Here is a 51,962-nt window from a genome sequence, read left to right as displayed (position 1 = left end):
AACAAGAACAACCACACAGATATGTGGAAAGCTGTGTATGGTGGCCTATGCCTGTAATGCCAATAATCAGGAGGGTTGCCAAGAGTTTGACGCTATCACTAAATAGTAAGAATTAGGCCAACCATAACTACATAGTGCGACCTTTCCAAAACAGAAAGAGAAACAAACAAACAAACAAACAAAGAGAGAAAGATTTTTAAAGCCCTAACTACTAATACCTGAACATGACCTTATTTGGAGATAAGAACTTTAAAGGTATAATTAAATCAAGATTATATCATACTGGATTAGGAAAGCTTCCACAGTAATATGACTGGTACCCACCTAAGAAGAGAGAAATGTGGATTTGGAGATCTAGAGGGAGAAAGCCATGTGATGGACAGATGGAAATTGGAATGATTTAACTTAAACCAAAGAATGGCAAAGATTGAGGAAGTGATATGCCCCTTGAGGCTTCCCACAGAGCATGGACCAGCTGGCATATTGATTTCTGACTTCTAATGTCTATAACCATGACTAAATGGTTGTAAGCCACCTGGGCTCTATCTTATAGCCACATGCTATTATTAGGGTGTAGTTTGAGCTCCACATACTGAAAGTTTTATTCCCAAAGTAGCCATGCTGAGATGGTACCAAAGTACCATTAAAAAGTATATTCCAGGGGAAGAGTTAGGATGGTCTTCTCAGAAGAGATGTCTATTCTTCTCCTAGAGTCGGTTGGATCTTACAAGAGTGAGTGGATTTTCACGAGAGAGAGAGAGAGAGAGAGAGAGAGAGAGAGAGAGAGAGAGAGAGAGAGAGAGAGAGAGCCTGATCTATTTGCAGTGGTAGGCTCCCTGTCTTCTGTGTAATCTCTTATGTTTCTCCCACTGTGACTTCATCCATCTTCTAGAGGCCTTCCAGAGTTTAGTACAGGACATTTGCCAGGATGTGGACCCTTAGAAGTGTCAGCCAAACCTGGAACACTTGTTATAAGAATGTGAAACATACTAAAATGGAGTTCTAGGACATGAGTATTTCCACTTGTCCCTATGTTACTGAAATGTGTGCTGAATTTTGTACAAGTGGAGTCACTTAGCAAAAGGGAACTGAGAAACTTCCTCCATCGGATTGGGGTGTGGATGTGTCTATTGGGACATTTCCTTGATCGATGATTGATTCAGAAGAGCCTTGCCCATTGTGGGCAGTGCCACTCCTGGGAAGGTAGGTGTGGGCTGCACAAGAGTAAGCAAGCCATAGGAAGCAAGCCAGTCAGTTTCTGCTTCAGTTCCTCCTTCAGGTTCCTGCCTCGGCTTCCGTTGATGAGGAATCCATTGGACAAACACTTCTTTCCCAAGTTGCTTTGGCTCGGTATTTATCACAGCAACAGAGAAGCAAAGCAGGGCAGACGAGGAATCCAACTGGTCTTTAGGACAGGATGATCATGACTCTATTTCAATGAAAACCTGAAACCAGTGCTTCAAGGCTCCTTGTCATCTAGAAGACAAAATGGAAGTGACACTGGAGCCTTCTGAGAGCTGGCTTCTGTCTACCTGCTCAGCTTCTTAGGGCCACACCATGTTATGTTAGGTCCTCGGAACTACTCACATCCCTCTTATGCTTTGCACCATCTTTAGGATGCACAGTAACACTGTTCACACTTTTGGAATGCTTGCCTCATCCTGGGTCCGTCTGGAGAGTGCTGTGTACTCTTTGTGACCCAGCTCAAGTGTCGCAACTTTTGCATAGACAAATTTCCCTGGTTCCCCACAAATTCACAGAGTGTACACTGCCATGCCACTGTGTAATAATGCCTACCTGCCTCTCCACTCAAATGGAGGAAAATGCTCAGATCCCTCCTGGCAACAGGCTTGAACTGCAGTCCTGTCCTACCTGCTTGATGACTGGAGAGACATCAGTGAACTAAATTCCATGATATTATCTACTTCTTGAGAAGCCACAGGCTTTGTCTTCATAGATAAACCCCAAAGAACTCCCCATATCCTCTGGATAGGAGAGTTCTTTCTTGTGGGGACAATTTTTAGGATCATCTTCAACTTAAAAGCAACTGATGTTTTGGACAGAAGAGTTCTTTCTAGTGGAGAATATTATCCAGACATTAAGATGGCTAGTCGAACCTTGACCTTGATCAACTACAGGTCAGTTGTAGAGTCCTGGTTGTGACCATGAAAAATGACCTCAGACATTTCTCAGTGTGCTCTCCGAGAAGGGGGTGTGCAAAACACCATAGTTATGAGTAGCTGTCGTAAGAGTGTAGAAACAACAGTCCTAAAAACAGACAAGAGACCACAGTGGGACCAAGGGGATGAGATATTGGATCTCTCATATCAAAATGCATAAGCCTTCTTCAGTAAGACAATGTGGGGTCATAAAAATTGAAGGCTTTGAGCTCATCCAACATTTCGTACGTATTCTGACTCAGTTCTTCAGTAGCCACGTGATTCTGGAATTTGGTTTTAATATGAATGAGTCTCCATTTCTCATGTGTGCTATGAGTACGGATAGCCCCAAGCACCTGACTAAACCCTGGCCCAAAGTGAGTATTCAAAGAACACCAGCTCATTTTTCCTTTTCCTTCATGTCTTTTGGGGGCAGGGGCACAATCTAAAGTATAGGAAGTTTGAAACCTGGAGACATTCTCCCCAGCAACATTCTCCCAGTATGAATAAGCCATTGAGCAGGGGAGTTCTGTATTTCCGGGGCAGAGTCAGTGGGGAGAGTTATGATGGAGGCTGATGGGGTGGGGAGGGATGCCAGGCATTAGAAACAGAAGCAGAGGACCTCTTGGGAGTGTTGGGAAATGACAACATGAGTCAGAGCTGGAACAAGTAACACTGGGATGTGTTTCAATTTAATTTAAAAAAAAAATAAAGCAAGGTACGGCAAACACTGTTCTCCCAGCACACACTCATAGTCCCTGACAGACGCAGTCGGAGGCTGTGCGTGTCTTGCCGTCCCCCATATTCTTTTATTTCGTTGCATATGTGTTCAGTGGGAATCTGCCATATGGCACAAGCTAGTAATGGAGTTTGGAGGACAAGTGCTAATCAAAGACACTTCCCCTGTGGGACCCACATAATACACACACACACACACACACACACACACACACACACACACACAGTCTGCCTTATTAGCAGGCCTCTGAGCACTGGGCACAATGAAATGGTAATCACTGGAAAATGACTGCATGAAACACCGACTCTCTGCTCTACTTACCTAATTACTCTGCCCTTGAGATATTTTTGTTTGAAGCCACTAAGAGAAGAGTAGTGTTGCCATAACAACCTGCTGTTGGATGCTGTTTGGTATCTCAAAGCAGATTAAATCATCCGCAGTCCCCATCAATGATGCTCCAGTGGCATAATTTCTAAAAGGCTGGTCCATTTTTCTGCTTGATTTTTCTATCAAGTAGAAATGATGCTGGCCATTCATTGAATGGCCACTGCTGCTAGCACAGTCCCTGAGGTCTCCGTATGTCTCTAGTCAGGTTACACAGGTCATAATTCAGAGAGGGGCTGTGATATCATGGGACTCCAGTATCAATAACTGACAGGTTTTTCCAATAGGCCCTTTCTCGATCTCCTTTTCTTGTTCTCAGTTTTCTTATCTGGAAAATGGGCTCAAGATTCTTTCCTTTCTCTCCCCTAGTTTGGCATGATGTAGGGACTGCAAGAGACTGTGTATTGAGAGCTCCTGGGGACTGGGGTGCGGCAGTGCAGAGGAGGTGGATTTTGTGAACCACTAAGACATGGTCCTTACATGCTTCCTGATTCTTGGGGTTTATAAAGCTCCTCCGCACCAACTCGATTGCAATCTTCAATACAAGCCAGCCTCTGGTTACGATATAGACAGAATTCTGATCTATAGAGGAAAACTTCACACGGAATAAGAATTGCCAGGTTGGTATCTTGGAAAATCCGTTGGAAACAGTGTGCTTCCTTTTAAAGGATTCTCCAATAGCAAATTCATCTTCGTTTCTTTCCCAAAGGGGAACAGAGTGAGACTCTCTTGATAAAAGTATGAAATCCTCTCAGAGCCTGAGAGGACTATACGGGGCCGTTGCTGAAGACTGCATTGTAGACGCTGTCTCTGTGTTCCCAAGTCTCGGGAGGCTGGAGAGAAGCGGGCGCTCAGCACATGCCTGCTCTGTTGGTGGACAGTCACGGTGAGGAAGAGGAAGGCTGGCAGGTGTCAAGGCTCACCAAGGCTTGGCCAGGCGCTGCTGAACTTGAATGGAGACTCTGGCATACACATAGGGTGGGAAACTCATTTCTGTCCTTGCCAACGTTCTACCCTCCCATCCCACATCTTAGCCAGCACAGCAGGCTAGAAGAAGAAGACAAAAATGATTAAATAGTCCTGAGGTGAATAATGTCCAGCTCTGGGTTTGTAAAATGAATGACTCTCCTGGAATCAGTATAGAGCCTGAGCTTGAAACCACGGGTAACTCTGATGTCCCAAAGAAGACATTGAGGGCTTCTGCCTCATCCTGAGCCACCCCTCTCCCTTTTCCACAGCATTACTTACACAATAGATCTATATTTTGGACCATGTCTTTACGATAGCTGTGATTTTTTTTTTTTACCCCTGTCCTTAGAATGGGAAGCTGAGCAAATATAGTTAATAATTATTATGGCCTCATTTTCCAAATTACTTGAAATTGAAAATGGAAAAAAAGATATGTGCTATCCAAAAATCTTTCTAAAGTGCATTAGTCTACTTTCTGCCTTGAGGCGGGTTGGGGTGGGGGTGCAGAAAGCACAATTTAATCTTATGACTCAGCGGCAAAAGGCAGCAGTAAAGGAACACAGTTCCTTTTGTTGATGCAGAAGTAGGGTTTCTGGAGGATGGAGGAGGGCTCTGATGCAGCTTGGGACAATTTATTACTGGCTTTAGGTACTGCTCTAGAAGTTTGAAAAAAAAAACAACTAGATTTCTACTGTGTTTCTCCTATGACCTTGCTCCCTCTCAAAATTTAACAATAAAACAAAATGTAAAAGTTGATCAACAAAAGTTGATCAGGTCTAGCAATGGAGGCTGTAGCCACTCCCTGTCCCTCTTCAGGACAACCAGCACAATCAATACTACTTACTTATTGTATCCAAAGAAAGCAACCCCATACTGGAGTACCTCAAAGTGGCCCTGTTAAGACAAGCTTACAGGGTATCCTGAGGTATGCTTTCAATCACTCTGTTTATTCTAGACCTACCTGCTTCCTCCTGCTCCTGCTCCTGCTCCTGCTCCTGCTCCTGCTCCTGCTCCTGCTCCTGCTCCTGCTCCTGCTCCTGCTCCTGCTCCTCCTCCTCCTCCTCCTCCTCCTCCTCCTCCTCCTCCTCCTCCTCCTCCTCCTCTCCAGAGTCCTTTGGAAAGGTCATAATTCCAGGAATAAAGATTCAACTCTCATGACAAAATTACCTACCAAAGATGTCACCTCTAAAACCATCACACTGGGGAAATGGTTTAGTATGTAAATTGGCTTGAGACATTTCATGCATTGCAAAGTGCAATGATTTCCACTCTTGGAGTATAATGTGCCAAGAGCTATGGTTCTCCAATTCTGCTTTAGTCTGCGTCAGCCTAACCTTTCACCCAGACCACTGTATTTCCTTTGATCCAGTATATCTGTCTACTCTCTGCCATGTTTTCAAGGTGTATCACAATTATTAAGAAAATCTCTTGGGTTTGGCAAATCCAGTCATGCAGAACTTGCTCTCTCCTCTTACCTTTTTCTCAGACTCTAAAGTTACTAGAGTTTCCAGACAAAGCATCCTACCCTAGTCAGATTAAATGACTAATTTGACATAGCCCCGAGTCAGTTGAGAAGGAAATCTATTATTTTAAAATTTTATTAGATTTATGTGTAAGGAGATTCTGCCTGGATGTGTCTGTGCACCATATCATATGCATACCTTGTTCCTATGGAGGCCAGAAGAGAGCATTGGCTCTCCTGGGAATTGCAGATGGTTGTGAATCACCATCTGGGTGCTCAGAATTGAACTCATATTTTCCAGAAGAGCACCAGTGCTTTTAACCACTGAGCCATCTGCCTAGCCCTGAGAAGGCAATCTTAAATAAAGGATTGCCCAGATCACATCGGTCTGTCTGCAAACTCAGGAAGAGCATATCTACATCAGTAGTTGATGTTGCATCCCAATGTGGCTACTACCAGACCCTAGGCAGGGTGGCCCTGAGCTGTATAAGAGAACAAGACAGGCATGGGTCTTTGAGAGAGATATCAAGTGACATTTCTCCATGGTTAGTGTCTGCTATACTTCCTGGGAGTAAATTCCCCAGTCAAGGATGATGCAGCGAAGGAGACGCAGGAATCCACTGTCTGCACTGGATTTTCCTCAGCCTGGTCAGCAACCTAGAATGTTCTCACTCTGTTGCCTGCCTTTTTCCTTCACTGAGTGTCAGATCTTCACCAGAGCCTGTTCTCATGACCTTTGCCACTTTCGTTCCCTTTTTGTGACCTAGAAAGAGGCCTTACACATTTACAGGTTGCCATGTGATATTTTGATACATGCACACATTGTGTAACATTCAAGTCAGTTTTCAAGCAAACATTGAGAGTGGATTCCCCAGGGCTCCCTACAACAGCTTGCTGCAGAATCCCACCATCTTCAGCTGAGGGTAGGAGTAGTCCAGACGAGGCATAACCTTAGCAAAAATCCACAGTGGAGTTCAGGGGCAACTGGTCAATTGTGTCCATTATAGTCAGCTACCTGTGATATCATTCTTAATGGCCAGGACATCTAGCAAAGAAAGAATCACCTACAGGCCCAAACTCAACCTTGGCCTGACCAAGTGTTTTGTTTATTTTTCTGTTGCTGTGATAAAAATGCCATGACCAAGCAACTTATACACAAGAAAGCATTTATTTGGGCTCATAGTCTCAAGGGGATAACAGTCCATCATCTGGGGATGCATGGCAGGAGGCAGGCATGATGGCTAGATCAGGAAGCTGAGAGCTCACTCTCTAAAAAGGGAGGCATAATGGCTAGATGAGGAAGCTGAGAGCTCACGCCCCAAAAGGGGAGAGTAAACTAGAAGTGGAATGAGACTTTTAATTTCAAAGTCTACTTTCAGTGACATATTTTCCTCCAGTTAGGCTACACCACCTAACATTCTCCAAACAGTGCTACAAACTGGGAGCTAAATACCAAAACCTATGGGGGGTGGGGGGCATTTCTCATTCAAGCCACCTCCACCAGGAAGGAGCTCTGTAGCATAAATTATGCCCCTTTGTGTTAGGAGAAGGGAAGGAAGCTGAGCATTAAGGCTTTTCTAACCACTACTTGGTAAAGCACTTGATCTCTCAGCCATTTCCCACCTCCATGCTGTCAGGCAATGGGCAAGAGAGACTCAGGTACCAGACATTAGAAGCCAGGCAACCAGACACTGGAAGAGAACCTCATATATACAGCCAAAAGGGACCCAAAGAATCCTTCTACAGCCCAAGTCATGTCTGCCCCAGCTTTTCTTCCTTTCTAGTTTTTAGTACCCTCAAAGAGATGTGTTACTTAATTTAATTGCAGTATTTAATACTGCAATATAGCCACCATGAGCAATCAGGGGCTGTACCTGATTGGACAACCCAAAGCAAAAAAAAAGTCTCTAACTCACATAAACTAAATTTGAGTAAAATTTCCAATAATCGGAAAATTAATGAAAGTTAAAAGAAGAATGTGAGTAAAGTCTTTCTCAGCTTCCTCTATGCCCCATTAATCCCTGTTCTGTCAAACTTCCCAAGGCCTTTTGTCTTGTGATTGCTGGTAATGGAACTTGGAGTCCAGGTAATGCAGTCAGAGCTTTGTGCCATTTACAGCTCTCTCACTGTGTCTAGCATCCTTTAAAGGCAATTGACAGTGACAGAGGCTGCCACTTCCTGTATTTCCTTCTATGGCCACAGTGGCTGATGCTCCTCCGGTTGCGGATGAGATGCTGAGAGAAGTGACATTAAGCAAGCTCTTATTTTCTTTTGTTTCCTTTCCCTTCTGAAGTTCTCAGCAGGTCAGCCCAGTTTGCATCTTTAGAACACAGTTGCTTTTGGGCATCCCAGCTCCAGACCCCTCTGTTAGTAACTTCCTTTCAATGAAATGAAGAGAGAACCAAATTGCTTTTCTAGTCCCTAGTCCCTGTTCTGTCACTTGCTAATGTGATTTTGATACATTTTTTTAAAACTCATCATCGTTGACCTTGCTATTAAAAATATATTTGGTATCCCACTCAGGAGAAATACCATAATTACTTCCAGCTCTTTGACATCAAATTGGTCAATGAAATACAAACAGAACTAATGTGTGTCCCTTCTCTGTGGAAGCCTCCAGAGTACAATTTGTTGTTTTCTCCTTTTCTGTCATGAATACCAGCAATATTCCAGACATGGCACTACAGACAACAAGCAGTCAAGACTAGTAGTGAGCACAGCCATACTTATTAGAAAAAAATATGCAATATTAAGAAGAAATAAGGCTGAGGGGTGTATGTGTGTGTCCCATCTGCAAAATGTAGTTATATAATAATTCACAAATTCAATTATTTATTTCCCTTTAGCTTGAAGCTCTTTGAAAGCAGCATGCATTCTAGACATCTGTAGGTCTCATCTATATCTGACAATTCAATGGAATTAGTTTCTTGTACATATAAGTTCATAGAATAGTAAAACAAGGGATAATAGTAGGATCTGAATTTATATTAGAAATTGTTCTGTGTCCCTTAGTCTGAAGTGAGTTGTATATATCATTGGAAGTAAGAAGCAGTCTCCTTTCTGCTGAGTGCTTGAGAACCTCTCTTTGCAGGGATATTTGGCTTTGCAGATTGGGTGGCCTTGAACTTGGAAAGCTAGAATGAAAGGAACCTCTCTTTGCAGGGATATTTGGCTTTGCAGACTGGGTGGCCTTGAACTTGGAAAGCTAGAATGAAGGAGACATTTCTTGACATTTTATTTCATAGATAAAAATGACTTAGGTGTGGGAGATCATGGGACACTGAGAGATCAAATCAAATACTGAGTGTGGAATGACTGCAAATTAAATATCAATAGTACTTGGATGTCATGTCTTGCTTAGATTTGGATAGGAAATTAGATCTATGGTTTGAAGAAGCACAGCATTATTGTAGATACATAGTAAGGCTGTGGTTTGTTAAATGGGTTTGAAAGAGAAGAAATAACTGTTATGCCCAGATTGTAAGGTCCTCACAGACCACCAGAGACCACCAAGACTCCAACTCATATACAAAAGCAAAGAGTCCTTATTCAAGTTTGAGCTGGGACCCTTCTGGGTCTTCAGCACAGTGGATGGTGTGGAAGTCTGAGCTGGTACAAGCCTTGCCTATTTATCATGGTTGTTGTAACATGGTAAAGGACTTTCCAACTTGGTCGTTACATGATTGCTTGGCATTTGCTTGGAGCACTTCTGTTGGCTGGTAATGATTTCAGCTTGATATGAACAATGGTTGCTAGCTTAATCAATCTACTTCAAGACAGTCAGTAAGACCTTAAGACCTGTTTGCTTGTTGCTGGAGGTGGAGTGGCTATTTACTCAGGTGACATGGCTTCTGTAACAAGTCAGGTTTTTTTTCCCCAATAGCTGAGTTTATTTAGAGGGCAAGTTAGTCATGAAATGGAGTCTGAGAGCAAAATGGAGTTTGTAGTGTTAAGTCGGGCCCTTCACTAACATCGAAGGGCATTGAAAGTACTAAGGATGCTTTTCCAATGATCAAAGATTAAGTGTTTTCACCTTCGGTGTTTTATGATCTATGTTAAGACTACACAACTGTGGGCCTATAATGCAAAAGAAGATGTGGGCACAGTAAACAAGAAGGTGATCCAGTGGATGGAGTTACGTTCCCATAAAACCCTAAGCCCTTCTGGGAAGGTTATGGGGCTGACCACAAGTGTCTCTTTCCTTCCTTCCTTTATTTATTTTTATTTTTATTTTTATTTTTATTTTTATTTTTCAGTGTTCCATGGTACTCTCTACTGAAAGCGATATTCTGGATAATGATGTCACTTACAGCAATGGCATTTGCTACTCAACAGACGAAATAGTGATATCTGTTCAGTAGGACAGGTTAGGGAGGTTTAAACTAGTGAGTGCTAAGGGATGGGGAGTAGGAGCAGAGTGAGGAACATTATCAGAGCTGGAGGTTGCGGGTGGTTACGGTAATAGAGAGCCCTAAGGGTGGAGTATCTTTGAGAGAGGGAAATTATTGCAATTTGGACATGGTGAGTTTGATGTGAAAGGCAAATGAGATAATGTGGGGAAAAGTGCTTCACAACCTGTGAGTGTTTTAGAAATGGATGGGTTATTTTAAGAGGAAATGGCTGAGACCATTTCGTGACTCACCATATGCCCGTCAACACTGACAAAAACAATCAGAACACACGAGAGGTAGATTGTAGGATAGCCCTATCATATTTTTAGGTTAGCCTCCTGCTATTATGCTATTCCCACTGCTATTATTTTCTCTGAAACAAGGGGCAGCTGTTCCTATAGTGTCATATAAGTGAATTAAATTAGACGGCAGCTCGGACTGAGGGAAAGAGGGAAACCTTCTCCACCAGAGCTCTGGCTAACCCCATGCTGGGGAAGATAGAATAGACAATGGCTTTTTCTTCTAGTTAAGTGATTCAAGTGTAAGAAACCATTAGAAAAAAAAAACACCAGAGAACTTGAGAAGGGTTCAGGATTGATATAGAAATGGTCCCAGGGTAGCATATTCGAAGTAGCTTTGGCAGAGGAGCTAGACTTTTATATCTTAGGAATTTAGGCAGCTTTTGAGGAGGAGTGCCACTGTAGGTGCTATGATGGAGGGGGAGTCCAGAAACAAAAGGAAGCATTCTGTAAGCCCTCCTCAGGTGGGTTCTTTGTCTTTCAGGGTTTCTTTATCTGATGCTTTTTACTCGGGGGTGGGGGGGGGTCGGTTATCTACCAGCAGAAAGTGTGGCCTAGAATTGTCTCTGCCTTCTGATCTTAGTTTCACTTTGCCTTTGTTGTTATTTTAGTGTCATTGAGAGCCAGCTAGCTCACCTCATTAGATTCACTGCAACCCGGGGTAAGTAAATGTACTAGCTTGGGTGAGACAGATCCCACCATCTTGCTTGTCTGAAGGGAAGAATGGGTTCGGTAGATGCCTGGTGGCTATCGTTAGAGCTGCACAGGAAACAAGGATGAGTTTTGACATCTGTGAGGGTTACCAGCCTGACCTCGAGAGACAAGCAGCCCAGCTATAGTGTTGAGCTGTGTTTTTCTTAGCTGTATAACTGCTACAGTAGGTTGTTGGTTTCCCTGTGTCACAGGCCTTTGTTTTTAACTGGGAAAAACAACTGTTAACGCTTTTAGTATGATGCATCCTCCACCCCAAAAACTCCTGTATGGAAGGCTTGGCCACCAGCTGTGTCATTACTGAGCTGAGATTAGATCACTGAGTTATGAACTTTGTCAGTGGTGAGTTCATTCCTAATTGGAAATCTACTTAAGAAAGTCAGTCAGCAGAGTATATGATGTCTTCAAACCCTTCCTCTTTGTTTTCTTGCTCCTGGTGACCCTGGGGTGAGCAGCCGCCTCCTCACCATGATGATTCTGTCTTCCCTTAGGACTGGGAACAATGGAACCAAAGAGCCATGGCTCGGTCTAGGGGAGTAACAAACACATCTTGATGCCCACCAGAAAGCTAGTTTAACAGTTACACCTTGCTCCATTTGAAGCATGAGCTGCTAAGAGCAACAGAGAAACATGAAGGGAGGGTTTGAAATGTAAGAATTTCGTGCATTTGGCAGGAGTAGAATGAAGAGAGTGTCCAAAGTCAGTATTGAATAAAATGAGAAAAATACAAATATGAACAAAGAAAATCCAGAACCCAGAAATGAGAGAGAAAATAGGGAGACAACATCACAGAGCTGTTGAGAGGCCCGGACAGGGCTTGTCTGCTTATACAATTAGGGAAATAGATCCGATTATAACAGTAGAGTAGTCAGGCCCCATTCCCAATAGAATGTGTCCCAAGATGCCCAGCAGATACCGGAAATGATAGAAAACACCCAAACCAGGTCATGCAGTATATGTGCCTATAGGTCCTGCAGCTGCCACATAGAACCAGAATTCATCTCTTCTTCCATGTTTTAGGTTCTGGTGCACCCTTTTCAACACCACCATTGAACTTGGCAACCACTATTAAGTAAAATAAAGGTGCCTTTAACATAAGCAAAGAGATTTTATGCCAGTCTATCTTCAAAACTGAGATTGTCATGGACTAGTGGGTGGGTAGTGAATATATACTAGGCCTGCTGTACACAGGGAGGAATGATGTCCCAGTCAAAATAGGGATAACAAGAGACTGCATCATGCTACTCAGAACCGTATGCAACTTAAAAGGTATGAGCTGTTTACTTCTGCAAATTTTTCCATCTAATATTGCCAAGCCACTGCTGGCATGAGGTGATTGGAACCACGGAAAGTAAGGTATCCAAGGAGGACCGCCATGATGCTGCACATGGTTGCCAGGGGAGGGGCTTGGATTGGAACCATGACTCAATGCATGCTCAGCACATGCAATGTCACTCTGCTGCACCCCCCCCCCACACACACACACACACTCCCTTTACTTCTCTCTAAGTGTCAGCTATTCTCTTTGGGACTTTCTTCTTGCAGAATTATTCCATAGATCTTTAAGGTCGGCCTCTGAACTTACCCTGGTTCTCTCATTTAAACAACACTGGGCATTTTAGTGTCCCATCTACTTGTGCATCACAAAATTTGGGAGCTTTGACTTTCAAAAAAAAAATGTTACACTGCTCCTTCTCTTTGAACAGATTCCAGAGATGGACATCTTTGAAAGTATGACAACCCCCAACCCAGCTATCCAGGGAGAGGGCGGCACACTGCCTCAAGAAAAAGCACTGATGCTAAAAATGCTCTGAGCTGGTTAGTGTTGAGAAATTATTGAACGTCAGCATTGTCCAAAAAGAAATCCTTGAAAACCTCAGTGTTGTACAGAGATGTCAGGACCTGGATCTAAAAGCCAAAACAGTATCTTTCATAAGTTCATAAAGGTCACAATAGTGTGAGTTACAAGCTGACTTTTAACTAGAATGTGAAGGGTAGAGATATAGGACAATCTACAGTGTCACCTTAAAGTCTAACCCTGCTTTGGAAAGGGCTGAGAAGTCAAGGATGTGCACTTAGCTCAAGCTTCCATTCTGTTTCCTTCTCTTTTCATGGTCTGTCCTGGTAACCTGAAAAGACTCTGGTTAGCCCATCTGGCAAGCATGGCTCTGGCAGGCCTTGCCCTTTTCCCCCATTCACTCTGCCTTGCTTAGAAAATGTTAGGTTATATCCCTAAAGCCACCAAGGTCTAGTCCTTTATTTGGCCACTTCCTCCTCCTGAGGCTGACTACCAAGGTCTAGCTATCAAAATGTTGAAGTCCAGAAATCAAAAAACCCCCTTTGGCTCACCAAATTAACGTGCCCAGTTAAAATTAAGTACCTCATACTAACAAGAGGTTTCCCCTTTTACCTTTATAAACCACCATTTTCCTATATGCCATATCTGTCTCCTCTCTATCCAAAGGCAGTCCTCCATCCCACTGAGACAAATATCCTCTTCCCTTCTCTTTTATTCCCTTCCCCTTCTCCATTATCCCCCATTTCCTGTCTTAGTCTCTTTTCCCATGTCCTTTGTTCCTCTTTTTGGCAGGGAACTAGGTTTTGTGGGTCCTGAGCCGATACAGATCCCTTCATAACCCACCATGGGTTTCCCTGGATCCAGACCCAGTTTCCTGGTTGCTCTTAGGTGTTTCTCCAGCCCACTGTCCAGTCATCTCTGAATTGTTCCTCAGTCAGCATTTTTCTGGCGTTTGGATTCCAATCACACTTTTCTTTTACCATGTATTATTCCAAGCTATCCTTGAACTCCCTATGTAATCAAGAAGGACTTTGGGAACGAGAATTCCTGGAAAGAGGCTGTTTCTAGTGTATTTTTAAAATACCTTGATTTAACTTTATTTGTTCTATTGTGGCAAAAACTCCATGAAACAAACTGTTTCCACACTGAAAAATTTTATTTGTTATAACCTAAATCTATGTTCTCAGGGCCATGGTCATTGATCCATTGCTCCTGTGTTAAACCTTTATTACTTTGAGATGAAAGCTATTATTTTTGATGACAGACTTGAACTTCTAATCCTCTTTTCACCACCTCCCAAGTGTCACCAAACCCAGAGCTTCCTGCATGCTAGGTAAGCACTCTACCAACTGAGGTACAATCTCCAGCCCCAGCAACACTTTAAAATATAAACTCCAAGAGTCAAAACAAGGACAGCCACTAGGACTGTAGAAGAGGGTGTGGGGATTCTTGTACCACATTGTACCAAACCCAGTGCCTGCACTAGACTCAGTTAACACAAGAGTGAAAGGATGGATAGCAGGTGGGACTGGGGTCAAAATATAAAAATGGCAATCTAAGATGTTAAAATATTTATTCATGGAAAAGCAGAAATACAGGGCACAGAGAAGTGGAGATCATAGAGGTTACCCTGCACTGCCACCATCTCCCAAACCTATCCAAGGAGGAGCTAGAATTAGAATCTAAGTCTGCCCCCCAGTGAGGTTCAGGCACATGACAATACCGTCTCTTCCCACCTGTACAATGCAAATGAACTGTTATGAAACTGCTGTTCTATCTTGGGCTAAGCCCTTCCCAGGAAAGATAAAAATCTTTGGAATAAGATTGTTTTGGTTCATCCTCCACTTCTTGGAAAAGAAGGTTCTGTGTCTCCCCCCCCCCCTCCCCCCCCCCCGCTAGATAAGTGTGTGACAGTTCTTCCAGAATGATGCATCACCTCCTCTTGTCAAGTGTCAGGGTCAGAGTCCTTGTTTATTGCATGTGGGTGCAGAGTCAAACGTGTTTCCCAAAAGCCATGAATACTGGGAAAGTCCCTGCACATCTTCCTGGCATGTAGCACACTCTGACCTGGTCTGTTTGCTTTTTATCCTTAAAAACTAACAATCGTGAACTCTCACCGATGTCAGGGACACTGTAGGAGACAATAAAGAGAGAAGAGGTTTTCTCACAGCTTAGAGGAAATTGTAATTGGAGATAGAGCAAATAGAGTCTAAGGCTCACATCCTGGCTAGGAGAGGCTGCAGTCTTCCTTTTAGCATCCGATGGAAACAAGAACATTCAAAAAAGACCTGCCCCAGTGGTTTATTCCCTTGTGTTAGATCATACAAATACTTAAGAAAGAATCTTTTGTTCACCAGGAGAGAAATCTGGGGGATTTTAAATTTTACCAGTGTACCTCAGCTCACACCCTGTTGTGTGACTTCGTGCTACAAAATAGGAAGCGACCCTCTGTACTCCTTGGCCACACAGTTCCTCCCAGATGAACATCAGCCCAAGACTTAGGGAGCTCTTTTCTGTGCTTGGTTTTGTTTGTCCCCGCAGCCTGGCTGGAGACTAATGCCACCATCTCTATCAGAGCAGCCTCTCTCAATGTTGCTTCTCTCCCATGAAATCTCACCATGGCTCCCATATTCTGAAATTCTCTCTCAAACAGTAATGTGATCACCTTAAGTACTTTGGCCAGCTCAGACCCTTATCAAATAAATTATGGACCTCAGAATGACCAAATAAATAATCAACCAAACCCTTTGATTCCCAGAGTGTACAGGGAGATCTTTCTTGGCTTCCCTTTGGTCCTCTGATCCATCCTCAATGGTCTTTAAGACTAGCTATCTAAAAAGAGGTACCTAATAGCCTCATTTCCCCATGTTTCCCTCCCAAAGAATCAATCGTCATAATAATGCTACTGTCCTTCCTGGAAGAAATGATGACATTTAAAGAGACACCTGTGCCCATCCCTTTGGCGATCAGATTATTGAGACAATGGGCCCCAAGAATTTGGAATTCCCCTGGGAGCCTCATGATAGAAGCCTGGTGTCAGCCAGAGGTGGAATTTATCTCCCAGGAAGAGATTTCACATAGTTCTAACATTTTGTCACACTGTCTTGAAGGAGAGCTGGAGTAAAGATAAAGGCTTGGCAGGGCCACACCCTGACTGAGGTTGTCTTTTATTTAAACCTCACAACAGGACTCAACGTGGATTTGAAGGGATCTCTTCATTTCTTTACTTGGTCTTCTTCCCAATGTGGTCACAGTGAATGCCTTTCACTCTTCTCATCTGAGTGAACCCTACGAAGTGGGCAGGCCTAGCTTGTCAGAGCTACCAAGGCCCAGATTCTGACCCTAAGATATCCAATAGCTCTCTCTGATCTCCAAGTAGTCCACTTTCCTTCATCTTACATGGTTATGAGATCACAGAGACTAATGCCCAGAACTTAGAATCAGATTGCCTGAGCTACATGCCATCGCTAACACTCAGATATTTAATCTTAGTACAGTCACTCAAATTATCCATAAGGACCTCAGTCATTCTTTCAGGAAGAGTTGTGGGGAAGGAGTGAGACAACAGCTACAAAATGCTTAAAATACCACCTTGTACAATCAATGACAGAAACAATATTCATTACTATTGTGCCCTGTATTATGATGCCCTTGGCTCCTTTGTATAATGATTGTGCCTCTATCTATCCCTTACCCATCTCTGTAAAAACCATTCCCAATACCAAAGGATGAGACTATTCCGTATCTTCCAGAGCTTTCCTATAATCCAGTAGATACTGAACAAGTTTGTAATAACTGCACTTAGTCTGAAATTTTCCAGTGATTCACGCTTCTTCCCCATTTTCAGGTGAGCTGCTGAGAGGTGCGAACCATTTCTGATTCCTCTTTAGATCACCAGGGCCTAACAGAATCCTTGCTCCAGGGTCTAATAAATACTAATTTCAGAAATAAGCTTCCATTTTGCAGTGTAGAAGCTAATGGCTTGACATTCAAACTGCTAACTAATCTTCCTGCCTACACACACCTCAACTCTTCCTCCCACGCAGCCAGGAGGAGCAGCTCCAACCCCAGTCTCTTCTTGATGATTAAGCCCAGCTTCCTGGTCACAGCTCCAAAGTCCTGGCAGCATGCAGATTCCACCTGTGCCTCAGTTCCAAGCCATTGCCTCCCTGTTCTCCGTTCCCTAGCAAACTACCTCCCATCTCACTTTTGCTCATTGTAAGCTTAAGTAAAATCTGTGCTATTGATTCACTGTGTGAGAGATGCTCAGGTGTGTCTGAAGTGAGCTTGCACAGAAGAGACCTTTGGAGAGCAAATCCCATTCACATAAGAAGCAAGCAGGAATGACAAACCATCAGATAATGGGCATTGGTAATTTGTGCCTATCAGGGAGGGGAGGTGAGCCATTGTCAGGGTATCCTGATGTACCAGTCTCGCCTCTTCAACACAAACAGCCAGTTTCATGTAAAAAATAAAAATAAAAAGCTAATTTATGAGAAGCTTTTCAAATATTCGGTGGAAGTATTAGAACTGTTGGGAATGCAAGGGACAGTCAGTAAAGTGAGTGATAGACTTGGGCAGATGAAGAGTTGAAGAACTGGTTTTCTTGGGGAAGCAATCAGGCAATCTGCTATAGCTCCTGTTTGCCTGGAACAAGAGGAATCCATGCAGAGAGAGAGAGAGAGAGCCAGAGAGACAGAGAGACAGAGATACTCACAGAGATTCTTGGCTGAAATGTATGAAATTAATTAATATTGAGCTTTATTATCTGCTATCTATGTTCTGACAATAAAAAATATTTGCCAAGCACTTCGCAGTTTAGAAATATCTCTATGTACACAGCATATCTCCTTTGATAAGAACATTGAATGATAGAACAGCTCTGTGGACAGTCTACACAACCCAGTGTCAAGAAACCTGGGTCTGCATCCTGTCGGGTTAACAGAAAATTCTGTATCCTTGGGAGGCTGGCTTTCAGTCTCTGGGATTCTATTTATCTTCGGGTGAAATGAGGGTACAGATTGAGTGGTTTTAAAAGTCCATTTAGCTCAGTTATAGCTAATGCTATACCTCTTTCCTTCTAGATCCGAGATAAAATGTTCTTCCTCTGGGATTTCCTTTTTCAAGCAGCGGTACATTTCTTTGAGTCTTCTACTGATGTTCCTAAAACCAGATTGTCTGAGTGCTCCCTGTCGTGGGTGCTCAGGTAAGCAAAGAACACTCTAGGTCACTGTGGAGAAACAGGCTCTCCCTTTTAGTTGATCTTCTTTAATGCAAATTCTGCCTGCACATCCAGTCCAGGGTCTCTCTCACTTCATCCTGCACTGTCATCCCTCCCACTCCACCACCAAGGACAGCTCTCATCTTTCTCATCTAGGTTTCATGTTAGAAAGCAAAGAGAGGTTTTCATAGCTGAATTAATAAGTTTTTTGTTGTTTTTTTGTTTTTGTTTTTGTTTTTATTTTTGTCTTTACAGGAGAGAGCTGGGGACTTTCCCTATACTGACATACCTATTGCCCTCTTTTACGTTTGTCTGCTATCTCCATACTCAGCTAGCCAAGGAAGATGTGTACGATAAAGAGGGCAGGTGTTTGGTCCAGAGCATAGAAGAACATTACATGCTTCTATTTCCCATTCTATATTTTTGATACCTCTGAGAGAAACCCTTCTCTAAAGAAAGCTATTGGTACCTCTCTTTCTTTGTGCAAATCATCCGATGTCTTGTTTTTATTTACTTTCAGCCCCAAAGACTGAAAAGCAGTGATGTCTTTGTGTGTAAAATCTAGGTCACTGGATTAAGACCAGGCACCTGTGTGACTTTAAGACGAAAGCTGTTTTGGTCAGACACTGAAGCAAACCTCTCTCTTCCAGTCACAACTCCCCAGTGTGTACACAGCCAATTTGCGTTGCCTATCTGGGTATTTCAACCATGATTGCAAGATGTGAAGTACTTGCAGGAGTCTGAAGATTTCAGTCCGTGGCAGTGAATGTGAAAGATTCTTGGAAACTCAGAAGCCACAGCACGGATGGCTGCTCTCCCACCGTTTTCACAGCCTGTTAATATGCAAGGCAAACTACACATCTTTCTGCCTGCTGGATCTTCTCTCTCTCTCTCTCTCTCTCTCTCTCTCTCTCTCTCTCTCTCTCTCCCCCCTCCCTCCCTCCCTCCCTCCCTCTCTCTTTTTTGAATAATAAAGATTTAGCATTACATATCATACAAACTCAGGTGCAATTGGAATTGGTGTCTTAATGTGTCCATCCACCCCTGCTTTGGTCCTTTTAGTCTTTTGCAGGAGTCAAGGGTCTTCAGGAGAGAACGCCAAAGCTGGACTAGATTTTGTGCTCAGTAACATATTTAGGAATGTCTCAAGGTCATATTGATTACAGACATACTGGATTTAACTTCCATTGGCTTTGCTATGCTGCCGGACATATAGCTGTTTGCTATCCACATCCCTCCGTGTCTACCAATCAGGCAGGATATTTCATTAAATCACTGCCCAGAGACCACGATCTTAGTACCAGCTCTGCCTCACACTACCCAGAATATATTTCTAACCCAAGGAGAAACATGTATTGAGACCCAGACGTAGAGTAGGATGAAGACTCCTTGCTGGTTTCTTTCTTTCTGGGAGAACAGTTCCTTAGACATTGATCTTACAAGCCAATGAATATTTTTCAGCACGGTGGATTCTATATTTCCTTTCCTACAAATGCAAAACTTGACGCGTAGGTAGAAACGTTAAGCAAAACCTCATTTTCTATATGCCTACTTTGCGAATGGCTTCTCTCCGCTGGGTCCATTTGCATCCCTGATGCGTCAGTTGTTTCTTCCTCACCCTTTCTGAGGGCTGGAGAGGCAGCGCGCCGCAGCAGAGCGGAGCCTGCAGACCTGTCATCTGATTGGCTGCCGGGTGCGTGGCTGAGCTATAAAAGAGACCCCACCGGGCTTGAAAGCCAGAGGCTCAGAGGATTCTGACAGCTTCTTTGCAGAGCAGAAGCAACTGTGCTCAAAATAGAAACCACCGCGGCTCCCGCTGCCTTTCTCTCCTCGCTAAGAATCCCTCAGTTAAACAAGATGTGCAAAGGACTTGCAGGTCTGCCGGCTTCCTGCCTGAGGAGGTAAGATTGGTTTCTGTTACTGGTCAGGCTAAAGTTTTGCATAGACTTTTTCAGTGAGTTGCATGCTTTTGCTTAGGAAGTTCTCTGGGATCAGAAGCTATATGCTCCAGGAAGCCCTGGTAGCGTCTCCCTAGGACCAGCCAGATTGCTGTATTTTACATGACTTCAGTTTTGAGACTGGCTTTGACTTGTAAGCTGGGTCCTTTAGTTAAGCTGTTTGAATTACGAAGTGATAGGAGGTGTGGGGGATGCATCTGTACTCTTTCCATAACCATGTCCTGTTGGAGCATTTCTGAAATCATGATTAACTAGTTCTTGTGTGAGGGAAGAAACCTCAGAAGGAAGTTTGGAGACATTGTCAGAATGCTTTCTGTGGCATTCTTCAGTGTCCTCTGCCTTGGTTGTCAACAAGCGTAAGCATAAAAGATTTTTTTTTCCAAACTACATCTCTGTGGTTGAGAAATATATACAGTTTGTAACATAGCAGCTTAAAGTTTTAGAGGCACCTGTGTGCCTTTGCGTTCATTTTTTTTAAGGGTATGAATGAATGATTTCATGGAGTACTTATATATATAGTAGTTGGTTTAAAATAAAACACAAGGTTAGTGTGTATTACATGATTTCCTCTTGAACTTAGAGGTCAGAAGTGATCTGTGGCTCTACCAAACCTCCCTAACCATCCTTGGAGATATAAATCTCAACTTGGAAATAATTCCCCAAAGCACAATGTTTGTCTGCCCTCAAAGGGTTAATCAGCTCTCATCTTCAGTGCTAGGGTCTCCAGAGGGTCTTATCTGCTCAAGGTCACATGGTTGGTGGTGGTAGAGGAAGGACCATGTCCAGGTTACCTGTCTCCAGGGACTTCTAACGTAACTTTGGTTTTTATTTTTCGGCTTCTGTTGTGTTACAAGATATTTGCCAAACACGCTTCCAGCTCCTTGGAAATGCCCCTTCACTTAGTCAGTAGCTGCCGGGGCTCAGGCAGAGGCAGCACACGGAGACAGGAAGTCATATCTCTTTGGGCTGGATTACAATGCATCCATAGCATCACCTTAGGACTGTCCCAACTCTGGTGATTTTTATCTTGCTGTTACTGGGAAGGATTTTGTCACCAGTCACCAGCTTGGGAAAAAGAGAAAGGAAGATGGCCTTATGAGAGATGGAAAAATACTACCTTAAAGGGCAGCCCAAGAATAGCCTGAGATTCGGACGTTCTAAGAAAATCCACTGATAAGCAACCAGCTTGTCAACCTCCATCCTAAGGGGCTGCTGAGCACTGCCGTTCTTTGCCAACCCTTTCAGGCAAGAACGGCTCATCCTCTGTTGCTCTGGAAACACATTTAAACCATTCTTGGCTTTTATAATAAAAGAGATAATAGTAATATAGTTTTAGAAATCTATTAAGAAAGAATGACAGAGTTGAGCTGGAAGTTCAAGTAGTCAGAAACTCTGTGGTACCCTGGCTGTTGAGTGGTGGTTGGAAAGTGGAAACTGCTCTAATTAATTACTTGCCTCAGCCTTGACTCTGTCTTGCTTCTCCTATCCCAAAGTCTCAGATGCCCTTTTAAATGTGCATCTCCCTGTAATGTAGATTTGGGGTTGTTTGTTTGTTGTTTGCAGCTCTAGGTGGAGGTTGCCTAGAAACCAGCCTGGCAGGGCTGCACTTTCAGCCTGAGCACACTCCCTTGTACCATTCACTTTTCCTGCTCCTCTCTGCAGCACTACACACTTAAGCTGATGCTCTGCACACACACACACACACACACACACACACACACACACACACACACACACACACACACACACTGAGAACTCCTTGGCTACCATTTTCAGGGCTAACTGGACTCACTTTACAGAAGTGCTTCCCCTGCTCACCTTGGGAAGTAGCACCAGGCTGCCAGAAGATGTCCTACAGGCAGCATGGGTCCTGTTTTGCAGTTACTGCACACATTTCAAAGTAGCAGCCACTTCTTAACATGTTTTCACCAACGATATCAAAAGCCATATGCAGAAACAAAGGAATCGCTTCTGGGAGTTCAAGCCACTGCAAGTCCCCTAAGGACACTGCTTCTGACCCACACAGCAGTCTTAAGAGCCTTCATGTCTCTCTTTGAAGGAAATGTGTTTTTCATGTTAAGTGTTGTCTTCTTCCTTGCAGTGCAAAGGACATGAAACATCGGCTGGGGTTCCTGCTGCAGAAGTCAGATTCCTGCGAACACAGTTCTTCACACAGCAAGAAGGACAAAGTAGTAACTTGCCAGAGGTAAGAGAGGTGGCTTCAGCGAAGAGCCCTTGAGGGTTAACTATCTGATAATAGAGAAGTTGTGTGTTGTACGTAAAGAGTGAGTGTGAAGACAGGCCCTTAGCTGAGCCAGATTTGGGTCAAGATGGCCTCTACTTTCAAGGTGAGGGTACACAATTGTAGTCTCATCACTTGGAAGGTTAGGAGGGCCATGAGTTCAAGACTAGCCTGAGATTTATAAGAAGATATTATAACACACACACACACACACACACACACACACACACACACACACACACACACACACACACACAGGAGGATGGAGAGAGATAGACAGGCAGATAGACAAGAGAGTCTAGTTTATGTCAATCATAATTAGAATTTGAATCTACATATTTCTTGAAAAAGTATCCTAGTAAACAATATAGCACATATTGCCTTAGTTTTTTTTTAATACTATGCTATGTATTTAAATCCTTCTCTCTTCTATAATATCTCCAGGGTAAGCCAAGAAGAAGTCAAGAAATGGGCTGAATCGTTGGAAAACCTGATTCACCATGAATGTAAGTAACCACACTTTCTCTCTTTCTCTCTCTGTCATCACACACACACACACACACACACACACACACACACACACACACACACACTGAAAATAGCATTACTCAGCACTAGACAAGTCATGTCTGGGTAACTGTGTCTCTTTGTCCTCTGTCACAGGTGGACTGGCAGCTTTCAAAGCTTTCCTGAAGTCGGAATACAGCGAGGAGAACATTGACTTCTGGATCAGCTGTGAGGAGTACAAGAAGATCAAGTCACCTTCTAAACTAAGTCCCAAAGCCAAGAAGATCTACAACGAGTTCATCTCAGTGCAAGCAACAAAAGAGGTACGTTTCCATGGCAGAGAACTTTCTAGATCTTAGTGGGAATTCCTAGGACAGGCATTCAGGGTCAGGGATCTTTAGAACTACTAGTTAAAGGAGCCACTGAGCTGGCTGTTATAATCTCGACAATATTCCAAGGAAGTCTACTAGGGAAAAAGGCTGCTTTTGTCTATATGATCAATGAGTCTTCTTAATAAATATAACCATAAATCTCCCCAATGAGAGAGTAAAGGAAAAGAAAGTTCTCCTTCCACTTAGAGGCAGAGGGAACCTTTTATACACATATGTCAGGGCAGACCCAAATGTCCCGGGTTTCATTCCGGGGAGAAATGTAAAGAAAGGGTCCCAGCCACTCCTTGTTCATTCCAAGCCTGCAGCCTCCTCTCTTCAACAGGGCACTAGATCTAATGCAACCTTGGTCTTTGCACTTCAGGTGAACCTGGACTCTTGCACCAGAGAGGAGACAAGCCGGAACATGTTACAGCCCACAATAACCTGTTTTGATGAAGCCCAGAAGAAGATTTTCAACCTGATGGAAAAGGATTCCTACCGCCGCTTCCTCAAGTCTCGATTCTATCTTGACCTGACCAATCCTTCCAGCTGCGGGGCAGAGAAGCAGAAAGGAGCCAAGAGTTCTGCAGACTGCACTTCCCTGGTCTCCCAGTGTGCCTAATTCTCACACAGAGGCAGGGAGCCCAAATGCCAAGACTCTATGCTCTGAAAAACCTGAGGCCAAATATTGATCTTAAGCACCAATGCTTTATCCACATTGTAGCCTAGTGTCCATGCTGCCTGCCGCGTGTGAGTCACTTCCATGTAAAACTAGCCTTAGTTGTGGTGTTGGGGTTTTCACTAGGGTAAGACCCAATTTGTTTTAAATTTTCCCAAGTCTCCTTAAGGGTGAGCAAGTTTCCAAATAATGGCTCCGTAGGTCTGGATTTTCAAAGATGGCTGGCAGTCTGCCCCTTTCAACAGTTTGACCTCAAGTTAGTTAGTTGGTACACTTCATGTGACATTCCATGCACATGTAATGTTGGCCAGCAGCACTTCCTACGGACTCTCAATGTTTAGGTGATATTTGTGTATGCATATGTATACATTAAAATATACATAACATATGCATATACATTCTGTATATATTATACCTATGTATTCAATGTGTGTGAATGTGCATGAATATGTATCTATCTATCTATATATGTATATACTGACACATGCACACACATTTCTTTAAGAAAAGATGGGAAAGATCCTAGGTGCTCAAACTGGAGTGTGTAGACATGCTTGCATGCATGTTCTGATTTCTGGTCCTTCATACCGTGTCTGAACAGGGCAAACTGAATTAACTGCCATGCAGGCTAAGAAAGGAACAGTAACTTGTGGGGAATGAGTTCTATAGAACCACTGGGTCTTGGCGGAGAATAGCCAGGGCCTTTGTGTTTAGTTGTTGATGGCCTCCACATTGAGCACTAAGCTAAGGGGTGAGCACTCTGAAAACTCTGCTGTCTGACTGACACTGAACTGCCTTGCATCAGTGATCACTACTGGCACTTTTTAAGTCCCTCTGCTGATGGCCTTCCCTCCTTTGCCTGGGTGCTCAGGGTGTGCTGATTAGCAGCTGGGTTGGTCTAGAGCTGAATGTTTGAGCTGAATGAAGGAATGTGGTCCAGGCTTTGCTGCCTAGCCCTACCAAGGACTACTGCTTAGGTGAGGGCAGAGGACCTAAAGATTATCTTAATTCTTTCCTCTTTTGATAAGGTGCTCTTCTTTTCCTTCCCCTCAAGAATGTCACCTGTCAGAGGAGCCTCCTTAGTTCCCTGTGGTTGGTTGTTCACTTTAAAAACCACGGCTACCTGCCGTGGTTCTAAGCTACATGCCTACATCTGTAAAGCATCATCGGGGGGAAAGGTTATGTTTTATCAGGAGGAAGGAAGTTCTCATGAACTGCAAAGCCCTCTTTGGTTTTCTGCTTTGAGGTAAGAGCTTGTTCACCCCATCCCAAACACCAAGGCTAGCAGAGACCAATGAAAGGAGAGAGGAAAGGAAAAAGAAAGAGAAAAGAAAACAGAAGAGGAGAGGCTATCAGTTGGTAGGACTACTGCTTGGAGCTTTTCAAGGCACGTGAAATACTTGAAAATTTCTCATTTGTGTTATTTATGATGTTTTGTACAGTGTTTTTATTATTGTATTGTTTTATAAATGGAGGTACAGGATATTACCCAAATTATTAATGAATGCCCAAGAAGTAATTTCCTTCTCATTCTTCTAAAAGTACTGCCTTTGAGAGCACACACACATTCGTGCAACACTGCAGTCATTGCTCCAGTTTAAATTACATGTGTGAGCACCATTGTGGCTAGTAAGCCAATGTACCGGGCTGCAAAATGAAGACACTGGAATAGTGTGTATCCAAGTCTCGTCGTATTGAAGAAATAATTTTCTAAGGGTACTCGTTTCGTCTCTCTTGACAGTCTTGCTTGTAATGTCCCCAGAGCTCCCCCATCAGTGTTCCTAACTCCTTTTTGTTATACACCCCATCCATGATCATGTCTGTATAACTCTTTGGTCTTGCCCTAATAGTATCATGACTTTGAGATTGTACCTGTACTCACAGACTGCTGTTTCACAAATAGGTCTGGAAAGTCATTCTGAATGAGAAGTAAATTATTTTGTGTAATACATCCTGAGTGTGTTTTCAATTGTATTTCCATCGCTCCTTGGAATGGTGAGCCTGCCTGCCGCTGGTCCATGTAAGGAATGCTCCTCCCATATGCATGTCTGCTTCTGCCATGTGCTTTATAGGCCTCAACACTGATGCTTCCGACGAAACACACAAATCTTAATGATGACAGTAAATAAATGCTTCCTACAAAACAATCTGCTTGGAAACACATTAATGATCCAGCGAGGCATGCTGGAAGAAACAGCGGGGCATAGAGTGCCTTTAGAAAATGACTCACACAGAGACTTGTATCCCTCCCCTGCCAACTCCAGGAAGGAAAGCAGAAGCCGTATCATTTAGACTTTGGCCCCTTTTGCTGATCTTCTTGCTTCTGCTCACAAGCCCTGGGCTGTTCTAGGTTTGAAGAGTAGGCAGATCTAGTGGTCTACAGGTCTTCAATTGGGGTTGGGGGAAGAAAATTCCACAAAACAAAACAAGAAAACAAAAACCAACAGAACAAAATACCACCACCAAAAATCTAAAAAAACATCAAAATAAAACAAAGGAAACAAAACCAACAAATGGGGTTTCACTCAGTCTGTAGTCCACTGGGTTGTAACTTAATTGTGAAGACTAGTTTGAGCTCAAATTCATGGCAATCCTCCTGTCTCATCTTCCCAAGTCTTAGGGTGACAGGCACAGCTTTTCTTTTCCATATGATTTTAAGGGTAGGGCCTCCCTTCTGAGCAGCTGTCTACTTTCAATTACCTGCCAGAGTGCGAAAGGTTGTGGAGAAGCTGAGGAAACTGAAGGTACCTAGAGGTGTCTAGGTGTTGGGAACAAAATAAAATCCAGGGGGGGAGGGGGTGCCGGGGAGAAGTGGGATAGGAAAAAGATGCCCAACGCCCTGTCAGAGTTTCCCTATTCTCTGGTCAGTCAGGCATGGGAAGGCTGCTACCTACCCTATCCACTCATCCCTGGGTGGGCATTCCTCTATCCCACTCTTCAGGGGGTGGCCAAGGGGCAGCCCTGCCTGGGGACCCCCCCAAGCTACTTTGCTAAAGCCACCAGGGTTGTGGGAGAGAGGGAATGGGGGAAGAAGTTCCCAACACTAACCAGAGTGTGCAGCGGAACTTGAAGGAGCAGAGACACTCTATGGTTTAAGAGCTTTATTATAGAAATGCAAGGGAAAGAGAGAAGAGGGAGGGAGGGAAGGCTAGAGAGAAAGAGGGAGGAGAGAGGAGAGGAGAAGACAAAGAGAAAGGGAAGATGAGAGAGAAGTGAGAGAAGAGAGAGGTGAGAGGACAAAGGAATAAGAGAGCGAGGTACAGGCTGAGCACCCCTTTTTATGGTCGTCACTGTTGCTAGGTAACTGAGGAGGAGTTTAGCCTGAAGGTCAGAAGCTTGGGCCATTGCTTAAGTAACTACTGACCATGCTTCTCTTGTGGGGGCTGTGGGAGGTGGTACCTTAGGCAGGGGCCGGAGTTCCAGGAGCATGAGGGAATGCCTACCATGTCATGTAGGTGAATTATGACCATGGGGGTTCAGACCTCGGATCGACTGGAGACCAGCCTGCAATTCCGCACATCTGGGAGAGAGCTTTCTGTCGCAGCTGTTCAGTGTCATCTTAGCACTTTGAGAATTTCTTTCTTTCTTTCTTTCTTTCTTTCTTTCTTTCTTTCTTTCTTTCTTTCTTTCTTTCTTTCTTTCTTTCTTCCTTCCTTCCTTCCTTCCTTCCTTCCTTCCTTCCTTCCTTCCTTCCTTCCTTCCTTCCTTCCTTCCTTTCTTTCTTTCTTTCTTTCTTTCTTTTTTCTTTTTTCTTTTTTTTTTCTTTTTTGGTTTTTTCGAGACAGGGTTTCTCTGTGTAGCCCTGGCTGTCCTAGAACTCACTTTGTAGACCAGGCTGGCCTCAAACTCAGAAATCTGCCTGCCTCTGCCTCCCAAGTGCTGGGATTAAAGGTGTGCGCCAAAAGAAGTAACAGAATGCTCCCATCTGAAATCAGGGCTTTATCATGTCATAAGACCCCCGTTTCCTGTTTGTTTGTTTGTTTGTTTTTGTTTTTCCTGGTTTAAAGGTTGCTCTTGTAGGGCAGTAGGCATAGGTGATTGCAGACTTTTTTTCTTTTTTCAAGTATTGATGCTTTTTAAAATCTGGCAGAAACCTTGGATCCTATATTTAGGAAAATACACGAAGGAACCCAAATTTCTCATATTTATTCATGGCGTTCACACCCCACTTCTCCAAACATAGATGGAGGTCCCTCTTCCCTCTTTCTTATGCAGCAGCCCTGAGGAATCCCCTGCAGTCATATGGGTCAAGAGTGGAGCCAAAGCATATTCTCTACAGCTTCCTTCCCCTTTTTGGCAGTTTCCCAGGCTATACCTTCCAGAAGGCACAGGCGCAAGATCGAAGAGTGTTCGTAGTTAGAGTGCATGGATTCTTGGCTTTCCAGCCCAGCACTACTACTTAGATCAATACTAAGATTAGTCTTTTAAACATGGCCCTGTGCTGTTGCTATTACTCTGTGTGTGGTGGGGCCTGGGGATTAGGAAAAGAGGCTCTGATATGTATATTAAAATGCCTCGTTCATCTCGATGACAGTCTAAAGACAGAAGCTAGACTTTGCTGCGGGATTCTCCCCAGTGCGCCTTGAGCTATATTCTGAATATGTCTGTTGCCAATTTTAGAGATTTGAATTTTAAGTAGATGACAAAAAGATAAAAGAAGAGAAGTGGGGAAGAAGAAAGAAAAGATACAAGGGAACAACAAAGAACAACCATCAAGGGAAAACCAGTTAGTTATACTTACGCCCAGGTTAAACACGTGGGAAAAAGAAATCATTGCTGGCCAATCCCTAGTCGGGTCAGCTAACGGATGTGAGCAGCCAGCTGCAGAAGCTGGAAGTGTGGCTGTGAGGAGCCCTGGTCTTCCCATTCAGAGGCTGGATTTAAACCAGGTATCTGTTCGGTCCTTAAGCACAAGAGGATCAGTTAAATTGCTTGTTACTTTAGTCCATATTGTTTTGCTTCTTTTACATCTAAGATAGAACATAGAAATGGAAATAGCACGAGAAAGGAAATGACTTGCATTGTCCTGTCTGTTCGAACACGGGAAAATTTGGTGAGATGGCTTGGTAATCTTTTAACTTTCGAGTCCAATATTTTAAACTGCGTATGCAAGGGGCTAACAGAGAGCCAATAGGAAAGGATGTTCTATGTCTGATACAGAGCAAAGATAAGTTTCCATAGGAAGCCTAGAAGTTAGTGGTCTCACTCTACATGCATGCCATGAATTCTACAGGGCAAGTCAATGCTAGATGCTTTACATTATCTTGTTTAATCCTGGAGTAAGATCATATTAGTATCTTTCCACTGCAGATGAGAAAACTTGGATACAGGAAAGTTCTGAGATGCACCCAGTAGCGTATACCAAGATAAGTGGTAGAGCTTGAGTCAAGCCCAGCATTCCCCATCCAGAGCTCACATGTCTCCTCGTTACTCTAGTTGAGAAAGAAGGAAGGGGAGAGTGAAAGAGGAAAGAGAGGCCATAGGAAGAGTCACAGGAAGAAGTACAAGATGGAGAGAAGAGGTCAGTGGATAAGACAAATAAAGCAAAGAAGGAAAGGGGGAAGAAAAGGTACCACACTAAGGAAATGGAGGAACAGAACAGGAAACGGGGACGGAATCGAAGGTGGCTGTGATGAAACAGCAGAATGCTAACCACCCATTATTTTCAGGGCACGTGCTTGCTGGAGCACTGAGCAGCTGCGGTGGTTTCCCATGTCTTGCCTGAGGTGGGGCAAGTGGGAATCCTCCCCAGATCTTGTCAAAAGTGCATTTTGAAAGTAAGCATTAGATACCAAGGCCAGCTTCTCTCTAAGTGTCACTTTCCTGGTCCCTTTTTGTCCCCTAAACTTGCCAGGTTTGCTACCATTCCCAAAGCAGAACGTAAAACAAAGATTAAAGTGTTAAAATGTACCCTAAACTCTCTGGTTTGATCTTCCTGCTACTGGGGTGGGGTGCAGGTGTGTTACACAAGGAAGCAAAGTCCTTCAGCCTGTAGGAATTACACACAGTCAGGACCACAGCTGGAAACAGGCATTAAGCCCATGGTCCTCCTCACGTTCCTGCCTCTCCTCTGGGAGGAAACCAGTAGGTGAAAGGTCCTTGTTCCCACTCCATGAGTTCAGTTAAGGCAACAGTGTGTGCAAACTGGTAAGCTAGACCGTGGGAACCAAAGAGCAGTGTCCTCCCAGGGCTGACTTTGGGTTCATTGCTGCTGAAATAAAGGAAGCTGTTTTTGTCCCTTCGTGGGGTATTTGTAAGATTCCCAGATTATCCACCAACTCATTTGGGGTTTCTGTCTTCTCCCAGGACAGAATATCCCCCAAAGGTCTCTGGGATGACAATGAGCTGTAGGGAAGGAGCTAGCGTTTTACTGAAGACAAGTCGCGTGTTGTGTCTCCCATCACTGCCCCTAACATTTGCTTTCTCCTCTTCTTCCCAACAGAGGACTTGGCCTTTGAGATAATGTTTTGCTGCTGCTGCTGCTCTTGTTGTTGTTGTCATTGACGAAAATTGTCAGGAACATTGGCAAATTCTATCTCAAATGTTTCTTTCAGCTATATCCTACCTTAGCAATGACTCAAGCTTACATACAGTCATTTCATCTGGAAATTCCACACTTTCAACAGACATCCAGTTATGTAGCATTTCTCTGGATGAAACTTCAGAGCTTTTTCTCCCGCAGGGATGTACCTTACCTTAGAGAACATGGCCTAGGTTGTTGACTTAACAACTCTACAGGCCTGTCCCCAACCACCAGTTGGGGACCTTCAATTCATCTCAAATAACTGTCACTGTGTTCTTAGGTTTGCATTTGGTTTACCTCTTCTTGAAAAGTTATAGTGCTTCAAACTCTCCTGGCTGGTGTTCTAGATCTTATGACATTGAAGTAGGTCAAGATTTCCGGCCTTATCTTCTACAAGTCTTTCCTTGATCCTGCTGTCAAGATTGACAATTTCTGAAGTGGAACTCGATAAGTTGTTCCTACCATTTTCTGGTTAGTGCATCTCCTTCATTTAGATAACGCCTACATTCATTTTAAATGCAGCATTTCAATTCAGACTTATCCCCATTGAACAACTGTCTCCCACTTTCAGTGGCATTGCCTTACTGCACAGCATGCTCTTATTCCCAGAACATTGTTCAGCAATGACTGATTTTTGTCTTTAAAACTATACTGCCAAGTTTTCAACGCCTCAGACCATGTTTCATTGATTTAAGAAGGCCGGCACCAAGTCACGAACCTAACACTTGGAGGATGGCTGCTGACAGAGTGACTTATATCAGTTTACATATTTCGGGATGGAAGGAGGAAGCAGGGTTTCTGGCTCCTCCCACTTCCTTGGGTGCTTACTGCCTCTGGAGTATTGATGTGATGGAATCTTCCCGAAGTCTACTGTATTCCTGTCATTTCCTGAAAAACACAAGGATGTTTTTCCCAGCCTGTGATTGAGGGCTGGAAATGAAATATAGCAGGGAAGATATCGCTGGAGCCACTTACAGAAAGAAGAATTTATAATAAGTCATGTGTGTTCACACTGTGTTCATATATTAGTTTACATATGTAATCTTTACATATGTAAATTTTCATATGTAAAAATATATTCTGATCCGGTCCTCCAGCATGCACCATCCCTTCAGTGACATCTGCAGCAGATTCACTGACACTCATCATTTGTTTTGTACTAGTTGCACTCTATCTGCTCTAATTCTTTTAATGCATATCACAACCATGATGAAGAAAATGTAAATATCCATCACCTTCCTTTCATAGATGAGAATCTGATGCATAGAGAGCCAAATTACTCAAGACTATATAGCCCCACAGATCAAGTATAGCTCATACAATCATCGAGTTATCTCTATATATCTATATCCATATCCATATCTATATCTATATATAATTTGCTGTCTACTTTTCTCTCAAAATGTTTCCTCTGACAGTTTCTTCTGCTCTCTTGTATTGCATCCCCACTTTTGTGCATTTCTTCTGTTTCTTCTGAACTGCCAGTCACAGACTTGTTTCTTCTTATACCCATTTCCTTCACATACCCCTCTTAATCCATGCAAGATATTCATGCATTTCCAATGATATTTAAGACCTTGAATACTGAAGCAAATCCAGATCACAGCTGTACAGGCATTTCCATAATAGTCAGCTACTTAGCAGCCTATCTAATTCTTATCATTCCATTAACACTTGGACTCAGTCCATGGACTAATTACCAATGACAGGTCAGGCAGTCGCCACACCTGCCTCCAATTCTGTTGCCTGATTTATGGGCCCTTAGCTCACTGATAACCAACAAAATAACATGGATATTCTGTGATCTCAGCAGTAAAAATGAGTTCAGCACTGCTTTTTTTTTTTTTTTAGAATAAAATACTCTGAGAAATTTAATGTACATGGGCAATTTTGAGTATAAATGGAAAGATCCATGGAAAGTAAAGGAAAATGAAGAAACTATTGAAAAGAAATCTTTGGCTATATTTTTAAATATAGCCATTTGTTAGGATTGTCATTAAACCTAGCTAGCACTGGAAATAGAACCCTATACATGTTAAGCCATTCAGTTCTTCCAATATTTCTACCCCATGAGTCTATCAAGACCTGAGTGGGGTTGAGTTCTTTGCTCAAAAATCTCACTATCAGCAATTAGAGTTGGGACTAAAACTAATTCAATTTGAGATCTTAGATCTTTGGCTCATAGAAGCTTCAACTATCCCCGCCCTTGAATTGCACTGTCTTCAGTAACCACCTCACATGGATCTTTCACTAAGGGTTTAGTATCATCTGAGGCAATTTTGTGTGATGTTAAATTTTCTAGCCTCCAATAAAATTGATTAGGGCAAGAGAAAATACTCATCTGAAGTAAAAGTTGAGAACTTAATAAAGGCTCACAGGGTCCCAGCTCCACGGGTGTTTTAGGGATTTGGTGTTTGATTGTCTTACTTTCCTTAGACGACTGTGATAAAGACCATGACCAAGAGCATCTTGGGAAAGAAGGATTAATTTCACCTTGAAGTTTATATTCTATCATGGGAGGAAGTCAGGGCAAGAACTCAAGGGAAACAAATTCAAGGCAGGAACTGGAACAGACCCCAGAGGAACCTTCTTTCTTTACCGACTTGATTCTCCAGGCTTGTTCATTGTGCTGGCTAGTTTTGTGTCAACTTGACACAGGCTGGCGTTATCACAGAGAAAGGAGCCTTTCTTGAGGAAATGCCTCCATGAGATCCAGCTGTAACACATTTTCTCAATTCATGATCAAGTGGGGGAGGGCCCAGTCCAATATGGGTGGTGCCATCCCTGGGCTGGTAGTCCTGGGCTCTATAAGAAAGCAAGCTGACTGGGCAGTGGTGGTGCACACCTTTAATCCCAGCACTTGGGAGGCAGAGGCAGGCGGATTTCTGAGTTCGAGGCCTGCCTGGTTAATAGAGTGAGTTCCAGCACAGCCAGGGCTACACAGAGAAACCCTGTCTCAAAAAAAAAAAAAAAAAAAGAAAGAAAGAAAAGAAAAGAAAGAAAGAAAGAAAGAAAGAAAGAAAGAAAGAAAGAAAGAAAGAAAGCAAGCTGAGCAAGTCAGGGAAAGTAAGTAGCACCCACCATGGCCTCTGCATCAGCTCCTGCTTCCTGCCCTTTGTGAGTTCCTGTCCTGACATCTTTTGGTGATGAAAAGCAATGTGGAAGTACAAGCTGAATAAACCCTTTCCTTCCCAATGTGCTTCTTTGCCATGATGTTTTGTTCAAGAATACAAACCCTGACTCACACACTCATCTTGCTTTCTTATATACCCCAGGCCCAGGGTTGTTACCACCCACAGTAGTCTGGGTCTTCCTATATCAATTATTAATCAAGAAAATGCATGATAGGCTTGTCTACAGGCCAAATTGATGGAAGCATTTTTTTAAAATTGAATTCATCTTCCCAGATGGCCCTTCCCAAATTGACAAAACCAACTAGCTAATTACTAACAGGGAGTAATTTTGAAACAAGAAGGGGTGAGGGAAGGAAGAGGGAGAAAAGAGGAAGAGAAAGAATGGAAGTGAAGGGAAGCAAAGAGAAGAGAGCGGGGTGGAGGGAAGAAACAGATCTATGGTCAACAGTAACAGTCCTAACAGTCAGGCAGTGTCAGAGCTCTGCAAGAAATACAGTCTCCATATAAGGAACTTGAAGGCTGATGGGAAAGACCCTTGTCCCAGTTACTTACCCTACTAGGGATCAGGAAGTCACAAGGCACATTGGCGGAATCTACATTCACAGGAGCCTGATTATTGGATGTTATTGTTATGGTCTCCATTTGACAAATGAGGAGATGAAAATTCAGAGCTAATAAGTGACTGAGTGTTCAGCCAGGCACTTCTATGTTCTTCCCATAATACCATAAAGCTTTTTAAATTATAACTATCATTCCCAGAGCACAAACAACAAAAATAAGGGAAAGGTGACAGGGCACTAAGTGATAGTGGGCTGAGAGCTTGTGGTTGCTGAGAGAGCTCAAGAGACACGTATCTTTAGGAGTCACGAGTCCAAAACTTGTGGCTTACCTCAGGCATCTTTGAGGAATATGTTTGAAAATAAGGAATGTAGAGTGGAAACAAGCTACTCAGAATACACATTCCTTCTTATAAAGACACTCTGAGAACCCTGAGGAGGATAATAAAGTCTCACACCAAATACTGAATCAGATTGAGAGGAAGTTAGTTGTAGATACTTCCTTTAGTTAGACTAGCTGTTTTCCATAGGGGAATGTACCTGCAAGCCAGTGACACATCATGTATCATGTTTGTATAGTCAATGTTCTACTGATATGGGAATAGTGGGAAGTATCTTTACGAAACATTGGGCCTTTCTGGGGTCCTGGAAACTCAAAAGGCCTCAAAAGCTGAGCAAGTAACTTTTGGGTTTTTGTCTCAAAAACTTGAACAATGAAATTCATGGACCAGAGAGGGCAAGTTCATAGGCTGAAGGTTAAGAAGGAGGAGAAGGGGGGGGGAAGGAGGGAGGGAGAGAGAGACAGAGAAAGACAGAAAAAGACAGAGAGGAAGAGACAGAGAGAGAGATGGAAGACACAGAGATAAAGATTGGGATGGAGAGACAGAGAGAGCACAGGAATTCTTCATAGCAAGAGAGATGCCAGTAAATGGGGTATCATTAGGCTGCTGAGTCCTTATGGCAGAAACATGCATGTGCCATGGAACACATGTGCAGGTCAGTGTACAACCTGAAAGAGTTTTCTCCTTCCACTACTCAGTTCCCAGAGATTAAACTCAAGTCTGAAGTTGTAGCAACAAGTACCTTTACCTGCTAAGACCTTTACAGACCCTTTCTATTAATATTTGGTCCAGCTCTTGCTATTGTTTCTCTGAAAGATTTGTACAGGGTATTTGAGTCACCAGAGGAGACCCTATATGTTTGGCATCAGGCTATGCACCTTAAGATTGTCCATACTGTAGAAAATGGTGGATTTTCAGGTTGTGCCTTGCCCTAGGAGATGTCATTTCACAAGTAGCTCTTTAGCTCCATTTGACCCAGAACCTGCATCATCTCAGAGAGTACCCACCCAGCACAGCCCAATGCATGACATTCCAAGGAGTAAAAACTGAGCCACCCCAATAAAGTCAGTGGAGTAAATTGAAACATGGAGACTCATGGCATGTTAAAATCATATCAGAGAAAGCAAGCCTCAAAATGTATTAGACATGATCATCTGGACCTCAAAAAATGATGAACACAGAAACAGTGACACAATAGCCCCATACCAACCAACAGGCGAAGGACTCCCAGACCCCTGGAACACTGACTTGTCTTGGTCCCCTGTGCTGCTGTGGCCTAATTGCCAGCCTACCCTTTCATTTGTTCACCTGTCCAGGCCTGACCCACTATTTCCTGCTCCTGACTAGTTTTCTGCTCTAGGGCCAAGCCTCTTCCACCCTACAGGTGAACTCTGCAGCTCCATTCTAAAACCTCAACTCCAGCAGCTCCAGCAGTAGCTCCCTGCCCATGCTGGTCTGGTTCATTGTTATCCAGTCAATACAGGCTCTTCCTGAGCCCACTTGTGAAACCTCTTAAACTCTGCTGTGGCCTCTTTAACTTGTGTATGGGTGCCATGCGACATGAGAGCTTACGTTAGCAACTAAGATTGCAGTCAAAGAACCTGCACGTGCCTTGGCCGTGCTACCGAGGTTGGTGGTATTCTATCACAAACTGCTGCCATTGAAACCACTAAATCATGTGAATTTATTGGCACTCAGCAGATTATGGTATTGTAGAAAGGCACATGTGCTGTGTTCATGTACATTTTTGGCATAAGGAGTCCATGACAATGATTCGGGCTTTAGTTAAGTAAACACAAAAGGAGATAGGAAAACAGGGTCAGACACATGATTGTGTCATAAGCTTAATCCTAGGACTTCACAACCAAGTAAAAGCGTCCTTCAAACTGTCCTGGAGCATCCTAAAAGTTGAACAAACCTCTAGCTAAGCAAAATCTATCACCTACTCAAAGGAAGGTTCATCCCTTCAGAGAACTCTTCTTTGATAATGACAAGTTCCTGGGCTCTGCAAACAGCTCCTCAGCCCTTGTGCTTGCTTAAGCCCACTGCCACTCTAGAACGCATCTATACTTTTCTCTTGGCTTTTAAATAAATCCATGTGTGTATTACTACTATCCCGTGTCTCACTGATTCCTTGCTCAATACACAAAAAATCCTGGAGGTTGAATCATGGAACATTCCAGAGACACCCTTCAGGAACACCAGCGGCCAGCATGCTTACAGCCAGCTTGCTTGCAACCAGCAGGACTAGCACAGTGGAGAGTGTTAGACGGGACTTTGCTTTTATTAACCAACCGTGTGATTTGTCTGTTAGGGTCAAAGGTCATGTTAAGATGGCTGCATAGCAACCATCAAATATGTTCACTCGCATATAATGGATCAAAGGAAAAAAATCTACATCAAGGACATACGTACAAATGGGTCTTTGATATGAACAGAAATTAATAAATGCTACTTGTTATACTGTAAAAGATAGAAAAAAATACTCTCTCTTTAAAACAAAATCTAGAAAGATTCAGATGTAAAAAAAAGAAGTAAAATTGAAGGTAAACCCGTTCTCTGCTTGTTGTCTTGGTAATTTCATCCCTCCCCCTGGCTGTATACCCTTTCATCTTCTTTTTGAAAGATTTTGTCTGCATTTGAAATCCTAGTGACGCCCAACTCTTCTAGGAAAATGTTAATGAGCCCTCCTGTTTCCAGCGACTCATTTCTATATGCTCATACGCACAGGCTGAATACAACTCAGCTCTGCCTTATGTCTTTTGCTGGTAGTTTCCTAAATTATTATTTCCTCTAAAAAGCAGTAAGAGTTTTGACAGCAGGCCCTCATATGGAAGGTTTCTTCTGTATGCTCCACAGGTAGTAACATAGAAAGCTGTGGTCATCACAGGCTTATATAGTGGCATAGCCTTGCAAAGGTAATCTTTAAATGTCATGTTGATTAGTGTTTATGAGGCAGGCACAGAATTCCTCACACAGTGAACTTTAAGCTCTTGGTTCTGAGTCATAGTCTTTTCTGGAAAACAAACACAGAAATAAAGTTGGTATTCAGTAATGTCTGTTTGATGCGCAAAGGGAAACCGAGTATGGAAAAAAGTAAAAAAAGAGACCGAGAAAGGAGGAAAGGCAGGAAGGAGGGATGAGAGGGCAAGAAAGGGAGGGAAGGTAGAGTCCTAACAACAGAACTTTATGGAACATAAAGGCAAATCAGACAGGATGAAAGCTAACACATGACGTTCAGTCGTAGTATGCCTGATAACCATTTGATGCCCAAGTGAGCATACCACCTGCCCAGTGAGATAAACATACGTGACACAGTTGAATTAACAGGTGCTGCCAGAGAGCCTTCTTTTCTGGTGAGCACATTGTCACCTGCATTTCCTTGTCACAGATGTCTTGGAGGAACATCTATCTGCTGGCTCCCACTGGATCGACTGTAGGCACCAACAAGGTCTTCCCTTGCCTTCCGCCTTTTTCTTACATTAGCTTCTGCCAAGAATTCAGCCTGTCCAAGTAAGTTTAGGCGTTGTCTCAGATGCTTATTTTAGGTGAGCAGTTCTTTCTCTAAGTGAGGTCTGTTGATTCCAAAATAGGACAAGAACTGTACTTGGCAATGTTCTCCTTACTGGCAAAACCCTCTGGCTTCACTCGATGGTTTTGAACCTCTCTTCAGTAGGTGACAACAATGAGGTCACTGTTGCTACCATAAAGGTATACCTGTCACCTTCATGGTTCTAGGTGTGTCTACCCAGAATGGCTCTCTTTGAGACACTGTGGCAATAGTGTGTGTGTGTGTGTGTGTGTGTGTGTGTGTGTGTGTGTGTGTGTGTGTTTTCCCCTCCCCATCCCCGAGCATTCAAGAGCCAGGAAATAAAGTAAGGCAAGGAACTTTACTAACTACACAAGTTCAAGATAAAATTGTATCTTAATGAATCTCTCTATGTGGATCTTCATTTCTAATCTGGTGTGGGATGCAGTTGGTGATTCCATAAAGGTAGGCAGAACCTGTTTCATCTCCCATGAGTCATGCCTGTGGATAACGCTTGCTGGCTAGGTCATCTTGCCTTGACCAAATCACTCTCTTGTTCTCTTAGCAATGCCTCTCTCTCTCTTTTTTTTTGTTCTTTGAATGGGGCAGAATGTGTTCAAGTCAAGCATATCAAAAGCCACACAAAGTCCACTTTGACTTGCCTACTTTGAGGCCCAACTACTCAAATTCTAGGTGCACCTGGATGCTGTAGCATCACGTTGATGTACCTTTAAGCAACCCCCTGAGACTGAACCCTGGTTACCTCATTTCTAAAACAGAGGTCAGATTCTGAGAGATAAAAATAAAATTCTGCAGGTTAAGTATCTGGCCAGGTAATGTCACATATTAGATGCCTTATAAAGATTCCTTGTTTTACCTGTATATGTCAGGAAGTAACATGTTATAACACAAAGTTATAATATCACTAGAAATTAGCTAGCTATTTTTGGCACTTTAAGATGTTTGAGCCAGGTAGTGGTGGCTCACACATTTAATCCCAGCACTTGGGAGGCAGGCGGATTTCTGAGTTTGAGGTGAGCCTGGTCTACAGAGGGAGTTCCAGGACAGCCAGGGCTACACAGAGAATTTCTCTCTCTCTCTCTCTCTCTCTCTCTCTCTCTCTCTCTCTCTATATATATATATATATATATATATATATATATGAAATTTTAACCCTTTCTGTCTTTACATTTGGAGGATAGAATCTTGAGATTCTATTCAAACTTCTTGAACTCTGAATGTAACACCAGTCTTTGAGTTATTTAGCTGAAAAGGAAACTACAGAAAATCCTAGAAAGAAGGACCAAAGGTGTTTCATTAGATGGTGCTATGATTTGGGTCTGAAATGCCCCCAAAGTTTATGTGTTAGAGACTTGGTCCCTAAGATAACATTGTCTACAGTTGAGGTTTTTAGAAAGTGGTTGGATGATGACGGCTCTGGATTCATCTACAGAAATCCATTGGGTCCTCATTTAGTGGTGAGATGGTGGGAACAACAGGAAATGGGGCTGAGCTGGAGGACATAGATCACTCTGTGTGTGTGTGTGTGAAAGGATGCGTATTCCCTGTCCATGTCTCTGTTTTTTATCTCTCTGTCTGTTTTTCTCTTTCTCCTTCCCTTTTCCTCTTCCTTCATCCTCCCCTCCCTCCATCCCTGGTTTTTTATTCAGAAGGTCTTTCCACCAAAATATTCTGCCTTCTCACAATCCCAGAAATACTTTAGCGACACAGTCATGTAAATCTTTCTGTAAGTCTCTCTCTCTCTCTCTCTCTCTCTCTCTCTCTCTCTCTCTCTCTCTCTCTCTCTCTCTCTCTCTCTCTCCTTCCCTCACTTTCTCTTTTTTTCCCAGGTACTTTGCCACAGGAGCAGAAATCTAACTAACACCAATAACCTCACTAAAGACTCTAAGTGAATCATTTTTTTTCTCTGACCCTCCACCTCTTCTTCTATTCCAGGGGCAAAATGTCGACTATATTATGGGATTTCTGTGAAGCCTGAATGCCATAATTTGTTAGCTGCTCCATCAGTGCTGACATCTCAGAGTAATTAAAAAAAACGTATTTTTCTTACTCTTGGCAGCAAAATTTCTGGATGTGAATTGAGATCTACTAAACAGAGAAAAGTATGAAAGTCTTAGATGCCAAATGGAGTTAGACAGAATGATGTGACACCTTTGTTTTACTGGTAAGGGAGGGGTGTAACATCAAAAATCTAGCACATCCAGGTGGCTTTCCTGATTTGTCAGCTGTATGCTCATGACAAAGTGACCTTGTCCTGTGTCCTTGAAGCTATGGTGGCTTCTCTAACTCCATAATTCTCAGGGAAGGGATATTGAGTATCTCCTTGGCCGATCAGTTCCATATGGTGTTGAAGTCATTTCAGAAGTCTGAACTGAAAGTCCAAGTCTGATTTTCCAGCCTGGCCAATGATTCGGTGAGTTGTCTACAGCTATTAATAACTTCAGTTTTCCTAAGCAATTACAGAAGATTTTGTTTCTAGAGCCAGGACCATGATGAATAGAGTTCTTTCTGAAGGTATGTCTCAAGGGCAGTGTTCTTGTAAGGAATAAAGCTTGTGATAATGGAAAATTCTTGTCTTTGGCCCGTTATGTATTAAAATCCAGAAGCCGCATGAGGCATAGGACATAAGAAAATGATTTCACTTGTCTGCTATTTGGGACATTTGTCTGCAAGTTTTTATATCAATATGAAGAATCTTCTACTTATTATAAATATTTATTAGCTATTTATTATTGTGCCTGCTTTCTTATGGCTTAAATTCAACTATAACATGGGAGAAAACACATTTCACGAAATAAAAACATATAAGTAGATCGGTTATTTTTCTTGTTAATATGACAGAGTGCTGTGGCTTCAAACTTCAGCATAGGAGGTTTATTTTGGCTCAGAGGTCAGTGAATACTTTCCTTCATGCTGGGGGACGCAGCTGCAGGGATTCTGTCCTTGTGGTAGCAGCTTGTGGTGTGACTTAGCAGCAAGTACTTAATGAAGACTTAGCCAAGAGAAGAGGTAAGACTTGGACAGACAGGAGGAAGGGGAATTCCCATTCCACGTGGAGAGGTCAGAAGCCAGACTTCTCTGAGCTGAGTTTTGAAGCATGTGGGAGAGACACATGTGAATACCCTGAAGCTAAAGAGTTATAGAGAGGAGGCAGGAATTGCTTTGTACATTTAAGTACTAGCTGAAAGGCAATGCAGCAAGGGAAGGATGGTTGACAATGAGGCTAGAACAGTAGCAGGATGTCAGGGCATGGCTCCTGGACCTTTGTGTTACTGGGATTGAAATCAAGACATAACTCATGTCCAACAAAGCCAGGATTATTTGAATTAGCTTCAAAGGGTACTGTTTATAATGCCAGTCCCACCTAGTAGGGTTTCAAGATATGCTTGCGGGTGTTTTTTTTTTTTTAAATAATAATTTCTTTCTTTTTTTTTTAATTGGATATTTTCTTTATTTACATTTCAAATGTTAGCCCCTTTCCCAGTCCCCCACCCCGGAATCCCCTATCCATTCCCTTCTCCCCCTGCTTCTATGACGGTATTCCCCCATCCACCCACCCACCCATTCCTGCCTCCTAGACCTCGAATTCCCTTACACTGGGGCATCAAGCCTTCACAGAACCAAAGGCCTTTCCTCCCATTGGTGCCCAACAAGGCCATCCTCTGCTACATATGTGGCTGGAGCCATGGGTCCCTCTATGTGTACCCCTTGGTTGGGTTTAGTCTTTGGGAGCTCTGGGGGTCTGGTTGATTGATATTGTTGTTCTTCCTATGGGTTTGCAAACCCCTTCAGCTTCTTCAGTCCTTTCTCTAACTCCTTCTTTAGGGACCCCATTGGGGACCCTGTGTTCAGTCCAATGGTTGGATACCAGCATCCAGCTCCATATTTGTCAGGCTCTGGCAGAACATCTCAGGAGACAGCTATATTAGGTTTCTGTCAGCATGCACTTCTTGGCATCCACAATAGTGTCTGGGTTTGGTGACTGTATATGGGATAGATCTCTAGGTGGGGCAGTCTTTGGATGGCCTTTCCTTCAGTCTTTGCTCCACACTTTGTCTCCATATTTACTCCTGTATTTTGTTCCCCTTTCTAAGAAGGTCTGATGCACCCACACTTTGGTCTTCCTTCTTGAGCTTCATTTGTATCCTGGGTATTCCAAGCTTTTGGGCTCATATCAGTGAGTGCATACCATGTGTGTTCTCTTGTGATTAGGTTACCTCACTCAGGATTATATTTTCTAGTTCCACCCATTTGCCTAAGAATTTCATGAATTCATTGTTTTTAATAGTAGTAGTACTCCATTTTTGTAAATGTTCCACATTTTCTGTATCCATTATTCTGTTGAGGGACATCTGGGTTCTTTCCAGCTTCTGGATATTATTATAAATAAGGCTGCTTTGAACATAATGGAGCATGTGTCCTTATTACATGTTGGAGCATCTTTTCGGTATATGCCCAGGAGTGGTATTGCTGGGTCCTCAGGTAATACTATGTCCAATTTTCTGAGGAACCGCCAGACTGATTTCCAGAGTGGTTGTACCAGCTTGCAATCCCACCAACAAAGGAGGAGTGCTCCTCTTTCTCCACGTCCTTGCCAGCATCTGCTGTCACCTGAATTTTTGATCTTAGCTATTCTGACTAGTGTGAGGTGAAATCTCAGGATTGGTTTGATTTGCATTTCCCTGATGACTAAGGATGTTGAACATTTCTTCAGGTACTTCTCGGCTATTTAGTATTGCTCAGTTGAGAATTTTTTGTTTAGCTCTGTACCCCATTTTTAATAGAGTTATTTGATTCTCTGGAGTCTAACTTCTTGAGTTCTTTGTAAATATTGGATATTAGCCCTCTATCAGATATAGGATTGACAAAGATCTTTTCCCAATCTGTTGGTTGCCATTTTGTCCTGTTGACAGTGCCATTTGCCTTACAGAAGCTTTGAAATTTTATGAAGTCCCATTTGTTAATTCTTGGTCTTCGAGCATAAGACATTGGTTCTGTTCAGAAAATTTTTGCCTGTGCCCATGTGTTGAAAGATATTCCCCACTTTGTTCTCTATTAGTTTTAGTGTATCTGGTTTTACATGGACGTCCTTGATCCACTTGGACTTGAGCTTTGTATAAGGAGATAAGAAGGGGTCAATTTGCATTCTTCTACATGCTGACCTCCAGTTGAACCAGCACCATTTGTTGAAAATGCTATCTTTTTTCCACTGATAGTTTTAGCTCCTTTGGTAAGGATCAGGTGACCATAGGTTTGTGCGTTCATTTCTGGGCCTTCAACTCTATTCCATTGATCTACCTCCCTGCCTCTGTAGTAATACCATGCAGTTTTTATCACCATTGCTCTGTAGTACAGCTTGAGGTCAGGGATAGTGATTCCCCCAGAAGTTCTTTTATTTTTGAGAATAGTTTTTGCTATCCTGGGTATTTTTGTTATTTCAAATGAACTTGAGAATTGCTTTTCTAACTCTATGAATAATTGAGTTGGAATTTTTATGGGTATTCCAATGAATCTGTAGATTGCTTTTGGCAAGATGGCCATTTTTACTATATTAATCCTGCCAATCCATGAGCATGGGAGATCTTTCCATCTTCTGAGATCATCTTTGATTTCTTTCTTCAGAGACTTGAAGTTCTTATCATACAGATCTTTCACTTGCTTGGTTAGAGTCACACCAAGGAGTTTCATATTATTTGTGACTATTGTGAAGGAGATCATTTCTCTAATTTCTTTCTCAGCCTGTTTATCCTTTGAGTATAGGGAGGCTACTGATTTGTTTGAGTTAATTTTATATTCAGCCCCTTTGCTGAAGTTGTTTATCAGATTTAATGAGTTCTCTGGTGGAATTTTTGGGGTCACTTAAGTATACTATCCTATCATCTGCACATTGCGATATTTTGACTTCTTCCTTTCCAATTTGTATCTTTTTGGCATCCTTTTGTTGTCTAATTGCTCTAGTTAGAACTTCAAGTACTATATTGAATAAATTGGGAGAGAGCAGGCAGCCTTGTCTAGTCCCTGATTTTAATAGGATCGCTTCAAGTTTCTCTCCATTTAGTTTGATGTTGGCTACTGCTTTGCTATGTTCTCTAGCAAACTATCAATCCATTGTTCTGAGAACAGACTCAGCTCAATATCCCAGCAGAAAAAGAAAAGTTCAGGGAAGACACTGATAGAAAAATGAAAAGTAGTTCATGATCCTTGGTATGAGAAAAGGTCTGACAAGAAATTTTACCTCCAGGAAAACATATTTCATCAACTGCTCTGCTGAAGTCAATGAACTCTGATTTTCTCTTGGACCTAGAGCAGACCCTGTCTCCTGTCAGACACGTCTTGTCAGACTGGTGTGGAAAGCCATTCTTTTTTTTTTTTTATGACGTTGGTTTTGCCTCAATCCTTTTTCCTTCTGTTTACCTGATAAATTGTACAAATATTCCTTCCATCTTTGTAAACCATTTCCATTTTCCTAGGAAAAGAATATTTGCTTGGGAAATATTAACATTCCTAATTCAATAAGCTAAACTCCCTAAGCTGGAAAGGAATAGCGTGAGTTTCCTTCCTGATGAGGGGGAATTTTCTCCTTATCATTATTCAAATAAAACTTTAATTTGAAGGGTTGGATTTGCTTAATGAGAAAATGAGCCCAGGTCTACCCCATCACTTGACATTCTGATAAGTACAATAGAGACCCATTCATGCTGACTCATGCTTCTTTTCCAAGTTATTTGGTCTTTTTTGAGCCTTGTTTCCATGATGCCAAACCAAGGATTTTGAAAGAAAGCCAAGACATTTCTAATCAAAATGCAGTTCATAGATGACCCCCTCACCTACTGCTATACGACTTGGGTGGGCATGACAGAAGATACCCAGAAGCCTAGGAACTACTAAGATGAGCAAGTAAATGGTGCAGAGATGGGAGAGAAAGAGAAGCAGAACAGCGTGTACACAATGTAGAGAAGAGGAACTGGAGACACGAGGGTAGTGAGGACCAGCCTGATGTGAGTAGCCAGTGATGCCACCTGAGGGCCATGGTGAGGTTATGGCCTGTGATGTTGCTAAGGGTCATGTTGATGACTGAGGCCTGGGCAGTGTAGAAGAGCTGGCCTTGGTGGTGGGGATATAAATGAGCTGGTCTTGAGGGCTTGAGTGCAGGAGAGTTGTCCCAGCCCCTCCCTAGGTACTGAGAGCAGGCTTAGGAGGGTGTAGGTGCAGGAGGTATGGCCCTCCCTCCCACATGGGCAGGGTGGGAGAAATGGTCTCATCCCTCACCTGGATAGTAGGGGAGAACTGCCAGGCTGACCAATTCAGCTAACACCCAGGCCCAGATCCAGGGCTTTTGGTTGGCCTACCCCAACATCTACCCCATCTATGAACTATTGGAGCAGATAAAAGGGCCAGATCCAAAGCTGCAGGATTTCCATGATATGAGGCAATGAAGGATATCTGAGAGGAGTTTTGGTGAGGATCCAGTATTGGTAGTGTAAGAGAAGCTACAAACCTCAAAGAAAACCAGTGACTCATTGCAGTGAACATTTGCAAGTAAAGATGTATGGACAGAAGGGAATGCTGGGAGACACACGTGACATACTACAGATTCCATGAGAAGAATTGTTTGGGTTTGTGTGTGTGTGTGTGTGTGTGTGTGTGTGTGTGTGTGTGTTTTGTGTTTGGTTTTTTTTCGAGACAGGGTTTCTCTGTGTAGCCCTGGCTGTCCTGGAACTCACTCTGTAGACCAGGCTGGCCTCAAACTCAGAAATCTGCCTACCTCTGCCTCCCAAGTGCTGGGAGGGGTTAAAGGCGTGTGCCACCACTGCCCGGCTTGGTTTTGATTTTATTTATTTTCTTTTGTGGGGGAAAGCTTAAGGGTAGAGGGTGGATATGAAGGGACAGGGAGATGAATGGGATAGGGGGTGCATTTGTGAAATTCACAAAGAATCAAGAAAAAACTTTCTAAGAATATGGTCCATATTCACATAGGTCTTTACCCTTAAAGTTTAAGTTAAAGTTGGTTCTCTCTTATTGCCTGAGCCCTGGATGTGGCTCAGGACATCAGACTTGGAGTCAAGCTCTGCTGAACCGTCTCCCCGGCCCAACCATTTCATTTTCAAGAGGAAATAAACTTCAATATTACTATATTGACTTTCTTAGGTACTAAAGTTCTATTCTACCCCTGAGTTGAGGTGTTGTACATGAATTTTCCACTGACTTTGAACTATTTTTTAAAAGTAATTCATTCTTTATTCTAATTCTATATTACTCTTACTGATTTCTAGATAAAAGGGATACAGAGATGAAGCCAACAAGAAGGAAACTCCTGTCGTGGTTTGATTTGTAATCTGTATTTAAGAGAAAAGATTGCATACGACTCAGAGATGTATGTGGCGAGGGTTTTTTTTTTTTAAATAAATGAGAATGAGTCAAACATTGGTGGCAACAGCATGACAGGCATTCATATAGAACAGGAAATAATACATGACAGAGAGTCCCATATGGTGGCAGTGATGCTGGTGTAGTCAGCAGAGCCTACGCCAGCTTGAACCTCAGCAAAAATGTAGAAATCAATAAGATGTTGCTACAAAACTAACAGCCTGTTTTCCTTCTCCTCAGGCCTGCTGCTGCTCTGAGCCCAGCCTGTGCATTTGACAGACATTTTCAGAGCCTCACTCTCTAGCCAGATACTCATTCTCTCTTCCAGGTACTTAGGGTCTCCACTGATATCATTCATAAGTAAGGAGATATTTGTGCAGAATGAGCGTGTTATTTGAACCACAGGCCATGAAAGCAGGTGAGAAATCAGTGGAGAAGTCATGTTTAACCAGAGGCAACAGGGTTCATCATTTTTCTCTTTCCTTCAATGGTGGCTCTACTGTGGAAGAAAATGCTACTCCGCAGTTAAGAATGTGTTGGGGCTGAAGTTATCAGCAACTGTTAACAAGATGAGTCGGAATGTCCTCAAGACCTTGTGATATTCTTGGGAAAGTGTTAAATGCTTTGAAAAATAGGATCTCATGTAATTACTTCCACCTTGATCTTATTGCTATCCCCCCCCCACTTTACAGAGGTCCAGAAAGAGTTAACTCCTTGAGTGAGTACATAGGCCAAAGGGTAGCCCTAGACAGAGCCAGATGGTGGCCTATACTTCAAAGAGAGCCATGTGTGTACTCAGAGGAAACAGTGTGATCCAATGATGCAGAAGGTTTTAAACTGGGGATCATTCAAAGGATTATTAGCTACACAGAGGACAAACGACATAAGAAAGGCAAAAGGGATCACCAGTGAGTAGGCTGACTGAGCAAAGGACCTGTCTGTGAGCACTAGGAGATGAGCCTTGGTTTGTAAGTTCAAAGACTTGGCCAATGACCCAAGTCAGTTCCATTTAAAGCCCTGACTCACACTGAAAGAATTCACATGAGGCTTGTGTTGATAAATAAAATGGCAGTAGGCATCTGCATTGTATTGATTAAAGCATTCTTTGCTTGTAGACAAAAACATAATCAATCAATAAATAAATATCCTGAAACCCAGAGAGCAATTTAAGTCTATTACTCCCACACAGTTCTATGTGTATCCTAATGAGCTACCACTCATAGTCAGCTCTGTCTGGTGCTTCCTTAAATCAGACAGCTTACATGCTCTTGTGTCTGTTTTCTCTCTTTCCACAGACCACCCAGAATTTGCCCATTGTTCTTAAATAACACACACACACACACTTACATGCACTCATGCTCACTCTCACACACGAGCGCTCATACACACTTGTATATACATACACACACAGGACTGAATGTGCACAGGCACACTGGTGGGGAAAGGAAGGGAAGATGGAGAGGGGAGAAGGAAAGAGAGAAAGAAAATACAAAATCAGTGCATACAAGATTGTACTGAAGATATTGGAAGGCAGGTGAGCTGGTCAGTTTAAGAGTATATAAAACGTAAAAGCCCACAGTAAATGCTCCCATTCTTAAAACTACTTTAGCCCTTCTGCCAAACTACACAATAACACCCTTTTCCACCTTCCTTTCTTCCATTATTACTCTGGTGTCCAGAATTCACTCTTAAGCCAAAATACTTTGTGTTTCTTGGGCATAAAATTTATGTAATTTTTCTTGTTTGTGTTGAGTGATACTTTAAGAGTCGCCTCTAAACTCACCCTTGTCAGGGTATTATCCTAATAATCACAGTTCCTTCCCAAAGAGAAGGTGTCAGGCTAGAGTTTAGGAGTAGTTTTAAAGCATATGATGACGTTTGATGGAGTGTAAGAAGCAAAACAAGGGTGTTTTTGATATTCTCAAGAGCCAGTTGGGCTTTACATTAGAGGTACTGGCATGACGCAGCTCTACTCACCCGGATGTTGTTTTCTTCCGATGCCATTCGCATCCAGCTCTGACACTGTAACTCTATCTAATCCTCTACCAGACTGATGTTATTATCCCAAATGAGCTTAAGTTTCCATATTCTAGACAACTGTATTTCAGAGTTCTGATAATAGAAAACCAGAATCACATTCAATGATATCAAAACTTCAAATCCAATAAGCATTCTCTAATCTTTGCATTATTTAAATGAAGGGAAATCCACGCAAGCAGTCTAACGAGCTCAGGAAAAATTAAAATGTTCCTGAAGGAGATTGTTGAAAAGGACATGCAGCTACAAAGGTCTTGCCATTACTGGAGCAAAGCAAGGTTTCATCACAAGCAAGGCACACAAGTGGGTCTTGTTTCTTGTTGGGTAGATTTACTAGAAGATGCAACAGAGACGTCAAAGACAGTATATTTGTATTTAAGCAGAATGGTCAATATCATACTTTAAAATGTCTTTGGATATCAGGTGCAAATATGTGAGATAAGCAATACATTTTAATATATATGTTATTAATAACAGTATCTGAGAAGGGAATGGTTGGACAAAACCCAGAACTAATGATGTGAGCCATGTGAACATCTGGCAGTAAGACAAAAGTGGAATGAAAGAATAGCAGGTTCAGAAGCTCAGAGAAAAGAATGTGTGGGATGCTTCCCTGAGGGACAGTATGCAAGGATGGATGTGCGGGAGCTGAGCTTTTCAGAGTGCGGGTCATGATCGCTTCTCGGCCTTTTAGCTAAGATCAAGTGCAGAGTGCAGGTCATGGCAGAGTCTTTGGTTTGATTCTAAGTATGGTGAAAAGGTATAAGGAAGCCCTAAGCTAGTTTATGTCTTTAAAAGGTTTTAATCAAAACTTTAACTTAGAGTGTGAGTGTGTGGTGTGTGTGTGTGTGTGTGCTTGTGTGTATATGTTGTGTATGTGGTGTGTGTATGTATATGTGTGGTGTGTGTCTCTGTAGGTATGTTTGTATACTTACAGCCAACCGTTGTACTGAGGTCAGGGACTCATGTGGTGTTGTGTGTATGTATATGTGGATGTGTGTCTCTGTAGGTATACATGCATGTATGTATTTGGCTGGGTATGTATGTGTTTTGTTTATGTATGTATGTGATATGTATATGCAGGTATGTGTGTATGTAGGAGATATGTGTGTATGTATGTGGGTATGTAATATGTGTTGTGTATTGTGTGCTTGTATGTATATGGTATGTATACATGCAGTATATGTGTATATGTGTAATATGTGTGAGTACATATGTGACATGTGTATATGTTTTAGATCACTTAGGCTGCAGTGTGAGGCTGCATAGGGAATGGAGCACTGGGATCAGGAAGAGGGTGTCTCAACTCAGAGAAACTTTTTTTAAAGAATGACTAGGTGACAGGGCCCACTTCAATAGTATGGTGTGCTCTTTTTAATTTTTTTAAATTAAATTTTATTTTATGTATGTGAGTACACTGTAGCTGTCTTTAGACATACCGGAAGAGGACATTGGATCCCATTATAGATGGTTATGGGCCACTATGTGATTGCTGAAAATTGAACTCAGGACCTCAGGACAAACAGCCAGTGCTCTTAACTGCTGAGCCATCTCTCTAGCCCAGAACATAATTTTTAAGCAGATAATTTTAATGTTTTCTGTTGGACATCATTTTTGCATGCCATATGTTTTGATTATGTTTTCCCCTTCCCAATACCCCCCAGATTCTCTCTGACTCCCCACCCACCCAAATCTGCATCCTTTCTTTCTCTCAAAGGAACACTTGGATGGTTTGGACATAGGTAGCTAAGGCAGATGGATCATATTTGAAATTTGAAAGTGACATTTGCAGAGTGAAGGGGTTAGTATGCACAGAAAAAGGAGTGAGGGTAGATTTGGGGTCTGGCCAAGTTATCTCAAGGGAAGCAGTTCAATGAGAGCACTGAAGGGGAGTCAGAGGTGCACTGAGGGGAAGAGCAAGATGTCTGACTGATTTGAGCTATATTTATTTCAAGACATCAACTTTGCTTTCAACAAAAAGCAGAATCAAACAAGCCAGGAAAAAAAAACCTGATTATTAAGTAAGTAGTTTGGAAAGAAATGGAGAGCCATATGGTAAAAATAAAATTTAGCCAGGACCGTATGTGAAGACACATGCCAAGGGAGTCAGTTTTAATAGCAAAGGAAGCCTTTAAAGTGTATAAAAAATCATTGGAAAATTATATCATCATCTTAATTTAGAAGACAGTTTAATTATGACATAAACTCTTTAGCCTTAGCAGATTCAAGATGCATTGCTCTGGGTTTCTTACTCCCATTTCAGGAGACTATCACCAGCCCCTAGAAAATCAGTCAGAATTTGGGGGTTTATTCCTTTGCCGTTTCCTTCCTGTTCAGGGTTTATCTAATTCTGTCTGTCTTTAATCCCATTTCTCAGTTTACTGATTAGGCTGTGAAACTCTAGGCTATCTAGCCTCATTTTCTATCATCATCATCATCATCATTATCATTAAACTATTTGATTTATTTACATTCCAAATGTTGTTCCCCATTCCCTGTCCCCCGTCCCAGAGTTCTTCACTCCTTCTCACTCCCCCTTTGCCTCTGAGAGAGTGCTCCCCCTGACCTCCTCATGCACCCACTCACTCCCACCTTACCCCAACCCCCAGCATCCTCCTCCCCCAGGGCATCAAGTCTCTAGAGGATCAGGTGTATCCTCTCCTACTGAGGTCAGAGAAGGCAGTCCTCTGCTACATTTGTGCCAGGGGCCATGGACCAGCCCATGTATACCCTTTGATTGGTAGCTTAGTCTCTGGGAGCTTTGAGGGATCTAGTTAGTTGAACTGTTGTAATTCCTAAGGGGTTGCCTTCCCCTAATTCTTCCATAGGAGTCCCTGACCTCAGTACAATGATTGGCTGTAAGTATCTGTGTCTGTCTCAGTCAGCTGCCAGTAGAGCCTCTCAGAGGACAGCCATTCTAGGCTCCTGTCTGCAAGAACAGATTGGCATCAGTAATAGTGTCAGGGTTTGGCGTCTGCACATACAATGGATCCCAAGTTCAGCCAATCTGTGGATGGCCTTTCCTTCAGTCTCTGCTCCATTTTTCTCCCTGCATTTCCTTTAGACAGGAACGATGCTGGGTATCCTCCTTTTCAAAATGGATGTTATAACATGAATCCACACATTCTCTGAGGGGGAGGTGCAATGGATAGATGTGGGCATCTCCATTCCTCCTCCACTCGAGTGTCTCTTTTCCAATCCCCTTCTGGGATGGAGTCTGATTGGTTCATTCACTATTTTTGATTCTGCCCACATTATATAGTTGTTCTCTGTCAGTGGTCCATCTAAGTTCCTCCGTGGATGACTGTCCTTTCTCTTGGGAATTAGTTTGTCATCTGAGGAAGGTTTATGGGACTTAGGAGCCTACACTTCCCTATCTAAAAACCCTAAAAACACTTCCTTATTCTTCCAAACCAAGCCACGTTGGACAATAACTTTTCTTTTTAAGTTATTTTGTAAATTCTACAAAGAACTGTCATATGCTAGAGCAGTGGTTCTCAACCTGCTAGCCCTGACCTGTTTGCGGTCAACGGATCTTTTCAAAGACCTTGCATATCAAATAC

The 51,962-nt window shown here is 42.8% G+C and overlaps 1 protein-coding gene across 1 annotated transcript; it reads left to right on the top strand.

Annotated features, from left to right (window-relative positions):
* Positions 1-19,871: 19,871 nt before the first annotated feature.
* Positions 19,872-26,037, top strand: Rgs4 (regulator of G-protein signaling 4). The gene is made up of 5 exons (NM_009062.3): positions 19,872-20,034; positions 22,193-22,297; positions 22,778-22,839; positions 22,997-23,163; positions 23,594-26,037. Exons 1-5 carry the CDS (start codon positions 19,991-19,993, stop codon positions 23,831-23,833), a joined length of 618 nt encoding a protein of 205 aa, NP_033088.2. The 5' UTR covers positions 19,872-19,990; the 3' UTR covers positions 23,834-26,037.
* Positions 26,038-51,962: the final 25,925 nt, after the last annotated feature.

The sequence above is a fragment of the Mus musculus genome, chromosome 1 (assembly GCF_000001635.26).
Source record: "Mus musculus strain C57BL/6J chromosome 1, GRCm38.p6 C57BL/6J".
NCBI lineage: Eukaryota > Metazoa > Chordata > Mammalia > Rodentia > Muridae > Mus > Mus musculus.
Note: the sequence above shows the minus strand (reverse complement) of the source record. Positions and strands in the feature narration are given on the sequence as shown.

Bases quoted from the DNA above. Each gene is read 5' to 3' on its own strand.
- Rgs4 (NM_009062.3), top strand. From the start codon at position 19,991: ATGTGCAAAGGACTTGCAGGTCTGCCGGCTTCCTGCCTGAGGAG. The intron at 20,035-22,192 runs GTAAGATTGGTT...TCTTCCTTGCAG, and splicing joins CCGGCTTCCTGCCTGAGGAG to TGCAAAGGACATGAAACATC. The intron at 22,840-22,996 runs GTAAGTAACCAC...CCTCTGTCACAG, and splicing joins AAACCTGATTCACCATGAAT to GTGGACTGGCAGCTTTCAAA.